The sequence below is a fragment of the Calidris pugnax genome, unplaced genomic scaffold (genome assembly GCF_001431845.1).
Source record: "Calidris pugnax isolate Ruff unplaced genomic scaffold, ASM143184v1 scaffold4, whole genome shotgun sequence".
NCBI lineage: Eukaryota > Metazoa > Chordata > Aves > Charadriiformes > Scolopacidae > Calidris > Calidris pugnax.
In genome coordinates this window covers 7,291,874-7,363,788 of record NW_015090781.1, presented here as the reverse complement: position 1 = coordinate 7,363,788, position 71,915 = coordinate 7,291,874, and the positions used below count along the sequence as shown (strand labels likewise).

The window sequence follows — 71,915 nt, the reverse complement described above, 5'->3', positions numbered from 1 at the left end:
CTCCATGTAGTGGGATAAAGCAGAGCAATTGAGTGTAGAGCCTTCAGGCACTCAATTAGGTATTCACATACTTGTTTATGACTCAATGAATCACAAATAAAGCCCAGATCTTCCTTTTTTAATTGGCTGTTTGAAGATAGGGTTTCTTGGAGACTCACTGAAACACCAAATGCAGGAGATGCCCATATACAGCTCTTCAGAGATGGTCACACGCTTCCTCTGATAGCCAAGTTTGAGGAAGTTTGCACCTTTTCTGTTTCTTCTGCTGGCCTGTAGCTGGTGTTGCACTGATTCACTCAAAATCAATTTGACTGTCTTGTGTGATGTACTATCTGTTAGCATTTAAAATTACTATTTCTGTCTGCTATTGTGGCTCACAGCAACATAATTGGATGAAGTATGCACTCTGCAGAGAGCAATCATTTCAATCTGAGCTGGCTGAACAGAGCATTGTGGTCATCTGCAGAACGTTTGCAATTATAATACCACAGAGACATTCATATAATATTTCCTACAAGCTATTCCAGAAAGTGTGACGATGCAGTTCTCTTCTCCTATGAAAATCCCTCAGGAATACAATAATCTGATTACCTTCCAAGGGACTCATAGGGTTGCTCTCCTCAGAAACCCACTGTAGATCCAAGTACCAAATTCTGTAGGACAGACTGTGCTCAAGACTCTAGATTGATTATGCTGTTAATGACGCAGGAGATTCGGCTGCTGTTTGTTTATTCTGGGATTAGCTAAAATTAGAAGTTGACGCTGTGTTCCTGAATTAGTTTAAAGGCAAAAATACAAGTTACTGATTCTGTTGATTTTTATGGAAATACGATTTTTAAAGCCTAAGCGAAGATGTTTTCCTTGAGTTGTGTCAGTTCTTAAATGATTTTGAAGCGAAAGGTGTCTGGGTCAATTGATATATATGAAAAATAACCCCTGAGCAATTTCTAAAGTAACTCCTTAACATGCTGTGTTGGACATCTATGGGAATTTAAGATTCTGAAAGATCAAGAAGAAGTAAAAGCCTTGTTTTAAATGCTTGAAAACAGCTGGATAAATTAATTGTTAACTGTACAGACCTTGGTCTTTTGACTGTTTGGCTGTACCAAAAGCACATAAAGTCGAAGAATTATTCTTTGCATCTTTGATGGCCTTGGTATCTAAAAAAATGAGTAAAAAAATCTGAATCTTTGATAGCAATAGGTGGTGAAAATACATTAGCGATGTTTCAGAAAGTGTGTAAGGTTTAAAGTGCAGAACTTGAAACACTGGAAAAGGGTCTGTTTTCACAGGCATCTCCTTAATTTTAGTTTTGGTTTTCTCAGTGGGTCTCAAAACAAAGTATACCCAAATCAGTGGCCGGTTCTGAAAATGTGAGCTGATTTTAGACTACTCTGATACGCTTTGCTGGAAACCCTTTTTTTTTTAAAAAAAAAAGTAGTTGAAGTGCCTGCACCCTACATCTAATTCTGTGGGGTTTCTTTTGGTATCATTTTGGCATATGTAGAGTCAATGAATATGAACGTGGAAAAGATAATATTTTCTAGATTTGTAATACCTTTCATTCCAGGCTTTCAGAAACCTTTATAAAGATTTGACTCCAGACACCAACTGGCCAGGAGATGGTGTTAGTGGTGTACTATCAACACAAAACACGTGACACACTGACTCACAAAGTGACTCACTCACTCATATGAAATCTGGTGAAGACATCTCGCCCTCCTCTGAGTGCTGCTGCATCTCCTGGACCTTTCATTGGCCCATTCTGATTATTTGCATTATCTGTTGGAATTATTATTCCGTGTTGCTGTTTCAGTGTGGCAAGTAGGCAATGATATGAAGGCAAACATAATTTCCTTGAAATAATTTCTTTGGGGATACTTTCATTAACTAATAATTGAGATAATTTATTATCAGGAAATTTAAAATAGAATAGATCAAAGCCTACATCTCTCAGGAATAGCAGATGTGAGTGAAATAAATTCAGTCATCCAGACATATTTTACTTCTTTTCCAAGCCTTAATCTTAATCCAAGTAGTTTGGAAAGATGTTCCTCTCCAGGACAACAAATGCCACATGTTCCCTTCCTCCTTCAACTCTTATCAGATACCATCTCAGCTGAGATCTCCAGTTGCAGGGTGACCTCAAACCTTTCAGTCTCCTTGTTGATCCCTGTGCCAGCTCGTTTCTCCTCTTTCTAATCTTCATTTTCCTTCTGTAGTTGCAACCTTTACCGTTTGTCCAATACAAAACCACGTTGTCTGCAGTTGTTACTATGTGATGCCACCTTCTGCTGTTGTGGGCTGGCTTCTCGGCTTCACACCTCCTTTCATGTTTCCTCTCCCACCTCCCTTCTGTTCAGTTACAACTTTCATTGAGCTCAGCAGACACGGATGCTCGTACTGTCTCCTTCACTTCATGACTTCTTCCGTGCTACTTAAATATGCTGGTGCGTGAGATTTTGTTTGTAAATCTTTCCTTCCAGCACTCCCTCACTTCGTGTAGAGGTTTGGTGGCACCTTCCTGCTTACTCATCTGCTTCTGCTCCTCTCATGGGGAGAATGCCACCAGCCAGGACAGGTTCTGTGGGGCAGGGTGACAGTAGTTGGTGTTGGGCAGGCGATGGTGGTCAGCTAACACGGTTCCTTGGCCCCAGGCTGTTGCTGTGATCCCAGGTTTTGCACTTCATCAGCTACTTTTAATCATTACCATCCGAAGAGAATGAAATCAAGGCTCTTGTGCTGCCTGTGGCTACTGTGCAGTCGTAGCCAGCCTGGACCCTCGAGTCTCACTCTCACTACACTCTCTTGAAGTAAGAAGGCCAGGCACAGCCTGAGTTTTTGCTTTTCAGAGGCCCCAGAAGCTCAAAGGAGAAAGAGGGAAACTGTACCTTGATATTTCATTGCTCTGCCTTCTTCAGGGAGGTTTCCACGGCTCAGTGTGCAAGGGGACCTGCCCCAGCTTTCCCCGATGGACTGTTCTTGCATCTCATTTTGCCCAGATCACACAAGAAGGGGCAGCTCTTCTCGTCCTCTTATCTCTTATTTATCCATCCATGCCAAAGTTGGGGGCATCCTGACTAGCGGACAATGTAGTTCTTGTGCAGGGACGTGCCCTGATATTTGTATCTAAATGCTGTATATAACCGTGTTATCTGCAATAGTTATTATCTTTTAGATTTAACATGCTGGACAAAGTGTCCTACATGGCCTGGGAAAAGAGCCATCAGGATTAAAGGCCACTGAGATCAATCATGCTGGTGATTTATTTATGTGGTTGACTATTATGATGGTAACAGCTTTTGCTGCTTGGCCAGTATTCTCTAATTTTTGAACATTTTGAAATGTTGATATTTTTTTTTTAAATTACATAGCTATTCTAGCCAAAACCTTCTGTCTATGGTCAAATATCTTAACTCTAGGGGGACTCGGTACCTAAATACCTTTAATTTTTTTTTTATCTAAGTGATTTAGATAGCTAATTCGTGTTTTCAAAAGATGTTATTTATGAATCTATATCTAGTGATTTTCTTGATTGCAGAACTGATGGTCCCTTTGTCCTTATTATTCAGCATTGAAAGCTTCTCCATCTATATTTGCCAAATTAATCTATTGCACTTTGAGTTTCAGGCAGAATAGCTTTTTAAAGAAAAACAACTCCTATCTTTCACAAAGTACCTTTTCCAATGAAGCCACTTTTCCTGCAATGAGACTACTTTACGGGGCTGTTGAGCCCACCACGTATTCTTCACATTGGTCTTCATCCTGCAAGTTCAGGGAGCCTCCACCATTTCTGAGGGCAGTTTAGATTCATTGCCCTGAAGATACTGACAGGGAGGACCATTTGGAAAAGCGGTGTTTGGTGTTCGGATGAACTGTTGCCCTTAAGGTATTTAAAAATGAGAACTGGTAAGGAGATAATGCTCTCCATTCCATCGGAAGAGTATATTTATAATTTATATCAATATTTCTATAGAGTTAATTATTTTGACTTTTCATCCAAATTCTGCAGAGAATGAATGTGGAAATGTTCTTCAGGATGGAAATTTTGGAATTTAATCAGTTGTGCTTACAAAGATGGAAGAACTTCTTGTTTGGGAAAGTTTTCTGTTCCCCAGAATTCTCTGAAGCAGAAATCTTTTCTCCCAGGAGTAATATAGATTGAAATTCAACCTATAGATTGAATATAGAGAGAGGGTGGAGGGAAACGTCTACTTATTCAATATGTTTCTTTTTAAAAACTGGGCTTTGAGAAATTGAAAAGGCCGGAGTGCATGATGGAAATTGTGTTTGAAAGAAAAAGGACAGTTAATACAGAATTGGAAATTTGTGTATGAGAATGTGAGAAAGCAGAAATGAGGGAAGTGTGATTTGGGTACCCACATATGGAATCCTAAGGAAAACAGTGATAGAATTCAGGAAATATTTAATCAGTGGTTTGACCATACCTGCAGCTCCAGCTGGGTAAATAAGTGACTACTCAAGGTAAGGATGCCAAATCAGGAACATTTTTAACAGGTTACTGACTGTTATTATTTTAAATGGGCCTTGTAGCCTCGTGCCTCTCTTAGATATACTGTTAAGAATTTCCTTGGGTGTCACGGCATCATGTTTTGTTAAAATATTTTATTATTTTCACCAGGCTGTCTTTAAGCTGAGAAATCTGTTGATTACAATTTTGTTTAATTGCTACATGTAGAATACTCTTCAGGAGATCACTATTGTCACTCCTGCTAGGATCTCTGTTGTAGTGATTATGTTTTTCAAACATTGTTTTGGAAAAAAAATCTAGGGTTATCATTAATATATAATTATGATAATGAATTATGATGGTTTCAGTTTGCCTTCCTGTAATGCCAATGGTAGATTTGTGTTCATATCCAAAATAAGATAAGAGTCTTTAGATAGCATTTACAGTAATTATATTAATTAGAGAGGTATTAGGGTAGTATTATTACTTTAGAGCCCTTGGACTGACTATTTTAATAGTCCCCATGGAAGGACAACACTTCCCCTTATTTTGGTGAATAAGGACTATGACAGTTACTTGGGAAGAGGATGGCTTTAGCTGGAGGCTGAGTGCGTCTGTGACTGTGCAGCAGTGGTACCCCTGCCCAGACATCCAAAAAAGACCAGTTTCGGGGCATGGCAGCATTTGTTTTCATGTGAAGACATGAGGAATGTGAAACATATTTCTGAGAAGTTGGAAGAAATTCAGAAAATTAAAAACATTTTGTATAATAGGGAGCCTACAGGAGAGCCGGAGAGGGACTCTTTGTCAGGAAGTGCAGTGACAGGACAAGGCGTAATGGTTTTAAACTGGAAGAGGGGCGATTTAGATTAGATACTGGAAAGAAATTCTTTACAGTGAGGGTGGTGAGACCCTGGAACAGGTTGCCCAGAGAAGCTGTGGCTCCCCCATCCCTGGAGGGGTTCAAGGCCAGGCTGGATGGGGCTTGGAGCAACCTGGTCTGGTGGGAGGTGTCCCTGCCCAGGGCAGGGGGTTGGAACTGGATGATCTTTAAGGTCCTTTCCAATCCAAACCATTCTGTGATTCTATAATGGGCCACATGCATTAAACTGTGTAAATGCCTGAGTAAGACTGTGCTTGTGCTTTGCAATTACAACTTGGCTCATTTTGCTGTCTACATTTTGTTTATCTTTCAGTTCTCATATTTATTGAACTCAACTTTGTTAACTGCATCTGTTTAGACAGAAATTAAAGTGAGGAGTCCTCTTGGTTTTCTATTATATTGATAAGTTATTTTTGTCACCATTGTGGACCATAAAGGTACATATCTACATATAAAATACATTATAGTTTTGTAAGATGGAGTTAGCCCATTTTTAGTTCATTTTCCTCTCAGTGACAGTGTTAAAAAGACTGCAGGATTGGCATCAACATTGCATTTTTCTGAATGGCCCTGGTGACGCTTCAATTGAAGTTAAAACAGATTCTGTTGTACAAAAGGCAAAGAAAAGGAATCTACAGAGCTTGGTTTAGAGGATTTAGGAGTGATATGTGTACACATGAAGAATTAAGGTGTCAAACCAAGCTGGCTAATTCTGGAGTTGTCTGGTGAGCTCCGAGGCAGAAGTGAATTCAACTTGTGTGCAGATCCTGATAGCTCAAGAAATTCCTTTTTTCAAAATTGTACCAAAGGAGTACGGTTTCCATTAATCATTGTGGAAGGCTCTGAGAGGCAGAGGTGAAGGAGAAAGGGGCAGGCTGATCAGTCCAGGCACTAATTAGGGCCAAGGTCTCTTGAGGAAGTTAATGAGTTTCTAAATAGCCAACTAGGAGCTGGTAGGGAACGGAAGAACAGTCAGCCTCCACATCCTGCTTTTATTTCTGCCCTAAAGTAAGAGATACCTGTAGGATATGTAGATAATGTTTTGTGGTCAAAAGTCTTCTGCGAGGAAATCTGATGCTTCTGATCTGAAAACTTTTTTCCTTACACAGTGCGAGGGAAAATTTAAACATATTTTTAGTCTCTCAAGATGGGTGATGATTTACATGAGTATCCCTGGAGTCTTACTGCAGTGCTCAGGGTAGGACATTTTGACTGATTTTAACTGTTCTGGTCTCCCTGACCCTGCATTTGGCTACGCTTCTGAAAGTGTCTGGCATGACCGCTCTTGTTTGCACTTCTCCCCCATCTTTGTATGCCAGATAGCCTTTGCCATCTTCCTGACCTTGCTGGGTAAACATTGCAGTAACACAGCTTTTGCATAGCAGTCATTTGTTTTTGAAAAACATTGAAAGGCAAAAGAAAGGGCCCCCTACCATAAAAAAGACATTGAGGTGCTGGAGCGGGTCCAGAAAAGGGCGACAAAGATGGTGAGGGGTCTGGAGAATAAGTCTTATGAGGAAAGGCTGAGGGAACTGGGGTTATTCAGCCTGGAGAAGAGGAGGCTGAGGGGAGACCTTACTGCTCTCTACAACTCCCTGAAAGGAGGTTGAAGAGAGATGGGGGTCGGTCTCTTTTCTCAAGTCACAGGCAACAGGACAAGAGGAAATGGCCTCAAGTTGCGCCAGGGGAGGTTCAGGCTGGATATTAGGAAAAATTTTTTCACTGAAAGGGTTATCAGGCATTGGAATAGGCTGCCCAGGGAGGGGGTTGAGGCACCATCCCTGGAGGGGTTCAAAAGATGGGCTGATATAGTGCTGCGAGGTATGGTTTAGTGATGATGCTCCTTGTTTGTTGTGTGGGTGTCTTTTTTTGTCAGTTAGGTTGACGGTTGGACAAGATGATCTTTAAGGTCCCTTCGAACCTAGAAGATTCTGTGATTCTGTGAAATGCGAGCAGGTGAGTGAATGAGAAAAAAGAACTAAGCTGGGAGGCCAAATTAGCGCAAAGCATTGGGAGGATACTCTCTTAGCACAGACCAGAAAATTACCGTGGAGAGGCGTGGGGTCTTCTTCCACGTGTGGATGATGCTGTGTAGATATGTCACCCTCAATAAGGACAGAGGTGCGTGCCTGCCGGCGTGCGTGTGTTTGGTTGTGGGTGTAAGTACACCCATTAGTGAGGCACCCACCTGCGGACACATCAATCAGCAGCACAGCGACAGTGAGGATTTGCTCACTCGGGTTCTCAGCTCTAGAAGAGTCTGATCTTTCTGAACCGCTTCCACAGCGGACCTGACTTCATCAGTTTTGTTCCCCACAAGAGTCTATGCCACTCGTGGTTCACCGATATTTAATAACATGCATGGGCTGAGTAAAATATCTTATCTGCTCTGAGGATCCCTTTCATTTTCACCACCTTACCGCCTGGTGGATCTGCATCAGGAAAGACCAGCGCATTTCTTTCCAGTTTGAAATGTTTGTCATTCCTGTGGTGGCTCATTTCTGAGTCACATCTTTTCTAAGCACTGTAAAAGTAACATTAATATAGCAACAAGCAATTAAAAAACACCAGAATCTATTTGGCCCACACTATCAATTGAGTGTGACTCCAGGGCTGTAATTAACTCTGCAGTGTTTGGAAGTGTGTTGTGTCCACCACCTGCCTTCCCTGTGCTGGATTTCTACTCCCTGTGTTGTGCTTACAAACCCCAACAGGAGTAAAAAGCAAGGCTCAGAACTGAGACTTTTCTTTATCGAACGGCAAGGAGGCCAGGACTTCTCCTGTGATGTGGTGCCATGTCTTCTGCTGTTCTTGCTGAAACAACCCATGGTGGTGACTTAAGTTTTATGATCTTAACACTGAAGGCATGGATTGTTTCCAAGGCAAATTGCCTGCCGCTTTCTTTTGGAAAAAACTAATTCTCTCCCACCTGTAAAATAGGTAGCTGTCAATTCACTTACAGATTATGCTCTGCTTTTATGGGATTGAGAGGCTGAGGGACTTGGGTCTTTTTAGTCTTGAGAAGAGAAGACTTAGGGGAGATCTAATCAATGCTTACAAATACTTAAAGGGAGGGTGTCAGGAGGACGGGGCTAGTCTTTTTTCAGTGGTGCCCAGTGACAGGACAAGAGGAAATGGGCACGAACTTGAGCATAAGAAGTTCCACCTAAACGTGAGGAGGAACTTCTTTACTGTGAGAGTGGTAGAGCGCTGGAACAAGCTGCCCAGAGAGGTGGTGGAGTCTCCTTCTCTGGAGACATTCAAAACCCACCTGGACACGTTCCTGTGCAACCTGCTCTAGGGGGCAGGGGGGCTGGACTAGATGATCTCCAGAGGTCCCTTCCAACCCCATATGATTCTATGATTCTATGATAGCAGTTGTTTTGTTATAGATGGCCTAAAGATACTGCTTTACTTATGTCATGCTCATCATTCCCTTGTAACTGCGTTTGGTTAATAAGCTTTAGCTTAAGACCCTGGTTAGTGCACAAAATACCTCAATGTCAGCACCTATATAAGCTGGTTATTTGAACAGGATATAGCTGACTGTATGGACATAATATAATGAACTTCAATATTGTTCCCTTCAAATTGGGATATGAAAGGGAATTGCCAATGAGTCATGTGTTATTTGCAGGTTATTACTATCCAGAACCTGGTGCCAAGGAAACTGATTTATTCTCTGTTATTACTGTGTTATTCATTGCATTGTGCAATAGATCAATTCCAAGCATAAATACATTGAGTAGTCCCTGGATGGGAATAAATCCTGTTATGTTCAAGTACGTACATGCTACTTGCTGGCCCGGGCACAGGGAATCAGAAGTCTCGTGTAGTTTCTTTGGATTATCCATATTGTTACTAGCACTTTGATGCAGGTTTGTTTTGTTTTGTTTGTTTAGTTTTTTTGTGTTGGTTTTTTTTTTTTTTTCATTTGGCTGCTTCATTTTTGATGGCAACTTCAAAGAAATGACTCAAGCAGAACATTTTGGACTTTGTTCTGAAACTCACCGTGCTCTCTGAGGGTCTCGTGTATTTTTGAGTTCTGTGTGTCTTTGATAGTGGCATAAACTTTTTGGAGGACATAATTTCACCTTGACTTTCCCACCAGGATTCAGCAGTTAAGGTACGTTTGGTTTTGTATTGGTTACTTCTTGTTAGGAACAGAAGACAGAATCACTCTGTGTAGTTATGTAGAACGTATTCCTGTTTCTTGCAGCTCCTTGTGTTCAGACTAGAGGCACTCTGGGACCTGTGGTGTAGTACAAAGCCCCTTTCCAGGCCAGTGTGTCCAGTTCAGCAGGGATTTCTGCAGTGCCTGGGACCTCTCCTGAGGCTCACTCGGTGATTTACACAATGGTTTCTGTAAAAGAACTTTCTGATCCAATTTGAGACTACTCATAATCAAATCCTGGTACTGGTTGTATCAGTCCTCAGGCAGTGCTGGTAGGGTCAGTCATCTAGAACCAGATTCTACCATCCGTTTTACAGAAAAGTAGCCAGCAACTCATGCAGTCTTGCACTGATTGAGATTTTTGGCTTCATGTTAAGGACAGTGTGAAATGCATCATTCCTTGCAACCTTTTTTCTACATTCTCTAGAGGCTTTTCTTGTTTCCACAGTCACTCTGAGCTGTATTTAAGCAGTGCCGTGGGGACAAAGAAGAGTCCTTGGGCACAGACTGTCCGTGTGATCACAGAGTATCACCCTGTACCTTTGGCTGCCCTTCAGCCTCTGCCTTGTATTTTTAGCTTCCAGTCTCCTTAGTGGAAGAATTGCCTCTTACTATATTTGTAGCACATCTAGCACAGTGGGTGGATTAGCAGTTCCGCCCACTCCTCCCCTGGTCTGTAGTAAAAAGTAAATATTAAGAAATGATTCCTTAATCGTGATTGAGGGAAAATTATATTTCCTAACACGTACGTGACAAGGCATCCCTTCTTTAAGGGAATTTGTTTGAACTGGCATCCCAGCTTGGATGTCTTTGTCACACAACAGGTGTTTCAGATCACTAATCTCCTGCCGTCCGAGCTGGTATTTATTCCTGTTCAATGACAGATCCTTTTCCTTGGCGTAGCAGAGCATACCACGCAACTCACAAATTGTGCTGGCGAGCATATTTAATCATACATCAGCAGATTACCTATAATTAGCTCCATCACAGCTAGATCCTTGGAGATCTTCAGTGGGAGGATAATGTCCTACTCCAAGGACTGGAGCAACCCTGCAGGGAAGATGGGAGCCCAGCTGCAAAGTACTGCTGGAAGAGATCTGAGCCTTTGATGATCAGTCTGAAGTTGTTTATAGTTTCATCTTTCAAAGTCCAGGCTTTGACTTCCTTGAGCTGTTCTAGTAGGTAGCTACAAGTATCTCAGGGCTTTGTGTCAGTCCTGTGCATCTCTGTAAGTTCTTTATTTGCTTTGTACCATACTGCCAAGGCTCGGCAGCTGGGATGGAGTTTACTCTGCCCATCACTAGAAGTCAGTGGTTTGTCTATATTTGGGCTCGTCACCTTAAACTAATTTTGTACTCAGTGCGGAGAAGCAGGGTTCTTCAGAGCCTGTTACCAGCAATACATCTGAATGTTCAAGGTATTTGCTTTGGGATCAGATGCACTGTGCCCTAGAAATGAATGTTTCTTTCCAGAGTGAGATACAGATATAGATGTCAAGCTTAGCTGGATGAAACTCACCCAGTGCCTTTGCCCTTCAGTCTAGTTCAGCTTTTCCTCAGCCTCTCGGTAATCTCCCAGTATTAGCAGGACTCAGCAGGATTTAGGACAATTTTCCTGTGTTGCAGGAAAACAGATAGAAAAGCAGGGTGTGGGAAATCATTTGTATGACTTGTTCAGACCTGTGAGTCCACTACAGTTTTGTGTTATTCATGTTTTTTTCAAAAAAACTCCAGATTATCATGCTTTCCATGTGTACTAGAGTAACACCTGCTACCTTGTAGACCTTGCAAGTCCAGCACATGGCCAGGGAGCGAGAACCACATCTATCTCCCCTTGGGCTAGAGCTGAGGACACAGTATTTTGTGATCATGATATATGCAATATTGTCCCAGATGGTTAACTCCTCCAGGTTAAGAACCCACAGTGGTTTTCTGTGTTGCTATTTCAGACTTTCCCACCTGGTTAGCACCAGATCTGTTTTCACTCATCTGAATATCTGCTAGTCATATTATATCTTATCGTATCCAGCAACTGGATTTTCCTGGTTATTGGTATCTAATAATCTAATTTCTTGTAGGGTTATACTTAGGAAATCTAAAACCTGAATCTTCTGATTTGGAGTGAGCTGTGTTTATGCCCTCTCCCCTATAACTGACAAAGGTGCATCAGGATCACTTTTGTGACTTGAAAATTAAAATTAAATGTGTGTAAAAAGTAGAAGGAAGGAGACATATCTGAGGGTCAGAATTAGAGTCAAAAATACAGGAATGAAGTCAGAAAGGCTAAACTGATACATATTTGGGAGGGTATATAAAAAGGAAGAAGATTCTGTAATGAAAATGTAAAGGAAAGACAAAGGCAAGTTAGAAGTTTAGTACTTAACATGGAAAGAGATCAAAAAGCAGATGATAAGAAAATGAAATTATTCAAGGCTTTCAATGTATGTTAGTTGTGTCCAGAAGTTTAGCAAAATTGTTTCTAAGTCAGAAAACAGGAACAAAACCCCACTTTAAAGAGTATTTTAAAGCACGTATTACAGAGAGAACGAGAATCTGAAAAAAACTGCCTTAAGATATTTGAGGAATTAGCACAAGTAGTGACTGAATTGTTAGTTCTCTGTAGTAGTTGTAGAAAATTAAAAGACATAACTCACTTCAGCCTTCTCAGCATTATTCATCAGTGGATTTCCATCTCCAGTGAACAGCGAAGCTGCTTTTTCCTTTCTCTTGTTCGTGCACAGATTTCTTTCTTATTGCCTTTTACGGGCCGTGCATCGTGAATCTCATTCTTTCCAATATGCATATCCCAGGGTCAAAATGGAAATTCTGCAGGCCTGTTACGAACATCTAGACATGCTGCTGTAAAAATGTGAAAACTTCTCATAGCCTTCATTCTGCCCTGTTTCCTCTCCATGGAAAGTGCTGGTTTGAAGTATGGCCCAGCAGCAGCCACCAGCTCATCCCAGTGGCTGTGGAGAGGTGTCTGCTGCAGTACACTGCTGTTACACTTATGCTGAATGCTTGTAGAGTTTTGTTACTCCCACTGCTGTATAGTTAAAATGGATGTATCTATGTAAGCCTGCCATTAAGAGAACTGAAACCATACATGCATAATGAATTGGAAGAGAATTTCCAGTCTTGCACCACGGCTCCTATGAGTAATACACATGGCACAGGCCTCCTCAGCCTCACTGAGGTTCTTCTCCTGAGAGGGGACTGTTCAGTTGAACAAGTGTCAGAGGGTCAGGACTTGAATTTATATATTATTTTTTTCTATTAATGCTTTTCTGCTGCAAACTGCCCTGCACGGCTGAACTCACTGGAAATATTGTCATGGGTATGTGCAACGCTGCCTCCTTAAAGAGAACAGAGGAAAGTTTGTCTGCGTTCACAGATTTGTCCAAAGATTTCTGAGAGAGAAAACTGAAATTCTTGTCTACGCAGAAATATCGCTGCAGAGACCTGGAGAGGTGCATTTCGGTGCATGAACTTCTATCATCTCAGACAAAATCTCTCCAGAAGCCCTATTCCAGGCCAGATGCTGTAGGACATGTAATGTATCCCACAGAGAGGAGAGAGAAGGCAGGAAGCATTCAATCTACATCTCTCCTGAAACACAGAAATGTCATTGATAACACACTATTAACTCTAGGCTCATCCTCCATCTCCATAATCAGTGTTGCACTATTTCTGAGCTACTATCTTCATTTATCAGCAAGTGATTGGGTCAAAATTACTCATATGATGAAATGAGAACTGAACAACAAAAGCCTGCTAGAAGTTAAACACCAGTTCATTGCAACCATTGGTTGGTGTCCAATAAAACCTCCACGATGGGGCTTCTTGACTATTTTAGCATAAATGCTTGAGAAACAGTTGGATACTTTGGGAATGGAGTTAGATGTTGATTTATATAAAAATGATCAATAGACACCTACCGATGAAGGGCTTGTGAAGCTTGTGTAATGAACTGTTCTGCTTCAAACTTCTGACCTGGGATAACCCATGTCATCTGTCCACTCCGTTTGGGTGTTGTAAGAATAGCTGTATGTCCCTATATATTCTGGCAGCAGGGTAATGGGAGCCGTGTAAATGCCTTTGCAAGACAGATAAAATAGCAGGGGACAGAGATCATCCCTGGCACGTCTCCTGGGTACCTCCTCTCGAAATATGAATCATGCTTCATCCAGGCAGATTTTATTTATGTCCTTGTTCATGACCACACAGTTGGCAGCACTGGCTGGATGTGGCAAGACACTGGTTAATTTGTCATTAGTTTTTTTGCATAAAAGGAAAAGAAAATACAGTTGGAGGTGCCCGTGCAGAGCTCAGGATTCTCACAGGCAGAGGGAAGGATGGGAAATACACAGTTCTCAGGTGTCTTGCTATGGGCAAAGTGATCCGAATTTTTTGGGGCAGAACAGCTTAATTTCCTTCTGAATCACTGCCTGCTTTACAGTTATCTTTTTATGTGTTCCTTCATTGTTATTTTTTAATCAAGGAAGAGAAATCCACAATTAAAAATAAGTCCATGGAATGATATTTTGTACTTATCTGTTGGTTAAAGCAGTACAATTAGGATGTTGTAGATGACAGACAATTCTTGAATAACCAGTACTAAGAAGTGTTTAAAGAATTAAGAGATGAAGTTAAAAGTAATTCAGATGACAGTTAATAAATGCTTCATCACATTTCCCAGATTCTTCTGTACTCAGAGATCCTCAGTTGGTACGCAGGAGTTTTAGCCATGCTTACACAGATAAAAGGGCCCTTTGCCAACAGCAGGCAAGGAAGAAAAATTGGCCTATGTGATGGTATAATGCTTTCCAAACTGTAGGTGGTAGAAACCACTTTGGAGACCTATTTCATTAAGAAAAAAATTATGTTCCTGAGTGACATAATTATAGTGTTTCCAAGCATGGCTGAATTGGATGTAACTTGTAGCAAAACACTACATTGGAGAAAACACCTTGTTCAAGAAAATCCTGCTTTGGCGATTGATCCCATTGACACCACAGGGCTCTGGCAAATGGAATTTAGTTTTAATTCGGGAGTGAATACAAACATATTCTGGTAAATTGTATTGCTGCATACAAGCAAAACTGATTAATTTCTCTTTTTCTTTTTTTTTTTTTTTTAAACTGGGAATTTAAATGAGGCAAAGCATGCCATGACTATTTAAGTTATTTTCCTTTTTGCACCCCCAGAAAACACAGTTAAGCCTTAACCGGGATAATCATGTAAAGAATGTACTTTTTAAAAACTGCAGTTTGACCTCATTCTCCGTCAAGTTCTGTTTTCCTCCTGGGGCTCTCCCTCCCCCGTGTTTACGTCCTCATTCAATAACAGGAAACAACGCTGTTCCTCACCAGCAGTAGGATGTGACTCTCTGAGCACAGCTCCACACACATGGCTTTTAATGGCCCCGTCACTCTGTGCAGCTCCTGCCCCTCCCTCGGTCATTCCTCCCACTCTTCCGCCGCCTCTACAGTGGGACCAGCGCGGTGGTTTTGGTGATGACTGACTTTTCAGGTGGATCGTTTCTCCCATCTAGCTCACCGCACGCCTCCCAAACGAGGGATGTAGGTTTTGTCATTAGTTTTCACCAAAAGAACCCCAAAGGAACTATGTGTTTTCTTTCTATTGAGAGAGGAGGGAAAAATAATGGAAAAGGTGAATCGGGAGGCATCAGGTTTTTAGGTATTTCTTAAATTCTTTGCGCTTTGTTGAGTAGGTTTTTCAGTGATCAAATAAATGTATTTAAGTCTTTCCAAGCGGATTGCTGCATAAAAGCAAAAATGATTAATTTCTCTTTTTTTTTTTTTTTTTTTTTTAAACTGGGAATTTAAATGAGGCAAAGCATGCCATGACTATTTAAGTTATTTTCCTTTTTGCACCCCCAGAAAACACAGTTAAGCCTTAACCGGGATAATCATGTAAAGAATGTACTTTTTAAAAACTGCAGTTTGACCTCATTCTCCGTCAAGTTCTGTTTTCCTCCTGGGGCTCTCCCTCCCCCGTGTTTACGTCCTCATTCAATAACAGGAAACAACGCTGTTCCTCACCAGCAGTAGGATGTGACTCTCTGAGCACAGCTCCACACACATGGCTTTTAATGGCCCCGTCACTCTGTGCAGCTCCTGCCCCTCCCTCGGTCATTCCTCCCACTCTTCCGCCGCCTCTACAGTGGGACCAGCGCGGTGGTTTTGGTGATGACTGACTTTTCAGGTGGATCGTTTCTCCCATCTAGCTCACCGCACGCCTCCCAAACGAGGGATGTAGGTTTTGTCATTAGTTTTCACCAAAAGAACCCCAAAGGAACTATGTGTTTTCTTTCTATTGAGAGAGGAGGGAAAAATAATGGAAAAGGTGAATCGGGAGGCATCAGGTTTTTAGGTATTTCTTAAATTCTTTGCGCTTTGTTGAGTAGGTTTTTCAGTGATCAAATAAATGTATTTAAGTCTTTCCAAGCGGCTGTGTTTGGGGATAGAAGCCTAATAACAGGAGACTTAAAAGGGGAAATAAAAAGCCTCCTTAGTGCATTAGAAGTAAAGTTGGATGGGTGGATTCTTATCAGGCTGGGGAAAAGGTAAAAATCAAATTTTCCTTTCTTCCAGCATTCCTGTCCCCCTGAAAGCAACACAGATCTGTGTGCACTAGTCACCCAGTACTGCTGTCTTACTGCTGTTTGAATCTCTTTGATTCAAGCACATTACCTCTTAGTCTGTTGTGAACCCCTCAGTCAAGGGAGCAAGCAATGCCATCAATTAAAAACCTGAAGCCCTGTGAGAGTCTCCTTCCAGGCCTGATGGTGTTTAAAATATTTGACTGTTTTCTAAAGATGCAATGTAGTTAAACTGTGATAAACTACTCATATTTCAAAAAGTATTTCTGACCACATAGTTATGTCTTGCCATGCATGGGAGTCTTTTATAATGGCTGGGGAAAATAATCCTGTTCTGTTACACCACTAGAAATTTGGAGTCATCCCAATTTATAGTGATGTAAAAGTGACCAGAATCTGTCCCATAAAATAGCACTGCAATGTCTACAACGTGAAGTATATAAAAGGGGTCTTGGAATGTTCCTTTTGTATGAAGTGAGATCTATTTATCAAGAAATTACATCAACTTACAAAACATTCTGAAGATATTACAAAGACAGTTGGATAACATTTCTTAATGTTTATTTATCTTTTATTTATCCGCAAGCGTAGCTGCCTGAATTTAGACATATCCTGTGACTTAACACCTGAGATGAAAGTATTGCCTGAATTATAATTAAGGGACACTAATACACTTTGTGCACAGAGAAATGGAGTGTGTTCTTCACCCGTACTCAATTTGAGACAGCTGCAAGGCCCTGGCATCGTGAAGACACACTCAGACATCAAACCCTAAGCATGTGAACAGCGAGTGAAAACCGGGCTGACGGGAGGAGAGAGGCCCAAGTAACCGCAGCACACACAAGTACCTGTTTGCTAATCACCTGTTTGTTTTAGACCAAAAGTTTATTATTGCACTCAGTAAAGATATGAGTTGAATTGCACACACATTTTGTGGCAGTGTTGGTCAAAGTTTGTATGAGCAGGTTTTGAAGGAGAAAAAGTTTACAATAAAAAGGCATGTCGTGGCAGACTCTGTAGGAAGGCTTGCAAAAGTTCTATATTGCCTACTGACAACTGAAATGCAGAGCATCCCCTGAAATGCATTTAACACGAAAAAAAAGAAAAGTTTTTCTGCAGGTAGAATTTGCTTTCTGGCACTGCTTTGACGATTACTCAAGATCCTGTCTGTGCCATGGATTTCCATCTGTCGGTGGTGTTTGCATTAAGTTGTGTAACTGCTTCTTAATGCCTCTTACGTAAGGATGCATAGATTGCAGCTCCATCAGGTATCCTGCACCAATCACCACTGATAATGCAAGCGTGGTTTCAAAGGTTACTTTCGGTTGAATTAATTTTGCATTAATTAAAATCCTCCCTCCATAAGTCAAATGCTTGATTAGCACAGAAGTGTAGAGTGTAAATTCAAATAAGGCTCAGAAGGTATGTACAGGTTGTCCTGTGATATAGTTTATAAACTTTGTGATATTCATACCATATGCCAGTGTGATGCAGCTTTCCTGTTCTGGGGGTAGTTTCATCATTGATTTTTGCAATGCCATGGTTTTACCCTGAGGGTCTCAGGCTATATCAGCTAAAACACAATAACATTCAGACAGAGAAGACATCAGAAGAAGACTCAGTCAACAGTCACAGGTTCTTCTCATTTTATAAAATGTGTTAGCCCTTTTTCTTGTATGTGATCTAATTGTAATTAGGCTAAGTCAGGATTTGTGCGGAGGAAAGAGAGTCTAAAGATGTCTTGGACGTTGTACTAAATACAGAGTTTAGCCTGGAATGGAAGAAGTTGAAGAGAATTGAGATGTTGAGGGGAATTTCAGTTTAGCAAAAATGAAACAAGTATTTAAATCTAAATGTAAATCAGAAGGACTGTAGACAGAGTCACACTTTGAAATGTATTACCTGTAATAACTTACCTCCTTTCCTTCTCTGACACTAATTGAACACCTTTCTAAATGATTAATTTGAATTCCCAGAGCAAACCCCACAACTTAGATTTAAGGTGTTTCTTCACTGAAGTGGTCCATCAGCATGTATTTTCTGACGTGGTCCTCTGAAAATGCACACCCGGCTTTCTGTGGAGACTTTTCCAATTCCGAATATCAACTGACCACATGAACATGAGATGTGGCACATCTCAGGTCAGAAACCATCATATATATATTTATCAGAGGAATAGATAGAACAGAGAGGGAGAGTGAATCATGCTTCTGACCACAAAGTTGCAAAATGGCATTTGGTCTCTTTGATCATGCATTGCTCTGCTTCCAAATTTTCCATGTACAGAGATATAGATGACTTTTTCTCCAGATCTGTCTGACCCAGGTTTTATGAAATCTAACAAGACCTAGATTAGAAAATAAATCTTATTTCAAAATAAGCTGGTTCTTACTTTGAAGGCTGATTGGGAACTGATACCTTATCTATGCTAGTGCTTGAAATATTAGTTAAAATATAGTAACTAAGCCATTTTTAGCAACAGGTGTTCCTAATGTAAACAAACTATGAAATTTGCACCATCTTTCATCATACCAGGATTACTGATGGTACCTCCTGGCCCAGACGTACTAATGATCTACCAGAGCAGCTGAGACTGAATGAGGAATGGCCAAAAATGTCAGGATGATCCCATGATGTAGGCTGAACCTGAGGCTGTTATTTGCCCCACAATGCTCTTGGAAGACTGCAAAAATTACATCTTAGCTGCATAGGAGCCTTCTCCAGTTTCTGACACATTTCTGATAATTTTTTTCTTTAGAGTTAATCACTATAAACTTTTAAAGGTTATCCTATTAGCCCTCCTTTATACCTGTTAGAGCATGAAGCCATATGCTTAGAAGATGAGTAGCCACACTCAACCACTCAACATGGTGGTGTGGATAAAATTTTATACTAATGCACGAATAAACTTTAGCTTTGTTGAAATATTGTTGGAAATACTTTTCTTTCTCATGCAGCACCACATTGGTGGCTTATCCTCATGCTGTGATCAATTTAAAATTCAAGGTTATTTCTTCTCCATTTCTAACTGATTACAATGACAATTTATAGCAAAAATGTTGTCAGCTTCCAGGTGTACTTTAGGTGCACAATAGCTCTCTTTTTTATTATTTTGGTCCCAAATAAATCCAATTTCTCCTTTGATCCCCATTTCATTGGCAGAAATGTCACAGGTGAAAATGAGCAGTAAGTTCTTTTATGAAAAAAGGTGGTGGGGAAATACCACTCAGGTTGGGTGATGGAGCTCAGCTTGATCTTGGAGACACTGTAGTAGCACAGATAGAAAATGAGAAGAAAAGTTTTAGCAAGGAAGACCCTCAAGCAGATGCATACCCAGTATATTCTGACCACTAGAGCAGAGTTCTGAATGCACATTCAAAGTGCACTGGCCTGCTCATTACTTTTGTATTTCATAGAATCAGACCAGTGTAGTCAATCCGTAACATTGGAAATTTAAAAGTTCAATCACAGAAGTGGTACCTATATTGGCTTTCTTTTCAGCTCCTCAGAAGAAAATAAGATACTGTTGCTTCAAGAGGCTTCTCATCTTGCCTTTCAGCCTGACTTCTATCACCCATTATGCCAATTTTATTTTACCTGGACTACTGTGACACATGCTGATTTACCCATGCTGGTGCTCAAATTTGCCCAGTTTTTTTATGCTGGATGAAATGAGGTTTTTTTTGTAATTTGTGTCTTTCTTGTACCTGATTAGGTCCTAATGAAAGGCATCAATCATTTCTCTTCCCCAAAAGACCTGGCTCAAAACACCTCTGCCCTACAGCCGAGGCTGCTTTGCTGCAGGGAATGTGTAGTTTAATCTCCCAGTGCAGGTAAAGGTAAAACAAACAAGAACCCTCCAGAAACCACGGCTGCTTTACCCCTCCTATGGAGAGGACGAAAGGGGAAAGTGCAGCAAGAATAAACAAGGCATATATGATCCTGCATTACCCTAAACCTGAAAGAGCTGTGGGGTGACTCAGTCCTCAGCCCACAAACAGCTGGGTGAAACCACCCTGTCATGCTCTGCCCTGTATAATTTTCCTGAAGCCATGGTTGCTCATGTGTGAAATACCAAGCCAGTAATTTGCACTGTGCTTTTATAAAGGGGAAAAGCCAGAGCTGCAAAAACATCATCTCTTAGCATGAGGGGATATCCTTTTCAAGACCTCTACCATTCCAGGTAAATATCCTGGAATAATTAAGCAATTTAATAGTTTAGGCTATTTACATAAAAAAGATTTCTGCTCTCACAAAGATATAAGGTGCTTGGGAAAGTATGAGGTTATGCTTCAAACAGTTAAAAAAACAAAGTAGGATTTTATGTTGTGAGTTGAATATGTGTTATTTTATAACTGAAAAGTATTCTTTTGCTTAATTGGTATCGTTTTGCTCAAATGATCACTGATAGTTCATGAAATCTAGCACTGCAATACAATTGTTGGCTGAGTCTTTGCACATAAACAAGGATATTTTTCTGCAGTTCCCAGATCCAGGAGACACATAAGTGGGAGTGGGAAAAAATGCTTTTGTTTGGGAAACACACTGTGGGAAAATTTCTCAACATGATTTAAATGTCAGAATTGGAATGTAACAACTGGTGTAGCCAGATCAGTGCGGAGAGGAGGCCAAAGACAAAAAACCGCTTTTGTCAGGGTTCTCAGTTAATTTTGTAGTGCTGAAGCAAAATTTATTGTTTACTTTTTGTTGATTGTTCACAGATGAAATTTCAGCTACATGAAGTTCATTATATATATCTATGATAAACTCAAACCTGGAGACCTTGTATTTCTGTGAGACTGCCTTAAAAAAAAAAAAAAAAAATCTATAGATATCTATGGGAAGTTTTAGTTCCTGTTTACTTTTTGCAAAACCCAAATCAGCGAATTCATTTTGTTTGCCTGGGTAAATTGAGGTGGGGGGTGTTGCCCTTTGGAGTTGGCTCTCTGCTCACCTGCAGGAGATAACCAAATAGGAGACTGGAAAATATTGGGGTTGTAAAGCCTTCATTGGAATAGATGAAGGCAATCTGCCTCAGGATCATTGCCTCAGGTCAGAACAGATGCCTCGACACACTCCTAACCTTCTCAAGGTGTTTGCTAAAGATTGTCCTCAAAATTCTGAGAAAATTTCCCAACCAACAGGTCTTATGTCTTCCATGTCAAAGGCCTTAAGACTCTTCCAGTTGGCCCAAATGGCAGTGCCTTGATTAAGGTCCCAAACACCCGAAAATGAGGTGAGGGATGGGACGTCACGTCATTCAACACCTGGGTCATATCATCTGTTGCAAAGACTTTTGTGGTCTGGTGTTTGAGGAGCTGTCTCTGATCCCAACTTCCAATATCTACAGTGCTTTAAATTATAAGATATGGCAAGTCCTTCTGAAGCCAACAACTGCACAAGAGAGCACACCTGAGCAGTGAAAACCACCTCCTTTTGAGATACTGATGAAAGACTTGTCTAGCATCTCATAATAATTAGGGGTTGTGTTATTCTAGAACAATTTGCAATCCCTCGAGGATGAGTCACAGCAAATTTGATAAGATCACGATTTTGTGATTTTTTTTAAGGAGATGTCATTTTTTCAAAACGGTCCATACTGCCCTCAGCTCTCAAATTTCTCTATTTCTATTCCTTGGTTGTTTCTTTGGAGCGATAGAAAACAGCTCTAAATTCCTGGAGAGGGAACGGGATGAGAAGAAACTCTTCTGTCTGTCTTCTGCGGGGAGGTTGGCAATAAGTAAAAGTCCATTGGGCTTGACATAAAATAAAGTCATTAGTGAAACTTGAAATATCTGCAAACAAGAAACTAGATTTATCCTTTATATAATCAGAGTCCCCAACATATACTGATTTGTAGTGATTTCCAAATGGATATCTTTGAGGTATCCAACAATATTTAGGGCCTATATACAGTAAACTGGTTGTTTCATCTGTGTTATTTGTCAGATAAAATCATCCCTTAGATAAAATGTCAGCTTTGCAAATCCCCTCAAGAAACAAAAGCAGAGAACTGAAGTGAGCAAAACGTCCCCCTTACTCACAGCAGGCTTGGGGGAAGCTTGCATTGTTATGGCAGATAATTGCTGAAGGTCTCAGTGTGGGAGAATCTTGTTCCAAATTCTGTCATTCAGTATTCCTAAATTAAATATGCTGGCAAATTCCTTTGGATAGTTAAGATTTTCTGATTTGTACATCATACAAGGTTGCACGTATTTGCTTGATAGATAAATGGTGCTAAGTTTACAAGCTTAAAAGTTAATTTTACTGTTTTTAACCGAGTAGTGCTTTCTATTAGAACAAAAACCTTTTTTGTACTAATGTGAGTAATAAGTTCAGGGGAAAAACTGGGAGAAAATGGGCTGAAATGCCCTTATCTTTTCAAAATTACAGTAATAAATACGATATTTGAGTGAGAAGGAATTACAGAAACACGATGTGCTATCTTACATAGGAGATAGCCACTGTGCTCTTAATGAATTTTGCATTTGTTCTCAAGATAAGGGAGATGAAATAGAAGAAATTATTTGTCTGGAAAGGAGATATAAAGTACACCCGAACCATTTCTACGTACAGTCTTATCAGTCCATTTCAAGGCCACTTGCCACTCTCAGATGCTCTTAATACATCGTATACCAAAGGCAATACTGGAGTTCTACAACTGCCAAATTGCATATTCATTATTGTTCATAGTCATGGGAGGTCGAGTTCGGTCACCGCAAACAAAGAACCTTTGTCTGGATCTTTACTCCCTCCTCACGCAGTTTTTTGGTTTCCTCACTTTTGCAGCGCTCTCCCCGGGCTGAGAGTTTCTTTTTTAAAGAGGATGCTGTGTACCCTTTTGTAAGTGTGTCTCCCTGAGCGAGAGTGACATCATGGGAATGGCTGGAAGCGCGCTGGGGGCATGGACCTGGGGTAGAGGAGATGTAAAAAGAGGTCCCCCTCGTCCTTTCCCCCTCCTCCCCACAGCACCGTCTGGCAAACAGGTACTTTGTTGAACTCCGTTGGAAGCATCCTGAGGAGTTTAAACATAGGAAGGACTGGTCATTATTTAAAAAAATTAAAAAAGGACGCTCGTTCTCATTTGGAGGCTGCTATGGGCGATGTGGGCAGCAGCTTATTCACACAAAGCCAGGGTTCTGCGGGTTTGCCATCACATGCAAATTGCCTCCCTGGGCTCGTTGGCACAGCAAACACCTCGGTTTAAGGAGTTTAAAAAGATGGATTGCAAAACTGAGGCATTCTCCCGCTCCTACTGAGATCAGTGGCAGGACTCCCATCGACCTCAATGGAAGCTGGAGAGAGTCTCTCTTTTCTGGAAGCGAGACCCAGCGGCATTTGAGGCGGTATTTGAGCTTTTTGGAGCACACGCAGCTCTGAAAGTCTGTTCCTTTAGGGCATTCCAAAATTTTTCCCATTTGCTTGATTCCATGGCAACACATCACCACCACCAAGCTCTCAATACTGAAATGAGATTTTGCTACTAAAGCCTGAGGATTTATACCAAGAGTATCCTGTAAAAAGATCTTGCTGAGCTGCATCTTTTTCAGATGAGTGACAAAATTCCCTCTGGATTTATTTCACAGTAAGCCAAGAATTTACAAAGGTTAGAAAAACAAGAAAAATGCATTACAATCATACCAGAAATAACTTTTTTTTTTTATTACACAGAATCGCTATGTTTGAGTAAAACACTGTATCTATTTCCTTTTCTTTTCAAAAAAGTCTAGAGAATAGCCTCAGCAGTTTCCTCATAAATGATACTAAAATCAGAGTCTAGAGACTGCATAAAATTACGATAAAGCCACTGAGGCTTTTATTCTGATTTTTGTATTTCTTATATCACAGGAGTAACTATTTTGCAACCTGAAAAATATACCAGTGTAAAAGCATGCAAGGAAAAAACATGTCAAGAGATCCATATTAGATTCTGAATGTAAAATAGTTTTATGGAGGGAAGCAAAGCAGACAAGTTTGCTTTACACTCAGTCGTTGAGAGTTTGCTCTGTTCCACTAAAGCATGCTGAAAAACTGAGGGCAGTTTGATCCCCTATTTTTATGTGTCAAAGGAGAAAAAAAATCAAAGTGATTCATACCTAGAAAAGGTGAAGTTGTGCGTAAGCAATATCGATGGTCCTTTATAACGTAAAGTACCTACTAAGAAGTTCCCACATAACAATACAAATGCGGTGGAGCAATGAAATTATTAGCCAACACAATTAAGAATTTTAACTGCCTTATGTTTCATGCATTTTCTTAGGCTCTGGATGTAACCATTTATTGCCATTCCTGTGCAACCTGCTCTAGGTGGACCTGCGTTGGCAGAGGGGTTGGACTAAAGGATCTCCAAGACCAGGCTGGATGGGGCTTTGAGTATCCTGGTCTGGTGGGAGGTGTCCCTGCCCAGGGCAGGGGGGTTGGAACTTGATGATCTTTAAGGTCCCTTCCAACTTGAACCATTCTACGGTTCTATGATTCTATGATCTCCAGAGTTCCCTTCCAACCCCATATCGTTCTGTGATCTCTGCTAAATTCAGTTTTCACGTTACCCAGTTGTTGAGTCATCTCCCCCAGTGTGATTTCTGAGGCCAGTTTTGACACTTTAGCCACAGCTGTGGGTTCCCCCATTGTACACAGTTTCACTCATGCAGATGGACCCATCCTAGAAGCAATGATCCAGGCTTTATTGGGGCTTTGACTACTTTTGTGATCTGCTCTTTATGCAAAGAGAGCTACACAAACATACGTGATGTAACGCTGGATTTCACTTTTCTGAGTGGAGTTCAGAGTTTCCCCTTCTGATGCTTCCGACGCACCTAAGATGACCTCCACACAATCCTGAGTGTGGTATCAGAGACAGACGTCTCCTTCTCTGGCCTCTACAACTCCACCAGGTCAATGAGATGCTCGTTATGCCAGCGAAGCTGAGATGAGGCTGTAATAACTGAGATCACACAAATCTGACGGTAGCACTGTGACTCTCAAAACCCTTATTTTCTTTCCACACAGAAGGCCTCCTGGGCGAGGCTGTGATTAGTGAAGCGGTTACAGATCCCCTTAGCTGCAATACACCCAGATGAAAGCAGGACCTGCCCCCTATTTCCCGGCTCACCTTCAGTAAATCAACTCAAGAAAAAGTTGATATCAAGTCAAAAGGTTTGCTATAAAGCTGAAGAGTGATGGGCTTGTATTTCAGAAGAGGTTCTGGCTATGTTGCTTTTCCAAGACCAAAACTTGAAAGTGAGCGTTTGGCACCATTTTAACCCACTCTCCTTCACGAGAACTGACACACAGAATTGCTAATGAAATTTGAAATTCTTGACTCGGATGATGTGAAAACTGGGAGAATACTTCAGTATGTGAGCGTGCTGTAAGAAATACAATTAGAGATTGTCCTTTCTCTATAGAAAATGTGGCGCCCTAGGAAACAGGGCGTTGCTATACACTCTGCACAAGTGCCACACCAGGTATCATGCTGAAAAGCAAACTTTTATGAATTGCACATTTCACTAGATGACATCTTGTTGTATTTTTGTGATTTGAAAAAGCCGATGGCTTATATTCCAAACTCCACCTTGCAACAAAATAGGGTCTCTTTTCTTGCTAAACAGAGGAAAATTCAGATCCAAAATCTCTTCTGACCCATAAGCTGCAGAACACTCTTCATAAAGTGATATTCCCTGGCAGGCAGGCGGTTGTGGGAAGCAGGGAAACTCATGCAGGCTTGGTTGGCTTTTGTCTATCAGATCTCACGCATTTTCCTTCACTTGCGAAAAACATTTGTAATTCCTACTTAAGGAGTCTCTTTTGTAATAAATTCAAAGTGACGTCTAGAAGTGAGACCTCTAGAAGGAGAATAGCCCCTTGGGTTACTGACATTTGTAAGCGGGCTACTGCCACTCACATAAAATGATGTCACCTATTTTGTCACTTTATTCTAGTATTCCACTGTTTTAACTAACCACAAAGGCCTGGGCGTACGAAGGAGAAAGGCGGCGTTGGCCTTTCCACAGCTCTGCAACTCAACTCCAGCCACAGAGAGGCCGTCTTTAAATAGCCCAAGCTCGCCAAAGCCAAAAAATACTCTCAGCCCATGTTTGTTGATAATGCAGCAACCTCAATCAACATTTGCTTTTGCCCCCAGTGAAAAGGCAAACTGGCAGGGCCGCAAGGCCGGCCGGGCAGATCGATACCCGGTCCCGAATTTTCTGCCATTCTCCTCATTTCAGCAGCAGCTCGGGGCGGCTGCAACCCCGCCTCAAACGCCATTTTACACCCTTTCCCCCGGTGTTTTTCCCCTTTCTGGCAGCAGAACAACCGTTAGTCATCAGGGGGGGGGGGGGGGTTGTTTGGTGGTGGAAGCGGCGCCGTGAGGATGTCCCTGCCTCCGCGGTGGCCGCAGACGGTGCCACACGCCGCCCCTGAGGGGACGGGGCGGGAGGGCAGCGGCGGGGACCCGGGCCTGCAGCGAGGGCCTGAGGAGAGGGTTGTGTGTGGGGGGGTAAGGCGGCGGGCCCGCACCATGGCGACGGGCGCTCAGGAAATCGCGTCAGGCCCGGCGCCGGCGGGCGGGCGGGCAGCGGTGTGCGGGGTAGGGGCCGCCGGGCAGCGGGGAAGCCGGTTTTCGGCGAGGAGAGGGAACCGAATCCCGCGTCCCCGCGGTGCTGCCCCCGGCGGCGGGGCAGGGCAGGGCAGGGCCGGGCCAGGGGCTGCCGCGTGGCGGGAGGGGGCGGGCCGGGGCGTGTGGGGCTGCGCGGCGGCGGCGGCGGAGCGGGCGGCCCGGCGGCGCCGAGTGGCCTGTGAGGGGGAAGAGCGGCGGCGGCGGCGCTGAGGGGTTCCCCGCGGCTGCCGTGGAGCCGGGCAGGTGGGAGGGCTTCCTCCTCGGTCGTCCCCGCCGGTGGCTTTAGCGGGCCTCAGCGGTGGGCGCCCGCCCGCCCCCGGAGGACGGCCCCTTGGAGCGGCGCCGGCGGTGCCCCCCGGGAAGGCTCCGCAGCCGGTACCGGCGCTCAACCCCGGTGTTTTTTATTTATAGCAGATCGGGTGAGCCCGCGGGGTCCCCAGCCCCGGAGGATGGCGTGTCCCGGCAGGGAGACGGCGTGAGCGGGCGCTCGGGAGGGCAGGTTCTGTCAGAGGTACGTACCGGGGCGGCGTTGCCCGAGCAGGCTTTTAAATTCCCTATTTTTTTTTTTTTTTCTTTAAAGTTCATCTTTTCTGTGTGGCGGTGCAGCCAAGGTCACCTTGAGCACAATTGGAGGACGTGTTTCGCTTTCACCGTTTAGGTGTCTGTGAGCCTTTCTTGTGCATTTATTGGGTGCTTTAGATACTAATTTCCATGAGTACTAATTAAAAAAAAAATAAAAAGGCCAATTGAGCGTATGAGCCAGCAAAGAATAAAGGACAACCTATGCGCTTGGCGGTGTAAAGATGAGCATGTGCGTGGGTATAGGAGCTCCAACTCCAGTTTGTACTGGGAAGACTGGGCAGGGGGTGTCCCAGGAGGGGTCTGTGTCTGCTGGGAAGGAGGGTGAGAAAGATAAAACATTGGGCTGAAGTTTTGGGCCTTGTTCCTGCAGATTTTAGCGTTCGGGGTGGGAACCAGCCCCGTTCCTGAGGGCTCATAGCTTGGCTGTAATGTAAGTTTCTTTGCGGTGACAGATGGAAGAGGCGATATTGCTACTTTACAGCTTCTCTAGAGGAAAATGCTGGGATTCCTATTCCGATGGTTCCCCATAACAAAGCAGGTTAATTTCTGGTCTTTTGCAGATACACCATACAGCACTAAGTGGTTTTGCAGTGTTTAGCCTTCTTCCTTTTTTCCTTGGCCAAGGGAGAATTATTTACTGTGCTTGTTATATGAACTGTAAAACTTCTATTTTAAAATAACAGTGCAAGTTTAGACTTCTTTAGTGCTTTTAAATCTCACAAGCCCATGATGTCACTTAGGTGAGCAGCACCTTCAGATTTGGGGATGTGCTTTTGTATAGAGCACTCCCTCCTTCCAGGAGATTGCAAACTGGTTTGACTACAGCTGGATCAGATGCATAAAATATACCGTGAGATAGGATTGGGAGAGAACATTAATGAAATTTTTTTTTGTAGATAATAGGTGTCCTTGAGAAGCAAATGATGAAAGAGTGAGGTCATGTAGTGCAAGAGAATTGTAAACTTTTGAAAGTGGCTGAAATGTGTATCCTTGTGGCTGAATGGTTTACACCATGTGGTGAAGCACACTGCAAAGGCATAAAGGGACTATACTGTCCTGTAATGTGAAGAGCAGGGAGAGAAAAACATGCAGGTAGCTGATTGGTGGCTGTGTTTATGGAAAAAAATACGCTGGGTGCTTTTTTTTAAATCATATTAAAGTCATGCTGATTTCTGATTGCAATGAAACTTCTTCAGAACATAACTTTTACTGAAGGGTGCAAAAATACCAGTTTGCTAATTTATTGCTAAATACTCATCGCTGAAATTATGCATATGTATGTGTGTTTCTGTGTGTGTGTGTATATATATGTATGTATGTTATTATTTTGCAGCTTCTGATCTTCAGTTCAACTGGTGTGTCATGGATGAAACTGCTTTATCCCTTGGAACAATAGATGTTTCCTATTTGTCCACCTCAGCAGAGTGCAGTATAAGTAGATGTAAGCATTCCAGTGAAGAATGGGTAAGTAAAAATTGTGAATGTTATTGACTGTATTTGTCTTATTCTTTCCTCAAGTCACAGGTGGAGTTTTTTTTTTTATTATCATGTAGAATGATGATAAGGCATCACCTTTTTCATGTGTGATACAGTTTGGTTTTAATTTAACTTGAAATGTAAGGAGGAGCCAACGGTTTAGTGCTGTGCCAAAGACTAATGTTGCTAGAGAAGAAAAACCCTATCGATAGTCTTGCAGTCTTCTGGTGTGATGTTACTAGTCATTTTACACAGCAGTAAATGTGCAGAATCCCTTTCTGGAGTAGACTGAGATCAAACAGAAGACAAATAGAAGGCTCGCTGGTGTTCAGAAGGATGTAGTTTGAAATGCACAAGTGAAAAGGAGCGTGAAGCTAAGGATTCATGGTCATGTAGCCATTGTAGCTGGAACTTTTTATGCAATACAAGAGGCAGAGAAAATTTGGTGGATATAAATATGGAAGCTATTAAAAGCCTGTGTCCTCTCTTGAGTGAGTCTTGGGATTTGGAGGAGAGAAAGGGGGCAGTGAACAGGGAGGGGCTGGGTGGAGCAAAAAGAGCCACATGGGGACCAGGCTGGTACTGGTTGGTTTAGAAGCATAGATCAGGAGGAATTAGACGGTGCTGTGGAGAGGAGGAGTTTGAATTTGATACAGAGGAAGAGTTGGAGACATGGTCAGAGTTGAGGGAAAGGACAGATGTTCTGGCATAGCTAGATGTAAGTTACACGGGGCAGCAAGCTGTGGTTACCAGGAGATCTGTGAGAGAGTGGGATAAAGGCAGGTGAGACAAAAGAGAGAGGAAGGAGGTTTTGTAAGAAAGTGGTGGTGAACTCAGTCAGGGCTTGGAGGCAAGCAGAAGGAAGACACTATTCTTCCAAAGTTGGTTAAGTTTGGAATGAGCATTACAGAAGGTGATAGGGAAAGGACTGGGCCAGGCTTAGCATCTTGATGCTTGTTTATTTCAGATGGAAGACTTAGCCTTGGAGTAATTGCCAATTCATACTGCTTGCCAAGTGTGACATATGCACATTTTAGTTTTTAGGCATCTTCAGCATTTCTTTTGACTTTCTGGTTGTTTCTTACTGGGCTGGCATGGTAGCTGAGTATGGTGATTGGTATTTGTGATTTCCAACCCTTATGCTGGTTTAAGGTTTTGGGTCTACTCTGCTTCTCTTCCACTTGAATATTCTATTTTAAACAACATTGTGGTTTTGTTTCGGTTTGTTTCTGTAACTTTCCTTTCACTAGAAACTTAGAATATGCAGGAAATGGCAATCCAGTGCTCATTCTCAGGCAAGGTGTGACTCAGTAGACTTTATTGGGAACATTCAATATCTTTGTAAAAATGGTAGTTAAGTATATTTACATTATGTCCTAACCTACAGAATGTTCTGTGAAAGCAGTTACTTTGGATTTTTTCATTTTGTAATCTTCAAAAAGACAGCATAGCACTGGAGAAGGCACAGTGGTTACTTTTTCATATCACTTCACATGAAACTGCTGAATAAGAGCCTACAGAGTTAACGGAGTTAACATTTTGTGTACATTCAGTCTTCTTGCAATTTTACAGGGTGATGTCCAGTTAAAGCTTAAAATACGTTGCTCTCATTATAAACACCCTTGTATCGTTGAGAGTGTAATTTGCTGTTAATTTCTTCCGCTTTTCTCAGCTGTCAGTTTCCTTGCTGTTTCTTATTAGAGTTACTTATTTATAAATTTTGTGTGTCAGCAGATGCTGCAGTGCAAGATACGTAAGCACAGCACTGTGATTTGGCTTTTATTCTTTAAAATCACATCATCTGGAGATATAACTTATTTTAGAAAAATCTTGGAAAAAATTGTGTTAGTTTTATATAGTTTTGGGGGTTTAATATTTCTTTTTTTTTATATCTGGCAATCCCTCCTACTCAAAGATTTCACTTACCCAGTAAAATGTATATTTCTGGATATTTACGCAGTTGTCTTTTGTTCTGCAGGGCGAGTGTAACTCTAGGCCCACTCTCTTCCGATCCGCCACTTTAAAATGGAAAGAGACTCTGTTGAGCAGAAAAAGGCCGTTTGTGGGACGATGTTGCTACGTCTGCACTCCCCAGAGCCGGGTAAGAAGATTACAGACTGGATTATGTTTGACAATAACGCATAGTTGCAACGTAATGAAGTTTTGGTATTTTTCTTACTTTCAGAATTAAGGTCACAATGTTCTTATTTCATAAAGGAACGTAGTTTTTCACCTTTGTTTGTGGTTGTATTTTCTTTTTCGTGGAATTAATGGATGACACAGACCTATTGTGATGCTTTGTTTCCCACTTTTCAGTGCAGACTTACTCCTTGCACAAAACTCTCCAGCACTAGGAAATTGTGCGGAAAAAAAATTATCTGCTCTGCTAGATTAATAATGGGAATTAGGCATATATGAAAGTGTTAAGGCTTACTTTTAGGACACGTAATTCTCTATCCACAAAGTACAGTTTTGAAAATAAGCAATGTACTTGCCTTCAGACTTGAAGAGATCAATCCTGTGCTTGGGAAGACTGGTTGGTTTTCTACCCCTGGCTGGTTCCTGGCTTCTCAGCCCAGCCTGGGAAGGAGAGGTGCCAGTTAGGGTAAGGGGAATAGTTGTCTGCTGGGAACAGTGTCAAGGTGGTGGCTCTAGAGGGGTTGCGCAAGCTGATTTAAAATGTCAGCTTTATTGAACTGTATTGGGCAGGCTTTCCATAAGCTGAAGATGCAAAGTACTGATGGCATAATAGAGTTTGCAACCACTTCATCGTGTAATTTGACTATGAGTACACCACAGGCTTTAAATTGCACTCAGTTACACCTGCACTGAGCTCCAGGATTGGCTGGACCAGAGTAAGAATTTATTTCTTTGACTAAGGAAAAATTGTTATTTCACTCTATTCCTATGCCAGAATAGAAAATTGTAGCAATGGTGTACAAATGTAGGATAGAAATCCCAATGTGCTGTGACAGCCACGTGTGATATGGGCAACAAGACAAGCAGTTAGATAAACTGGAGCTACCGACAGACACTTCAGTATTTTGACACTTCCAGTGTTTTGACTTCTAAAAAGGTGTGTAGGAATCCTCAACTTAAGCCTTTATACATTTATTATTTAGGCTGTTACTCTCAATTTGGGGATTACGCTTTAGGAAATAAAATCTTGTTCTGTATTTTCTCCACTTAATAAGGAACTAATTACCTGTCCAGAGATCCCACTTAGGAAAGGGACATGACCTGATTAAGCCCTTTATTGCCTTCTACCACAAGAAGAAAATACTCCTTGCAGCAAATGATAACAAACCAGATCCTCCCATTAGACTCTAGATATTTCACTTTAGTTGAGCTGCTATTTTGTTAATTCTCTTAAGGAAAAGGGATGGTTGGGGGAGACAGAATTCCTTAAGTGTGTTGGTCAAACTAACACCTTCCGGTGCAGGGAGTGGGAAGTCTTGCTTCTCCCTCTTCTGTTCCTTCCTGCTCGCCTGGGGGCTGATCAAGTTCACTAACCAAGCAGAAAATTACCTGCTTTATTTATTCATTTAGCCTGGCTGTCTTAGTTTTCTACCTTGCCTGGACACAGCTGGCTCGTTAAGGGGTGTGATGGATGCTGGAGGTGGGGGATAGTGTTTAGTGGGAAAGGGTGGGATGTGGTGGTGGGAGTTGGGATTCTCTCACAGCGTATCCCTGCCTCCACGAATCAGCTCACTTGGTCTGACAGAATCTTGACATAGGATCAGGGAAAAGTTAAATAAGGAAAAGCTGACGTGTGACATTACAGCTGGAGGTTGAATTTCACAGAGGTTATAACCTAGCAGAGGACTGGAGTGAACTTGGGCATTCAGTAGTACTTAACTTTGTTGCTCGTTTTTTGGGAGACCAAGAACAAGTCATTTCACTTGTCTTTCCCAGAACATTTCATCTAACTTTAAGATCCTCAAAAAATTAACAGTGAATAGTCAAAGAAATTAATATTACCTTGAAGTTTCCTTTTAAGAGCCTAGAGCAACAATTTGTTGCTTGTATGTGCCGCTCGATTATGCTTTAACACGGGGCAGAAGACTGTGTGCTCCCACTGTAGCACATAATTTCTACTTGATTTTCAAATGACGTAGGACACTCATATATTTTAATTTGTGGCAAATGGTGTGTCCTGAACAAAACACAAGCAAATGAGACTCTTATCTGACTCCCATTGCAAAATCAGTAGTGAGGCTGTTCTGCAGTCATGCTGTTGCTGGCAACCATCTTTCTCCTTCACTGTCCTCTTTTTGCCTCCCTTGATGTGCATAGTCCCAGTGGTTTTAGCATTCATTTACTGTTGGCGTGGTACCAGTTTTATAATTAAATATTATTTAGGCAGAAAGAACTAGCCTCTTGGTCAAGGTACTTGCTTGGAATACGGAAGATTAAAGTTTAAGTCTTCCTGCCAGAGAATATTTGTTTATGCAAAGTGGAACGGCTCCCAGACTCATCCCCTAGTGGTTAATAGCCTGGCATGCAGAGTTTATACCAGGGATGTATGAGGCTGGATGGAATTTGTTGTGCAGGCTGAGCAGGGGTGTGTAGATTTGCCACCTCACCATGGATGGGTGTCCTGACCCTTGGGCTGCCCTTACGTGATGCCCGATCTGGATGTCACAGACTGAGCGTCAAAAGGCTCATGATTATACTAATGTTGAATGTGGCTTAACAAAGCTCTGTCTCAAAGATGAGTTCTGTATTATGACAAGTCCTGGTTTATATTACATCAGAATACGATAAATTATTCTGGCTTGAAGAATATGAGCAATATAACCATTTCTGTGTGCAGTAAAGCCTAGAGAATACTTTCAAAGTATTGGAGATAGGAATAACAGCTTTGTGAATTTCATTCTCCTTTCAGAATAGTTAGTGTGTACTTCATAAGCAAGTTCAGCACTTTTCTGCTTTGGCTTTTATTCATAATAGAGATGAAAACCACTGTATTATCTTAAATGTTACGATGAATGCAAAGACATAACTGTTCTTACATAACGAAATAATCCACCAATCTTTTTTTTTTTCTTGGTTTTATAGGATAACTTGTTCAATGCTAGTATTCCTTCTTTGGGTCTGCGAAATGTCATATATATCAATGAAACACATACAAGGTAATGTAGCAAATGTTTTCTTTTCCTTTTAAAATTTGATGTTTTCTAATCTCCTGGCAGGGAAATCTCTAGGATAGTCTGGACTGAGTGAATATGTATCTCTGCCCTAAAATGCAGGGGTTCTGTGATTCTAAATGCAGGAATTGATGCTGACTTCAGGAGAGTAACGTACTTGTTCAATCCGGCTGTGTGTATTTGGGAGCTGGGCAAAGTCCCTTGGGGTTATAAGGAAGGAGACTAAGGGTCAAACTTGTTTCACCAAAAACAGAGAATGTTTAATTCCTTTCTCCTTGAGTGCAAATGGCAGCTTCCATAGCATAATGCCGAGAGGAGCTGTTTTATTCCCATGCTTAAGAATGGCTTCGGGCTGCATTTTAATTTACTGAGCAGATCAGCCTCACAATTTGGGCATTGACTATTATCACTAATGACAATTAAATCTGAACATGTCTTGCTAGACTGTCTCTCCTTTGCCCCAGTGGCAGAGTGCAGCTCCTGAAGAATGGTATAAATGACCTAAAAGTGATGATGTATCGTTGTGCTGTTGGAAATACATCTTGTGTTCCGCGATGAAGACGCTGGAAGTACACAAAAATCTTTATTCTGTTCTTTGGAAAGTTAATAATGCTTGCTAAGGTCTTTACAGTAATCATTAGCATAAGCAGATCCTGCAGTGTTTGTTGTAGAGTCAGAGCAAACAAAGAGAGGCCAGCAGCCCGAAAGAAAGGAGCCAAAGTGGCTGAGGGGAAGAAAGGCAGCATTGTGCTGTGCTTGAGAGCGAGGAAGCTAATGTTAGAGGTTGTTCTTTCTTCAATTTGAATTAATTATGGGTTTTTTTGTGGTTTAGAATACAGAAAAAATAACAGAAATATGGTTTAATTTTATTTTTTTTTAAATTTGTTTCAAAAATCTAATGCTTGAATGGTTTTGAATGGTCAGAGTTACTTAAATTAGAAATATAAGGGCAACAAAATATGGGTTAATGAATTTTTCTGAAATAAAACACCTTTAGCTCAGAATGTCATTATAGTCTGAAAATTGACAATTTTAATGAAGTTCTGAGGTCCCATGGGGTTACGTAGTCACAGTTTCTTGGCCCTAGAAAGCAAGAGTGATGCTCTTTAACTGTTAGCGTAGTGTGCCTGTATTGAGACATTACCACAGCCTTTTTTTGAGCTGTGAATGTGTCATTTTTATAATGTATCTTGACTGGGTCTATTCTGTGTGGTTTTTGTCTTCTGTCATTGGTACACAATTAGAAAACAGATTTTTCTAATTATATCACGCCATATCTAAGCTGTAAAATGAACGTAGAAGCCTTTATACCTTGACAGAGCCCTGCAATAACTGTATGCTGGTTTGATATGTTTGTAGTTACCAAAATTCTTGTCAGAAAGAAGCGTATCTCCTTAAGTTTGCTTTTTAGAAAAATCGATAAAGCTCTCAAACTCTGATGCGAAAGGGAAAATGGAAAAGCAATTAAAACAGAGTCACCAGCCTACTTCCCTGACAGCACAAAAAGGCAAAATTCTATCCTTCGAGACGGTCTGAATATTTGTATAACTGTTCCTTGTCAGGCTGTACTGATGGTTGTGCGTGTGCACTCATCTTAATTACAGCACCACCAGTGGCCCGTGCGCTCGGCTGGTTTGGCCTTTTACACTCTAAAAGTTCCATCTCATCTTTCCTAAGGGGTTTTAACACATGTATAAATTCACTGAAATGTGGTAGGGAGGTTTAGCAGCCAACACTGGTGACAAGCAGGAGTGAGTCCCTGGCAGCACTCCAGCATGGAAACCCAACATGAGTATTGTCACCCATGGTTTGGTTTGGGACATTGGCTGGAGGATCAGCGATGCATCGTGCCAGCAGTCCTCAGGACAAAGTTTTTACATAATACTCAGTGCTCCGTTCTTAGGAATGGCCAGAATTTAATTTCTTCTTCCAGCTGTTAGTTCTGCCTCATCACCATCAGCGCTGCTGTCGGGGGCTCCCAGCTCTGTATGATTTGTGGGGTGACCCACAGGAGTGGTGGCTTGTCCATTCCTGGCCTGGTGAGTGATGGTGGTGAGGAGAGAAAATAATAATGAATATTCACTGCTGGGGGCTGGATTTTATCCCTTCTGTGAGATTAGGAAAACTGCTCAAAATTACATTTTCACGGAGGATTGCCACTTATATGATCCAGAGAGTAGAGGACAGGGTTAATTGAAAAGGAAGAGCCTGGCCACATAAGCTAAGTTGCCTTAAATGCTTGAATGTGTAGAGAGATTTACTGATATTGAAGTGGTTCTACTTCTGTTAAAGCTTTGCAAGAAAAAAGTACATAAGAGGCGCGTAGGACTGGGCGTTCAAAAACCATAGAAAGGAAGAAAAGATTAGTGAAAAAGTGGTTTTAGTGTCGGTGGCTAATGCAAACATATTTTTCAAAAGTGCCCATGAGAGTTTGCCCTGTGCACACAATGTGAGCAATTTTCCCCAAGAGGGCTCAGGGTTTCTTGAAGAAGTTGATAAACCTCTCAGCTGGGCATTTATATTCCCCAGTGGAAAGTCACTGAATTGCAAATGGGCACTACATCTTCTTTCCTCCGCGCTGAGCTGGGGACTCGGTTCCAGTGGACAGACAAAATGTATATACTGGTTTGTAGCTACTTTCCTGTGATACTGTGAGATGTTTTAAGGCCAGTATCACTCAGAATTGAAGTAGTGCAGACCTCAGTTGTCCCAGATCTTTTGTGCTACACGTCAGTTATTTCATCCGTAACATTAACATATTGAACAATTTACTAGAAGATACAGAAGCTTTTAGACAGCCCTTCATAAAACTGTACTTTTTCTACTTAATGGCATTCTTAGGTATTTTTAAAATGCATTTTTTTGGCAGTGAAATAGTTTGAGGGTCACACTGAAATACTCTTTATATTTTTGTAGGTACAGAGGGTGGCTTGCAAGACGCCTTTGTTATGTCCTTTTTGTGCAAGAGAGGGATGTTCATAAGGGTATGTTTGCCAAGAATCTAACTGAAAACGTGCTGAATAACAGCAGGTAAGATAATGCAAAATAAACTACTTTTTTCAGATGACTGATACATTATTATAATAAGATTTAAGAATTTGGAAACAGCAGGTTTTGGAAATCAGACTGTTTAAAATATTAGAAGATGCAGTATCTTTAGTACAGCTCTTCAGGGCTGTAGCTTGCAATATGTGTTTGAATAATAAGAGAGGATCGATCAAGAATTATAAATCTCTAAATGAATTATGCATAGTGGGTGGACAGCAGACAGTATACAGAAAAATAAATTGCTACCTGGGAACTCTTCAAACGTTTGCTTATCTAATTCATGTAAATCATTACCACTAAAGTCATACTGCAGTCATCAGAAATTGTCAGTGTCTCAGAAATGTAAGGAAAGCAGCATTTTAGAGTGCCCTGAGTGTGCACCAAGAGTGTGAGCCAAAACTGTAAAAAGGCTATAGAATGAAATGCCTGCCCTTTGCTTTGGGGCTTGTTTTCTGTTTCATATACTGCATTTTAAATGGCATGTTGAACCCCTGGTTAGCTATTAAGGTATCAGTTTTCCCTGGACACAAAGAAATTCAACCGCCTGCCCACTCCTTGAGTTTACTTTTGTCAGAGGCCACAGGCTGCCTACATTAACATTCCTAATTCTCCTGAATTTTTAATCTTTGAATCCCATTTGAAGATGATAGTGTTGCTTTTGAAAACAAAGCTGACTGTGTTGTACCACAGTTATTGTTTATTGAACCACTTAATCTCTTAGTTATGTTTTAAATGGGGAAAATAGCCCTTATAAAATTTAGTTACACTTTATAAAGGTAAGAATTCAAGTGGGAAGAGACACTATAGATGTGCAGAATAGTAATTGCATAAATCTGTCTAATTAGGTAAGTGAAATTGCTATGACAGTAAAAAGAAAATAGTATCAAAAAGGAGTTTTCAGCTGTTTATTGTGCATTTTTAACCTTGTTAATCATTTCTGAAAATTGGCGATCATTTAATATCAGTACCTGTGAACTGCATACACGCTGTTTATATGGTCAACTTTGAGCAAATTCATCCCTCATCTAGCTATTTAATCAGAGGTTAGAAAATTACTGAATTAAATTTAATGCATTCGGAGTACACAATACTTCAGTGTGCATGTTACTGCAAGTTACTCCTCTAGTAATATATAGCTTATTCCCAGAAGTTGTTTATGTTTTGAACTCTTCTATTGTGGGACTGTTTCATAAGTTTTACCTTTTAATGCTAGAGTCCAGAAGGCCATTGTAGATGAAGCTTCTGAACCAAGTGTTCCGGGTAGTTTTGCTCAGACGGACCCTAAAGCTATCAACAAAGTGAAGAAAAAAGCTAGGAAGATTCTCCAAGAAATGGTAGCAAATGTGTCACCTGCTTTAATCAGGTAAGAAAATAGCTCATCAGTATTGGCAATGGTAGAAGAATGGCCAAGGTCTCTATGTGTTACGCCAGCAGAGCTTGTAACACGTTACTCATAAATAACGAATAATTATTCTAAAAAAATAAGACATTATTCATAAAATTTCCTTTTCTAATGTTATGGTAGTTATTTCTAAAGAAATGGTAGTTATTCTTCACTTTCAGATCCAAGAGACATCATCTGCCTTTTCAAGGGATAAATCTTACGATAACATTAAATACAGACATATTTTTCTCTCCTGAAACTACTAATGCTGTGACCAATATGAGTGTCCTCTGTTGCTTCAGGCTGATGTGGGTGAGAACAACTAGCTACAGCATCTTAGACTGTGAAAGGTCTTTTTTCCAGTAGCCCACTGAATGTCATAACCTGGAGTTATAAATGCCTCAGAGATAGTCTTTCTCATACATAAAATCTTCTGCTGTGGTGTCTATCTTGACTACTGTCATGGTTTAACCCCAGCTGGGCTCTAGGACCACCCAGCCTGCCCTTACCCCACGGCAGGATGGGGAAGCAAATCAGAAGAGTACCAGTGAGAAAAAACTTGTGGATTGAGAAAAAGATGGTTTAACAGGCAGAGCAAAAGCTGTGCACTCAAGCACAGTGTAACAGGGCATTCATTCACTGCTTCCCATGGGTCGGCAGGCCTTCAGCCATCCCCAGGAAGGCAGGGCTCCATCATGTGTAATGGTTTCTTGGGAAGACAAACACTATAACTCCAAGCGTCCCTCTCTTCCTCCTCCTTCCTCCAGCTTTAAATGCTGATCGTGACACCACGCGGCATGGAATATTTCTTGATTCAGTTGGGGTCAGCTCTCCTGGCTGTGTTCCTTCCCAACTTTTTGTGCACTTGCTGGCAGGGCGGTGTGAGGAGCAGAAAAGGCCTCGAGAGCTTAGCAACAACCAAAAACATTAGTGCTCTATCGGCGGTATTCCCATCCCAAACCTAAAACCTAGCGCTACTCCAGCTGCTAATGAGAAAGTCAACTCCATCCCAGCTGAAACCACAACAACTACTAAGGATGAATTTGCCTCTGTCATGTTCCTAGTCCCCTTCACCAGCTTCAGTGATGCAAACCCTGTATTTTTTGTGATGATATTAAGTTCTCCCACAAGACCAGGAATCACCATTAGGTCACTTAGGTAACTGTCACCTAACATGTCACCTGGTTAGCTTAGTTATTATAATTGATCATAGGACCTCCATTAAATTGCCCCATATGTAATGTGGTCTCTGCCCTTTGAACAGCCTTCACTGAGGTTGATACTAACAAGGTTTGTATCATAATTGCAGGAAGCTGAAATGTTACTAACCACGGCTTAGCTGGTAGGCAAAAACTTGTCAAGCAATTGGATTTGATAATAATTTTGTTTGAATATAAAGTAATCGGATTTTATGGCTTTGCCTTTAGTCGTATAGAGGCAGTATAAAACAGGCAGAAACAAATGAAGCTTTTTGATTTGTGTTTGTTCTTTCTTCAGGTTGACTGGCTGGGTGTTACTGAAGTTGTTTAACAGCTTTTTCTGGAATATTCAGATCCACAGAGGTCAAATCGAAATGGTCAAAGCAGCAACAGAGGTAAGGGAACGTGGGAAAGAATCTAGTAAGGCAGATTTCTAATGTAGTTTCTTCAATGTTTACAGCATTTTCTCTTTGTAGGAGAGTTCTGCTAAGCCTGTATGATATCAGATTATAGATAGAACTGCCTCATATCTGTGAAATGGTGTTTTTAATTAAATATAATGATACTTGAGTTGTCTAACCTAAAATATGATGTGAACTCTGGTTTTAGCTTTGTTTCAGGCTGAAATTTAATCTATTGAGCTGAATTATTATCTCGGATAACCTGCATCCAGCATTATTTCTATTTTTGTGCTCTGGTGGCCAGTAATAAATTAGTTAGTAAATTAGTCTGTTTAGGATTTTTCACTCTTAACTTAATTTGGAATAAAAGAAAATCTTTAAGAAATAAACTTTTCCTATTTCTTACTAGCAATCTGTTCCTGGTCCTTCAATATTTATTGAAATTTATCAAAATATCTCCTAGATTCTACCATTTTCTTGACACTCAGAGGAATTGATTCTTTTTGCAGGGTTTACCTTAGAAAGATGGATTAGGGAAATAAAGAAACAAGCAAAAAAAGGTCCCTGATATTTTCTGTTATATTTTGATTACAGTGTTTGGGAACCCCACTGTTCACAGATTCTTGCTGATACCTAATAGAAAGAAATAGCAGTCCTTTGGTGACCCTGATTTGGCCACATCCATTTAATTGTTTCATTGTTGTCTCAATATTGTGACTCTGAAGAAACTTCAGAATATTAATCATTGTTAATGTTAATTAGAATGGTAAAAACTGCAGTCCATACACATGAAGAAGTACAGTTGACTAAAATGTTCTCATTGTCACAGCTGAATGAAAACCAGAAGTAAAGAAACTGAATGATGGGAACAGGAAAATACCATCGTTCTGATAATATGATGCTAGCAATCTCAATGATGGATTTTACAAAAGGAGTGATCTTCTCTCTTTTTTCCTTCTCTCTCCACTATAGATGAATTTGCCTCTTATCTTCTTGCCTGTTCACAAATCCCACATTGACTACCTACTCCTTACATTCATTCTTTTCTGCCACAACATCAAAGCACCCTACATTGCTGCAGGGAACAATCTCAACATCCCCATCTTCAGGTAATAACCTCTTCTTATTTGAAAAAGACTGAGGTGGGGGGATCTTACTATATCTTATGTCCAAGTGTAAGATAATCTGAGTATTATTGGGTCATCATGTAGAAATTCTTTGGTTCCTATTACAAGCTCAGAGAGAGAGCATAACAAAACTGAGAACTTCTGACATAGCCTAAGTAGGATAAGGAAGGATATTCCTTTCTTTAGGAGTCTCAAAGTGGGCAGGTGACTAAGAAAAGATGAGTAAGTATAGAAGTGTTGTGAATGGCCAACTACTCTTCATGCAGTTTAATGATCTGGCTAATGGGCAGCAAAAGTACTGAGTGAATAGTACTTTGTGGGAAAGAACTCCAGTTTGGTCTCTGTTTAAATTATATTTCTGGTGGCTGAAGAACTTAAGGTCTTTTTAGATGGTATTTTGCAAGTGAGACAGAATTTGGGGATCACTGATTTCTAAAAAGCCATGGAATATTACAGGAAATGATGAGGAAGAAGGGGGGATACCTTGACTTAGAGGGTGTTTTGCACCATTAGGTGCTGGTCTGTGAGGATCCCGGTAAGAAAGGCATTCAGACTCTATATTAAGTATCAAAATGCTATTTATTAGGGCTAGCAGTATAAAGAAAGAGAGACTAGCATAGGTATCTAACATCCCTTTAGACACTGGGAACCCTGAGTTGCAGTGTCCGGCACACTGTGCAGACCCTGTCTGCAAAAAGGGTTACCCTGTTTGCTCATTTGAGCTCGTATAGTATTTTCTTACAAGAAAACAACTCTATTCATTGTTTCTTCTGTCAAGCAGAAAGGATGTTCTCATGAGAACTTCTTGCTGCAGATAAAGGCAAGGCCATGCAGGTGGTGTCATTGCTGGTGCCAAGTGGGAGCTGCCTGCAGGCTGCTCTGTTAAAATTGGATGCCTGAGCTGATCCTGCAGCCAGGGGGTATGTGCAGCACAGGCACGACAGCCATGCTGTGTGTGCAGCACAGACTTGGGCCAGCTCAGGTTAACTCTTATGGGGGTTACCAGCATCTCAGTGTACAGTGGTCTCCTGGTCAGGGTCACTGCAGAGGGTAAGTGCTCTGTCAAGGGAGTGAAATGGAGCAAGACAGTGTCAACAAGCCTATTTCTTAAGCTAAAGAGCATAATATTTATGTGGTCCCATCATGTGCAAATAGTGTAATACGTTTTAGTCTTTGGGAATTTCAGTAGTTTCAGTTCCTCTTGTGCTAGGAATTCTGTACTGGATGTGCAGTAGTTTCCTGCAAACTAAAATCAATGAACGCAATTCTTTATTATGCAGCACATTGATCCGGAAGCTAGGAGGATTTTTCATTCGACGAAAGTTAGATCAGAGTCCTGATGGTCGTAAGGACTTCCTCTACAGAGCTTTGCTCTACGTGGTACGTATTTCTTGTCTTTGTTTCTGTAGGTAACATTTCAGTCGGGTGGCGAGTGGGAAAGTGAGTTCCATCAATCTCAGGATGTTTTTTACTGTTTTGAATTTGTCTTAGGTTCCATGCTGCAAAAAAAAGGATATATTTTTGTATGAAGTCTTGAATGCATAGAATAAAAGAGAATTGAATGCCCAGCATCTTTGAGGATGAGCAGATTTTCACCTTGCGTAATCCTAGAATTAATACTCTGAAATAATGTTAAAATTCAGCCTTGTTTCTCTGGTTTTTGTTGTACTGGGGCATATCTACACCGATTCTGTTCACTTAATGGAAGTCTCTGTTTATGAAGGGTTGATGTAATCCTTTGTGCCATTCAGTATAATAGCTGTATTTGTATCTTGGAAGATGGCATGTACTGAGGAACCAGAAGGAGAGTTGTATGCAAATTGGCTAGATCAACTGTTACTAGAGACACTGTTCATGAACAAATGGCATTATACTGCCTGTATATTCATGCAAATTCACTTGCAGTTTGGTCTGGGTTTGTGTCAAGCATTAATTACTGCTTTTGGTTTTTTTTTTCCCCAGAGTATTAATGCCAACTCATGATCTTCAGTGTTTTTGAAAGGGAATGGTTGCTGACAATGTATTTCAAATGTGAATTTGCCAGTATAATTAGGTATTTTTTCCTCTTTTCCAATCTTTTTGTCTTCAGCACATAGAAGAATTGTTGAGACAGCAGCAGTTTTTAGAGATATTCTTGGAAGGCACACGGTCTCGAAGTGGAAAGACATCTGGAGCTAGAGCAGGTCTTTTATCTGTGGTGGTGGATGCTCTTTTCTCAAATGCTACTCCTGACGTCCTAATTATACCTGTGGGAATCTCCTATGATCGCATAATTGAAGGTCACTATAACAGTGAACAGCTGGTAAGAGCAATTGAACAACTTGTTTTGCCTAAGGGATTTTCTGTTTATGTGCAGGAAAATGTGTTGCATAGTTAAATGATATGCTAGTAGTCCTCTGTCACATGTGCTTGGTGTCGTGTTGAAGAGCGTAGAACCATGAATCACAAAACCTCTCTGACAGGGAGTGCTGAGGTATGGGTGACATACTTCTAAATGCAAATCCATGACATCACAAATAATGTTCAAGTGGGTATCTATGGAAAACAATAGTTCTCTAGATCTACTTGAAGTTATAAGGTGTGTCTAAAGATGCGGCCTTGTTTTGTCTGCTGTTGCATGCAATTTAATTTTAAATATAACCTTTTAATTGCAAATTGGAAGAAACTCAAAACAACCCATCCGTGTTTTCCAGGGCAAGCCTAAGAAGAATGAAAGTCTTTGGAGTATAGCTAGAGGAGTGTTCAGAATGCTGCGGAAGAATTATGGGTGTGTCAGAGTAGATTTTGCACAACCATTTTCCTTAAAAGTAAGTTTGATATTTTGAAGATCCTTTTCAAAGTTTGACATCTTTGATGTTCCAATACTGGGACACATTTATTTTGATTTTGTGGGTTATCATCACTAGTATTACCTGCTGAAGCCCATTCTAGTGGGACAAAAGTATCCCTGTTTTGCTTTAGGCATGAGTCTTCAGATCTGTTTATCTGAAGCTGAAATAGTCCCAGAGTTGATATTATGGGTCATGTTAGGTTTGAAATGGTGTAAGTATTCTCACTGGAGTTCTTTGTTTTGTTTTAACAATCAGCCTTTAAACTGATCCTTGTACCATGTTTTAAGTTGTAGAGAGACATTTGGAGTGGAAGGAAACTGAATACTATTCTCCAACATTCAACTTTCTTGACTAATTGATTTACACTGTTGTTGAGGAAAGGCATTAATCTCACTGGATTTCTAAAACTGCTAAGCAAATTAGTAGCTATAAAAATATCATGGATCATATAAAAATCTGCACATTCTTTGAATGTCATAGTTTATTATTAGTTTCCAATTATTACATATACTAGTTCACCAAATACTGTTGTGTAGTTTCTCAGGGAATGGGAGGTGCAGTAGTAGCTGCCTTCGCTTTTAAATTTTCTCTGATCTCTTTGCAGAATGTGCTCGTACTGTACTTAATTTATCGACACTTCACTAATGTGTTCTGCTACAGTATACCTTATTTTTAGTGTGACTTTAATAAGATTAACCACTGTAACAACAACCTACTAGAATATTATTCAAATTAATTAGGTGTTCTTCTTTCTGCCCTACTTCTCTCAGAAAAGCAGTAGGTTGGAGAGCTTTGGAGGGTTCAATTACCGCAGCGTGAAATTATTGTGACCGTCTGCACTGCATTATAATTAGCGTAGTAGGGAAAGATATTAATTCACTTCCAAAGGAGAAGGCTTGGGTCACTTCCAGGCTATTCTTGGTAGGGAGTTAACAATTGTTATTGGATCAGTATAAGGAAAAGAAGGTTATCTGCCCCCTTAATCTAGTGAAATGCTAATCGCTATACCTTCCTAGCAACCTCTGTCAGGTCTCATTTGCATGCGGATTCATTTTTGTACTCCAGAAAGGTAATAAATGACATAAATTGTTTAAGTATGCCTTAACCAAGATTTGCAGAAGTGTAACTGTATTTTTGAATTGATGTAGTTATGTCATTGCAGGTTTTTCTAAAGGAGAGGAGGTTTGGGGGTTAATTTTGGGCTTCTGCAGTTCTGTGGCACAGGCTTAGAGGCAGAAGAGAGTGAGCTGCCTGTGAAAGTCTTTTAAGCAGCTTTCCTGGGAGGGAACTGTTTTCCTGACCAGCAGGTTAAGTGGCTCTTTAGTTTCCCACATCAGTCTTTATAGAAACTCAAAGAACACAGTGTCCTGAAAACAGAGTAGCGTAAATGGTAACCTGTAAGGAGAGGTGTTTGGTTTTTGAGAGATTTGGGATTCAAGAATTCCAAGCACGCCCTACCCTGCCTGCTTCCCCGAGTGCTTCAGTCTGTGGCACCACGAGGGGTCTTGCAGCTACACTGGTGTTTACCTACGGAGAGTTTGAGGAAAGCAGCAGCAAACACTAATTACAGTCTCCAAGTTGGTTCTGAAAGGGTATTAGACTTTGCTGTCATTCATGTTAATGAAGGCAGTTCTCATTAATTAAATCATGGAGAAGCTAGTCTCGGAGGAGTTGTTCCCAGCAGGGTGCTGACAGGGGTTATGTATTGGTTTTGTTGCAGTGTTTTTTATGAAGTACAGATTTCTTGCTGTGGAAAGTTTGCCTTTTCGTCAAATAAAATCAAAAGCAAATAAAATGTTGCAGACTTTTAACTTCTGTGACCTTATTACTGCTCTTTTAGTGTGAGCTAGTTTTAATCACAGTTGCAATTTTGAATAATTGCCTTTTTCATACAATACTATTATCAGTTGAATGCAAGAATAAGGTGGAAAAAGTACCAAAAATAACAAGTCTTCTCTTAACAGGAATATGTAAACAGCCAAAGCCAAAAACCTGTGCCTGCTCCTCTTTCTTTGGAACAAGCTTTGTTACCAGCGATACTTCCATCAAGGTAGAGATTTTTTTGGGTGTTGGGCAGAGGGAGAACAGGTTGGGGGTTATTTGTTTGTTGGTTTGTCTTTTTAGTGTTCTGCTTTGCATTCCAAGCAGTGCTTGAGCTCCCCAAGGGTAACCTAATCATGTATAGAAAAACAAAAAAACCTACACAGTTGTAACTGTGCAATTTATTATGAGAGTTGCATTCTGTCTGGGGAAGCTCTGTTTCAGTAAGTTCGAGGAGGCTTTTCAAAAATTTTTTTATTTTTGTGACCTCTGGTCTAATTTTTTAAATTTTATCGAATAACTTAGAGAAAAAAAATTGCACACTTAATGAAAAATGAAGGATTTGCTTTTAAACCTCACAAACATTCTGGGTGGGTTTTGGTGTAGTCTCAAAGCAAACAGGACTTGTGAGTGAGTACCCCTTGCTCAAGGAGGTGACCATCACTCAGAAGTGCAAAGCTGTGCTCTAGGGCCAGATCAGCATCTGTTACACACATGCACGTTTTAGTTGAGGTCTTATCTTGACTTCTACAAGCCTGTGTGGTCCTAGTAGAGACAAAGTCATTTAAGTAGGTCCATACAGGACCTACAGGTAGGTACGTAGGTCCATACAGAAGATAATTTGCAGTTTGTAGAGAGGATGGGCTGGAAGCTGCCTTATAGGCAGATTTGCTTAATCTACTGTTTTCAGTATTCGTTGAAGGGAAAAGAGCTGTGGGGTGCAAATGGTGTAATGACAAAGTCAGGAATAGCCAATAGGGCAAGGTAAATGCTCTGTATTACAGTTTTTTCTTTTAGTAGTCTTGTCTTGGATGGTTGTTTAGCGTGAAGAAATAATCTGGAAAAGTTGGTAGATACTAAAATTTTTGTGGAGCTTGTTACACGTAACGTTTTCATGCCCGTACCAGATGGCATAGTGCAGTTTTGTGCTATGGTTCAGTTAGTGTATAAAAAAAAAATAATAAATTGATCTGGGTTGTTTTACATTTGGATCTAAATCTAAATATCATACTGTGAATTTTTATTCTGTATTCAGACCTAATGATACTGTGCATGAAGGTACAGAGGCCTCGCTTCCCAACTCCAGGGATATCACCAGTGAGCCCTTCAGAAGAGAGTTGATATCCAACTTGGCTGAGCATATTTTGTTCAGTAAGTGTTACATTTTCACTATCAGCTGTCTCATTTTGCTGATTGTATGAACTTGCTGTTTGCTAACGTGAAACTTCCCAGTTCCCTCCATTCAGGTGATTGTTCCATGACTTCACATGCTCTCTTGACTATTCTCCTTTCTTTGCCTCTCTCCCTCCCTCTTCTTCAAAATTTAATAAATTCTCTTTCTAATTGAGCACAACATTTTACTCTGTTGTGTTAACTTTTGTGTTCCTTACACTAGTGTACTGAACTTGCTGTAAACTGAAGTGTTTGTCGTACTGATACACTGATTTCTTACCATTTCATGTAAGAACTTATTGCCGTATTTTGATGGCATTCATTTAAGATTGTACTCACATGAACTCATCTGGCTGTGTGGACCAGTGTTGCCAGGTTCTATAGGTTTTATGGTGTCTGCTCAGTCAGTAGATCTGTGATTTGCAGTATGAGAAGCATACAAAATAGAACTTAGCTTAGCAAACATTTAAGCTTTACTCAGCCTTCTTAGTTCAAGTTACTTTAATTTGATTACTTTAATATTGTTACTATATAGACATAATACTCTTTGTATTTCATTCAGAAGGTATAGTTCTGTACCTTAATATCACTATTATTTTTTAAATAGCAGATACTCTTTCACTTGTAATAATGTTCTGAACTTCCCAGGTGCTTAATGAGTTTGTTGTTTACCTCTAGCTGCTAACAAGTCTTGTGCTGTGATGTCTACCCACATCGTTGCCTGTTTGCTGCTGTATAGACACAGGCAGGTAAGGCTTCCATGCTGCTTAAATAGCCAAACATTACTTTGGCCTTGTTAATTAAAAAAATAATATGTTTTTTTATTGTATGATATTCATAAAAGAAGAAAGGTGCATTTAAATTAAAGTGGATTTCAGATAGTCTGCTGGTATTTTAGATAGTAGTGGATACTGGAAGATGAGCCATTATAGATGGGATGATAATAAATACTCAAGTGGAAATAGATTTTAGTTATGCTTTTTAAAAAGAATACATTGTTTTTGTCGATTGTATTTAGATTGTTTTTTAAATCTTAAACCCATTTGCTATTGAATATGCTATCAACTCCTCTGTTAATTTTTAAATAAATTTTGCTGTTTCTTGGTACTAGAATATTATACCATGACAGCAAAATGATACAAATATTTAACTGAAGTCTTATATATGGGGCATGGAAGAATTTTTTTTTCCTCCTACAAATGTGTTAGGCATTTTTTCTGAAATTCCTTCTGCCTGTAATTTGAAACTTGCATTGTGTATAAATCTAGGACAAATTGAAAAATATTGGTGAGATACATAATCTTTGTAGTTGAGGACAATATCACTATTCCCGTCAGTACAGTCTTTCCAATTTCCTAAAATAAAGGGATCAAAGAAGCATTTTACAATGTGATCCGAAGCCATCTTGACAAAAGCCAAGGAAAGGAAGTGTTTGAAGAAAAGCTTTTCTTCATGTCCCCAAACAATTGAAGAGAATTTCTACCAATTACAGTATTCCCAGATAATTGGTCATTCATTTTATAGCATAGGTAATGGAAATACGGTATCTCTAACATGTTCTGAAAGAACAACTCAGGTTTCTGCAGGTTGTGAAATAAACCAAGAAGCAAACAAAAAAACTTGCTTTCTCAAATAGCTGCATGGCTTTAAAATATAACTTCATGTATTTCAAAACCTGTGGAATATTCCAGGAAAATCTCCGTGAAAAGAAGTTTTTCTAATATAAATGTTGTGCTTTGGATTATTGACAATTAGTGGGTTGTTTATGCGTTTGCTATATACAAGGTCATGTTGTTTACAGATAAACTCCTGTGTGGAAAAACTGTTTCAATGTCTGATTCTTTTTTTGTTTCCAGGGAACTGATCTTTCCAGATTGGTAGAAGATTTTTTCTCCATGAAGGAGGAGGTCTTAGCCCGTGACTTTGACTTGGGATTTTCAGGGAACTCAGATGATGTTGTCATGCATGCCATCCACTTGTTGGGGAACTGTGTAAATATCACAAACACTAGCCGAAACAACGAGTTCTTCATCACTCCCAGCACAACCATACCTGCTGTCTTTGAACTCAACTTCTACAGCAATGGAGTTCTTCACGTGTTCATTAAAGAGGCTATTATTGGTATGTGTTGGGGTTTACCAAGGAAAGACTTTCCTGTGACTCATGAAGTCTAAGTATCTGCACAACCTCTCCCACCCCCCATTTTTCATGTAATTTATTGATGTATTTCTTCCCTCCCTGATTCAGCCCATGTTTACTCTAACAAAAATAACTTTGAAGTAGACTTGGGTTTGGTTTGTAGAATGTTTCCCTCATTATCCTTTATCTTTGTTGGAAGTATTCTGTTTCAATGTAACATTAACTGGATTCAAGTGGAAGAGTGGTGAATTCTGTCTTTATTCTTTAATTGCACGTGTAATATTTGGCTGCTTTTAGGCCTAGAAATAGGCCAAAAAAAAGATTTCAGTTTCCTTTGCTATAAAGTTCTTTGGAGAAATAAACTTTGCTTCTGTCTGTTTGTGCTCTAGCCTGCAGTCTTCACGCCGTTCAGAGTAGGAGGTACAGAAATGGTACCAATGGTGCTTCTCCCAGTTTGATTAGTCAAGAACACCTGGTCCGAAAAGCTGCCAGCTTATGTTACTTGCTTTCTAATGAATTTACTATATCTTTGGTAAGTAATTGCATTAATTGCCCATGTTTCAAATTTTTGTTTTGCTTGGAGCTGCATATGTTATGTTAGAACCAGTCAATGCTTTCTTCAGGTGTCACGGTTCTGATATGTTCACTGTAAGTACAGTCTGATGGTAATGGGTATGAAGAGGTTGAATATAATTTGAAAAAGGAAAATAGCATTGTTCCCCCTTGTTTCAAAGAAATGTCTGAACGTCTGGATGAATTGAATTCCATTAGAACAGTTCACCCAAAAGTCATCTGGCCTAAGACAACAGGTGAATTAACTTGCCAAAATCCTGTCAATCACTACCTTGTTTCCTTGGCAAGGTGTGACAAAATTAATCAATGTGGTTTCAGGGGCAGGTACTGAGTGTGGCCAGCTGCTCCTGCGGCTCTAAGTGGGTGATGATGAGCTGGCAGCAGTGCTGCTGTGATGGCTTTACTCCTCCCTGGAGAAAGCAAAGCCACTCTCTCTCCCTCAGCTTCCCACATCTGGAAGTTGGGCTTTTTAATGCCTTCTAACAGATTTTGTGTCGCTTATGTCATTGGACCATCACAACTGTGTCTGCATTTCTGCATTCTGCTCAAACTATTTAATTTTTTTTTCTTTGTTACTTAAACAAATACAAGTCCTTGCAAGTACCCAACTCATGAATTTGCATAGATGATTGAAATTATGCTGGGAACTAAGGCTCCAGATTCTAAAGATATTCTTAATTTGCATAAGAGTGCAATAGTCACAGTGTGCCACACCCAGTACTTAGTGGCAATTTTAAACACGACTTGACTTTGGTTTTTTTTGTTTTGTTACAAAACACTGAAGAGAGCTGATGTTATCTCAGTTCTCAGACATCCTGTATACTTGTAATTTTAAGTGCTAGATATTTTTTTTCTTATGTGTAAAAGATACTTAGAATTCTACAGATTCTATATTTCTTAAATTTACACACATAGTTGTGCCTTTTTGAATGAAGCATAAGCCAAATTTAGTAATTTTGTCTGGGCAGTAATGTAGCTCATATGGTCAGGTTCTTTAATAAATTTTCCTTCTGCTTTCAGAGCTAATAATTGATTATTAATTTTTTTTTTAATTTAGAAAGTATTTCCTAAATGTTCACGAACAATGTGAATTATGATGGTTTTCTATTCAGAGTTTTGAAACACACAAGGGAGTTTCTTAAAAGTGTACTTTCCTTTAAATTCCAAATAATTTACTGTATGAGTTTTGGTGACTTTAGTTTTATGATGATTTTATTCCAGAATTGTTAACAAACTAAAATTTGGTTAGAGGTGATTAAAAGGAGAGAACATTTAATGTGGTTTTCTAGTAGTGCAGTGTTGCATTTCTTGAAAAACCTTGGATAAATTCTAAATATACTATTTCACTGTAATTTTTTTAGCGTCTGCCTGTTGGCCAGGATAAACATAAGGGTGGTGCATTGGGATTATGCTGGTAAAAGTTTAAAAACTTGCTTAAAAGGACTAATACAGCTGTATCTAAAACATTCATACTGAGCAGGGAACTGGTGTTGCTATGATGGGTACGATGGATGTGATTTTTTTTCAGTGCATTTCTTTTATCTCGTGCAGCCTTGCCAGGTGATCTATCAAGTTTGCCATGAATCTGTGGAAAGGCTGATACAATATGGCATTCTTCTGGTGGCCGAGGTAAGGTGGTAGAGGCACTAAATGAGACTTGTTTCTTGTACTTTTGCCACAGGTAGTTTGTGGTGCTTAGTTGTGAGTCTTGTTCTAAATAGATGTTGTTACACAAAGCTTGTAACAAGTCATCCAGGATTGATGGTACTTCATTCTTACCCAAATGTCTGATGCCTATAAATGTATAGTCATCCTGGGATGCTATGAATGACTCTGTAATTTCATTGTACCATTAAACCTGCTAAGGAAAACACACTTTTTATACTGTCTTGTGAAATGGGGATTTATTTTATTATTGGAGCCATTTCGAATTGTGGCATAGCTACATGGATGTTTGCTTTCTACTCTGCAGGAGTCAGTAGTGCAGATCTTTAGTCATTCTTTGATGCCTTTACATCCATCTCAAAATTATAGTAAGCCTCCCCTGCCAGCACAATTTGCAGCTCCAGGGAGGTACTGGAGTCTCTGTGTGGTGCAATCTGCCAGAGGTGTACACTATAAAGAAAACCTGGGGACCAGGGGATGGCTGTCTCAGCGTGCCTTTGCTTCCCAAACTTTTCTTCTGTGCAGTAAACACAACTTGGCACCCAGGAGGAAGCAGCAGGGTTTAAAGAGCACATAGAGGAGAGTTACATATTTGGCTGCTTTCTTCTTCCTTGCAGCTCTCCAGTTTCAAAGGGGGCTAGAGGTGCTTCTGGTGTATTTGTTAATGGCCACTACTTCACTCTCATCTTACTAAATACCTTTTGATAGGTGCTTCCATAGTAAATAGCACCACAGGTATAGCAAGTATATAGTACCTATGGTACTATTAATGGTACTAGTTATAGTACCATAGGTACTATTTACTTGATACACTTGGATATTAAACAGTCTCCTTCTTTGGAGTTACTGCTGCTTGCTTTTTATCGGAACTACTGACATGTTGTCATGCATTAGATTGTAATCACTGTTGGATAAATCCAGAAATGAGTGCTAATCAGAGGATTAGGAAGAAACCTGTATGTTCCATGCTTGGGGACAGATGAGGAAAATAGGTGTGGCCAGCAGTAGATACGCACCTCTCTCTACTCGAGCATGAAACCTGTCTTGAGGGTTCTTCTGTAAGTTTCAGACGCTGAGTCTAAACAGTTTACTGTTTAGAGCTGAGATATAGAAAGCTATTAGGCAGTATATAAATATTTGTGTTGTTTGATATACACCAACCACAGAACATCTGAACGCTTAGAAAGGGGGTATGTTCCATCAGTAAATTTCTTAAACTTAGAAAACCTCTGTACCTGCTTACTCCTTTTAAAATGTTAAGAATTTGCATAATCAGTGCCAAAACTGTAAGCAATGGTTATTTTATGACTTCAGACGGTTTGGAGATGTTTATGGGGTTTTTACAACCTGTCATTTAGGAAGGTAGCTAGGTTCTGCCTCTTCTAATTATTTTGGTTTGCTATTGACATTTAACACATTGATAAATTTCCCATTAAATTGAGTTTGATTGATCCATGCTTTTAAAAAAAATTATTTTCCTGTGATTCCCGTGTCTATTTCCAAAACTAAGTAATATTCCTAACACACAGTGATCTCTTCAGTATTTTTTTTAAACTTACTCCGTCACCTTTGCTTCAATCAAAACATTTGATCAGAGTGTAAGATTAGAAGGATGCCATTCTTCATTCGCTGCAGAGGCCTTTTTCTCTGTCACTACTACTATGACAGTAATCACATCTATGAGGTGTTTGTTATTCATTTGGTTTTAATCTTGCCTGATTTCCATTTCTACACGGAATAACTACGTGGGGATCTTTCCTTGGCAACTTACAACTGGTGACCTTTGAAAAATCTTTCTGTTCTACTTTGAGCAAAAGAAATAATGGTGAATGCTTGGCAATAAGACTTCCCTTATTCTTTTGAGTGTGTTAACTGTCTCTAAAACTCATCTCTGAAGATGCATTGTTGAAATTGAACATTGCATCAGGCGTTGGTTAGTCAGGTGGAGTATTTCTGTTGTACCTCAGTTACTGCACACCTGACCCTCTGACATACCTGCATTATTGCATAATAGAATGAAATCTCTATTCCAGTAGGTCTAGTATGTATATATTTGTCACTTGTGCTTATTCTCTCTGCATTACCTCACTATGTCCTCACAAAGGAGCGTTATGATACTTTACAACTATATAAAGCACTTTACTAATTAATGGTTTTACTAAATAGATGAAAAGCAAACAACGAATGCTTTTTCCCCCTCACAATACTCATTAAGAAATTGTGTTCTCGCTGTCATGCACCCATTTCAAAAGCTTGAAGAAATGTTTATTTACCTAAGACATCTACCTGCCAAAAAGTGTAAATCCATGTCCTGCTGTGAGGGTGGATTACAGTGGGGCATTTGTAGGCTAAACTTGGATGCTGCTTGTCGGGGTGATTAACAGAAGGGAGTTGCTGTGGTGCAACAGGTGAAGGGTCTTAATGTCTCAACATAATCCAGGTTAAACAATTTAAAGCCTCTGTGATTAAAACTGGCTCATTCTGTTCCAACCAGTATCTCACCTGGGGACAAATGCAAGAAAAGCATCATTAGAGGCAGTAAGTTACCACCTCCAAATAATGACTTGTGGCATTCTGCATTAATTGAGATTTTGACTCCTGTAATATAATCACACAGAGTTTACTATTTTGTCTTTAAGGCAACAGTAGTGCAGAGGTTAGCAGCATCCCCATCCACAGAGCATCTCAACTTGCCTTCCTAACAACTGAAAACACTTCCTTAGCAGCTGCTACTGCATGGCCTCTGATAGGAAAATTCAGCAACACTTGCAAAGATTTTCACTTTTATTTGGCAGGCAAACTAAAGAAAAGCAGTGTTTTTCACCAAATTTCTCTTCTCTGCTGATCTCAACGCTGTCTGTAATTTGGTCTCACTTGTTTTGAATGGACTGATTAAGTCAGAGGAGATTATAAAATAAACCTATTGTTTACCTGGATTTGAGGGTTTTAGCTATTTACCACCTTGTCTTTCAAATTTAAGCAGGATGATCAGGAGGATGTTAGCCCCAGTCTTACAGAACAGCAATGGGATAAAAAACTTCCTGAGCCATTATCTTGGAGAAGTGACGAGGAAGATGAAGACAGTGATTTTGGAGAAGAGCAGAGAGATTGCTACCTGAAGGTAATATTATCTGAAGGCTAATAACACTGAATCCTGTTGCGAGAGATACAAACTACTTCACTAGTTTGGGAGTGGTAATGATAATTGGGGTTTTTTTGCTGCTTCACAGTGTAGACTCTGCTGTATTATTCTACAGTCAGTAGAACATCTTTCTGTCTTTCCTGTGGGGAAAACAGCTGAAGAAACATCAAATAATCTTATGGGGAGTTGGAAGGGCAATGGTTAGTGTCATGGAAACTGATAAAGGGTTAAGTATCTTAGTGTCTAAATGTTTTATTCTTTACTGACAGCACTCACTCTAAAAGTTTCACCATGTTGACTTTAGACATATTACCAGTTTTCTCACAGAGCTGAAACAAACACTCTTTAGGGTATTTTCTTAACACTTGGAAACTTGTGTCCATCTCTGCGAGTGTATGGCAGCCCTTCTGTTGGCAGCAGAATAGTATGATGTGTTTAGTTTTATCTTAGGAAAATAGTTAATATCCTGGAGGAGAAAACACTAGCATTGCTTCGTGATGTACTGTGCCTGTTTTGACCCTTGTGGTAAACTGCTTTTTTGTCATGCTTTCATTATGTGCCATGTTGTGCCCCTGTGCTCCTTTTTGTACTAAGGATTATTTGGGCTGCTGTTTCGCTGTGTACTGTGTTGCAGGTCGTTTCTTGTTTCCTCTGGTCTCTGCCACTTAAGCTCTTGTTGCCCTTTCTTAGGTGAGCCAGTCTCAAGAGCACCAGCAGTACATCACTTTCCTGCAGAGGTTGTTGGGTCCCTTGCTGGAGGCTTACAGCTCTGCTGTCATCTTCGTGCACAATTTTAATGGGCCAGTCTCAGAGTCCGAATACGTTCAAAAGTTACACAGGCACTTAATAAGCAGGACGGAGAAGAATGTTGCTGTATATGGTATGTTAAACTGTTCTTGGAGCTGGAATTGATTAATTCTCTTCCTCTAGCATGAGGCAGCCCAAATTCAATTGCAGTTTGTTTATCTCTGGGTTTTCTTTCTTGCAGCTGAGAGTGCTACCTACAGTCATGTGAAAAATGCAGTGAAAGTCTTTAAGGAAATTGGGGTAAGTGTTTGGTGATCAAAGTTGGAGACTGTTAAGTTTCATTTTAATAATGAGCACAATTTTGACAATTCATGGAATCTGTTCAGTGTCAGTTTAAAATCTGTGAATGTGTCTGTGCAAATGTATTGTGGGGTTTGGGTGTTTTGTTTCCCTTAAGACTCAGGACTGCAGTAGAAGAGCACACTTTGCAGAACAGGGCACTTCGTGCCCCTGAAAAAACTTGTCTAGAAGAGGGCTAGGTGACTAGATGTGTTTATTCACAGCAAATGAAGTTCTTCTGCTCTACTCCATGTCCTTACTGGACATCAGTGACAGTGTTGGAAGGCTAAGAGCATGTTCTGTGTTTAGTAACAGCGAAATTTAAGTTTAAAGGACTACCTAAATCTTCCAAAAGTATTAATTATTGAATTTTGGCTTACAAGTGAATGATGCTTACAACCATCCTAAATAGACTTCCAGCATCCACCGTGAGGATACAGGTTTTCTTTAAAATAAAGGATCGGTTTTGCATTTTACCACTAGTACTTCAGATTTTAAATTGTCTATCTAGATTTTGCAAATAAAGAGTTTTTCTTTCGTCAGAATTACATGGCTTCCTGAATGTCAGGTGGGATTTAGCATTATAGTTTTGAAAGAGTCAGTATTTAGGCAAAGCATTGCTAGGTAAGGGATTTGAAGTCTTTGTCTTTAAATTCCGATGTATTAAATAATCTAACACTAGCTAGTCTATAGTGAACGTATCTTCTTGTAAGAGCTGTGTAGAAACCACATAACAAACCCATCCTTTTAATTCTGATTTATTCTGCTATTGGAAAAGTGGAACTAGATAGCATCTGCTGAGCATCTATTCAGAGCACAGGATCTGAATTTATGTTTTCAAAGTGCTTAGACTTTCAACTCCGATGCCTTTTGAGTGCAGGTTTTATCCCTTGCTGTTAGGAGTTGGCTGTTTATTGTGCACTGTGCTTATTTCTCAGTTTCTCTTTGTCCGTACCACTTGAAGGGCTTCATTGTTGAGTGAATTCTAATAATATCTAAGGGCATTGCCACTCAAGCTTTCAAGAAAGGGGGAAAAAAAATAATCTTGTAAATGAGAGTAACTTTAGTATAGACTATAAAACTTTAATCACAAAAGAAAGGAGATTCCTTTAATATGGTCACGCTTACATACATTCATGCTGTGCTTTAGGTTTTCAACCAGACGAAGCAAAGAAGAGACACCATTTTGGAACTAAGCACTACGTTCCTACCTCAGCGCAACAGGCAAAAACTACTGGAATTCATCATGAGCTTCATGGTATTATAGACCACGTATAGCACCTTTTTCCAGTGACATGAAGACAGGTTTTGAGACTGTGTCAAAGCCTGGGGGCATTTGCTAATCCTTCAAAGTGTAAGGTGCCACTGTCTGGGTAAGGCCTTCTCTGACTTGAACTACTGGAAGACAAGTGCCTTCTTACATATGCATTTATGGGTTTCTTACAGTCCCAATCCTGTTGTAATCCAGCGATACTCAGATGACACTTTGGATACAAGTAATTAAACACGTTGCAAAAAATAAGATAAATTATTAGAATTAGATTTAAAATGAAGAGTGAAGTTTTATCAGTGTTATGTTTTAAATATACTTTTAAAGACTGTAACAGATGCACAAATGCACCTATTTGTGATCTGTAGCTAACCCTGAGATCTTGAGTTTAGTGGCAACACAGCTTCTGGCATGAACAAGTAACCTCCATTCCTATTAAGTTTTATTGTTTTAAAGAAATGGTTTAAAAATTTTTGCTTAGGCAGGATATGTATTTCATGGATAAAGCCATAGTTTTTCATAAATGTTAACATAAATGCCAAAATTCTAATGAGAGTAACAGTTACAGACATCTGAGAATAGTGATCATGTAGCAGGTGATTGTGAGAAACGTTGTCAGCAGGCACAGCTTGCACTATTGGCGCTGGGCAGTGCAGTGGTGAATTGCACTAATCACTGCTGTCATGAAGAATGTGAGAGTAGTTCTTGTTTTTATCATGGCATCTGTCATTCAGCCAGATGAAAGTCAGGAGACAGTTGCCTGAATGTGAATATCTTGTAAAATCTTAGATTATTATTTAATTGAAAAAAAGCTATTTTGTTGTTTTGTTGTTTTTTTTTTTTTAATTAGTAGGATGTCAGATATCTTTTTTTTTTTTAAGTAAAGACTTGATTTGGTGAAATAATTTTTAATTTTGGCCCTAAAAATTTCAGCAATAACTTTTACAATTCTGTGAAAAAGAGTGTTCAGACTGTATTCTGTTGCTGAGCAGATCATAATTGGCATGAGTAACCTCTAGAAACACAGAAATATCGTATACAATGTACTTTTGAGTCTGATCTAACTGACTTACAGAAAAAAATAATAATTTGCAGACTAAACTGAATGATGAATAAATTCTGTCCTACGCAACAGGACTCTGGTCTTGCGATTTGATCCTTTTGCATGGGGGACTTGCACTGTAGATTTCCCCTTCCCTTCATGTGAGCAGAGATCAGACTGCAAGCTGCAGGCCTGTCCTGGGGTACAGCTCATCTCGCTGAAGCAATAACTCTCTGGTTTGGGCAGCTGGTTGGCTTGTGAAATGTGGTTTTCCTCATTCAGATTGCCTTCTAGATGAGGGACATCAAACATTTCAATCACCGCAACGTTTCGCTTGATTCTGGCGTCCTGGCCTTGTGAGTGATTCCCCCCCAAACCTCACCTTCTTGTCTCTGTTGCTTACCATCAGTACGGAAAAGCATACTTGAATCCCAGCCTTTGCACTGTTAACGCCAGCACAAAACTGATGCACACAATTTGAGTTTGTGGCCAAGGAGCTTGCGTTTGTACCGCACGTTTGTCAACGAGAGTATTTCTGTAAAATTTTTTTATTAAATGCTATTAATATTTGAAACCTGCAGTTTAGAGTTTGTTAGCGTTATACTGTTAGCACTGTGAGACGCACGTGTTTTGTCACTAAACCAGGTGCTCTACAACACTTAAAAGAATTTCTGAACCAAAGCTACGTTAATACGGATAAAAACCGACCCTGGAGTCGCTTTTGTTCTAACGTCCTTCTGCTGTCTCAGCAGGATGGTGACTGCATCGCACATAATCTGTTTTGTGAAGTCTACTAGTGATTTAGGAAACAGTTTCATCTCATATTCTCTAACGTGCACTGTCCGTTAACCTGGTGAATGCTCCACACAAGGGTTGTTGCTGATGGCTTCCATTTAATGTCAAAAAAAAAAAAAAAGACTAGGTGCTTCTGAATAACGAGCTCTCATAGTTTACTGCATTTCAGTAAATCTGAAATGTACTAACAATGAAGATTGTACATAAAAAAAAAAAAGCTTTTTAAAAATGAAGCAATATGAAGCAAACAAAAACTTGAGTCATTTTATTAAGAATGTTCTGCCAACTGATGTATTAGTTACCGTAAAACCCAGGAGTGCTGTGGTCACTGGAGTGTTCTGGCTGGGTGTTGCAAATAAGATAACTTATGGCTTACATTTAAAGGAATAATTAAAAAAATTGGTTAATATAAATCAATGAGGGGGTAGGATAATAATGCATGTGAATACACATTAATGAATACAGTTAGTATGCAGAGGGAGGGGGCACCTCTAAAACTGGTTTGGTTTTGTATGTAAAAAAAACCTGCATGTGAGAAGTCAGTGCTATGAATGGTATGGCACTGGGAGCCTTGGCATTCTGCAGCAAGTGTGTATGTATACATATATATATATGCAAGCGTGTATATTATGACACACGACAACTATGCTTTTCCCTGAAAATCAAGCACAGAATATAAAATCATCGGGCTGTAACAGTCAAAAACTAAAACTAACACTTTTGCACTGTATTTACACCTTCAGTGTCTTCTGATTTTTATTAACTTCTCGTGTTTCCTGTGCTGATAGAATGCCAGGCTGAGTTAATTTCCCTAACATTAACCAGTAGAGAAGAAAGGACTGGCCCTGAATTACCACAAATGTATTCTAAGACTCTCCTCTGATAAAGAGTTACAGGAGTCTTGTCACTCTTATGAGCATATTTCTCAGGTGTGCAAGTCCTTCTGGGCCAGGATCTTCTATGAGATGAGAAACTTACTCTTTCCATACGCACCCTTTAGATCTCACATTTTGAGAGTGATGAAGACCTTAGAATCCCACTTCCCGTGCTGCCACAGCTCCCCGGGCCCCCAGGGATCATAGACTTGTTAATACATTTGCTTTCCACTCGTGCTGACGGGGGAGGTGTTACCTGCCTTCTCTTTGGCATTATAGGGCTTTATTCACCTGTAGTGATTAGGAGCCACGTACGCACACCTGCCTTCCACCCCCTGCTCCCCACAGCAGCGTCAGAGTCACCCTGTAGGAGGAGGTTTGGGCTGGAGGGGATGTAAGATGCTGTTGCTCTTGTGTTTCTGTGCTAATGAGCCTGATACTGCTTCCTCGAGAATGTTACCACGTTTTACCTGTTACGTGTAATGCCGTGTCTGTTGTAGAAGCACAGAGGTGTACTGGAGTCATTTTAATAAATTAAACTGTTTGCTAATACGACATTTAACAAGCTCTTCTAGTGTTTTGTTTGTTTGCTTGTGGTGGGTTTGTGTGGGTTTTTTTTTTTTTTTTTTTAAATAACCTGCTAAGAGAATTCATCCAATAACTTTACCCCATTCCAGGTAGTTTCTGAAATTCTACAATGAAAGCTTTTCATGGTTTGTGTGTCTCTACCAGTGTAAGTACTGGAGCAAAACCATTTAAAAAGCGGATCAAGGTGACATCCTGACTCCTGGGTCAGTGTCTGTTTTGTTGGGAAGTGGAGGGGCTCTTCTGCTTCTCTGGTTCCCTGGCCCTGAACGTGGCTTCCTTTTTTAAGGGCGCTAAAAGTTTCTCTCACCTCAGAGGGACGGGGGTCATTCAGGAGTTGGGGGTGAGGACGCAGACTGTCCCTGCTCGGGGTGATTTCAAGCTGACCTAGAGTGCAATAAGTGCCTGTCAGCAATTCTGACAGCATCTGGCAAATGGGAATCAATTGGAGTGGGGCTTTAATAGGATAAAACCTGCATAGATGATCATTACTTAAATTGAGGAGGAGGGATGCTGTTTCACCCTTCAGAAAAAAAAAAAAAAAAAGAAAAAAGTTGTAATCAACCGATTCTTTAAGAGGCCTCTAGCAATGTTCACATGCAAGGCAGGCGTGATTAATTGACAAATCTAGGCTGAGGTAGGAAACTAAAATTCAATTATTGTCAATAGCTTGAATAAAACCCAATTCTTATTGGTGATGACCTTACGTGTTATTCTTTCTGTAAATGTCCTCCTATTTCTCAGTCTTTTAAAATCCCAAATGTCAGATAAAGCACTTATCTCCGGCTTTTGCTTAATTCAGTTTTCTTGTAATAAAAGCTTGTCAGGCTTATTTAGAAGGATCACTTGATTTGAGCTCTCTGCTTTGTTCTCTCCTGTGGTACACCAAGTTTTTGGCAGCCCCGTGTTTTCAAGGTAAGATCCACATTGATCTGAGTTGCTGCTTGAAACATTTTCATCTCAGTCTTTTACAGATGTTATTGCACTTTGCATTTGCTGGGTGAGAAGTATCACCCTTACTAATTCTTCTGCAAATTGTCCCACCTGTTAATGTAATTGTCCAAAAAGTATCCTATTTGGTGCTGTCATTAGAATAAGGAACTTTCTGGCTTTTGGGAAGAAACAAATATGAAAAGGTGGTTGCTGTGTGTTATGCCAGAGTTCAGACCTGAGAGACCATAAACCCCAGAGAGACGTTTAGGTTTCGTCTGTCACAAAGCACTGACAGTTCCAGAAACAAAAGCGATTTAGTGAATTACTGTATTGCTATTAGTGATACAAATACATGTATATATAACTATGCCACGTGGTGTTTCAATAAAAGATGCACGGAATAATTGCTATGAGTAATTTGCACAAGCAGGATGTTTATAATATTAATATTAATAGTAATAATATTGTTTCTTAAACTAATAGTATTTGGCAATCTCCAGGTCCCAAATGTTTCAGAGTGACAATCTCTGATAGATGAGGTGGCCTTGACATGGAGATCAGATAATGTGCCTAAGGCCATACGTGGGTTCAGTGACACCCATGAACCCATTATTTTGCTCCTAATTTGCATTGTCATTAGCAAGTGATGCTAGTTTGAGGAAGACTGCACGTCTACAGGTACTAAGCTTATTTGTTTTCCTCCCCTTAAAGCACAATTCACAGTTATGGAGTGGAAGAACTACTGTTAGTAGTGGACACGATTCCAGTAGCATCTGTTCTGGGTCTCACCTATTCAGTACCTTCATTAGTGATCTGGGGAATGGAAGAGAGAGTTTGCTGTTTACATTTGTAGATAACGAGGTCTGGGAGAGCCAGGTGGTGCACCAGAGGTTATGGTGGTCCCAGTGGTAATGATACATTTTGGAAAGATCTGAAGGCAAAAAGAAGAACACAATTCAGCCAGGGAAGTACAAGGTATTACAACTGAGAGAAGAAAAACTAAATGCGCAGGCACAGGAGAGGAAATAAACTGGCTGTGCAGCAATTCTTTGGAGAAAACTCCCAATTTACTGGCGGATCACAAGCAGAACATGAGTCAAAAGGGGCACGCTGTTATGAAAAGGGCAGGCGTCGTGCACATGAATGACAAACACAGGGCAGAACTTCCCAGTCCATTCGGATTGATAAGGTCTCAGCTGGGACACCGTGTTCTGCTTGAGCAGCTCTATTTGAAGGATGATATGGGCAAGATGGAAAGGAGAAAAAAAAAGGGCTTTTATTTTCCCTCTTGTGGAAAAGAAGTCAAGAGTCTGGATTATTCCCTGGCTGTAAGAGTACCTATGTTGGATGAAAGTAGTGAATTTAGTCTTCAGTTGCAGTGAGGCACATATTACTGTAAGCACAGAGAAGCACTGAAATAGGTGGCCTGATGTTTCCCTTGTTCTGGGTATTGTGACCCTGTCCCTGGCAGTTGTGCCCGGGGGTGGTGGGAGGAATGGACGGGAGGTGAAGCTCTGCTGCCAGGTCTGGGCACCTCTCCCAGGTGAAATAGAAAAGGGGTTTGTGCAGAAACAGCTTGGTCAGGCTGCTTCCATGGTCTGGCTGGATCTTCATCCCTGGGTTCTGAGATCGGGAGCAGCTCTGATGCAAGTTGTGCTTCTTGTTCCTACGATTGCTCAGGAATAAAATACATGAGGGCTTTATTAACGTTGTTCTAGAAAAATGTTTGTTCAGTGTCAAAAAGCACATTGAGTGCCAGCAGCGATCAGGAAAAGAGTAGAGAAGAAACTGGGTAACATCACCCTGTCTCTGCTCTGCACCTTGAGTGTTGTGTGAGCATCTTCCCAGAGAGATGTGTAGGAGCCTCCTGCCTCTGCCAGCAGTAAAATCCCTGGGACTGGAAAATGGGTGAGGAATCCTGCCCCTGGCATTTTCACCTTCCAGACTGTTCTTGGCAGATTACAATAACAAATTACAAATTAACCCTGTAATCTGTTAACAGATTACAGTTTAACTCTGCTTTGGAAGTGCCAGAAGCCAAGTGATATTTCCTGAGTTTTGGGTTTACCACTGCCTTGACTTTTGTGTTATCTCAGGAGTTCAGGCTCCAGTGATTGCATCTACTCAAAGAAACCGACAACATTTATAAATACCACAGAACTGTCAGTGGCACTGTTTTAGCATAATGTGTTTTCTTTGGAAGACTCTCCAGGTTCCCCAAAAATACTTAAGCAACCTCTTTAAGTGAGCTCTGTGCTGTGTGCTGGCTGCGAGGTGACTGCTGCCCAAGAAGGTTTGTCGACAGCTGGTTGGAGCGTGTCTATGAAACGAATGTCTTGCCTTTTCCAGTGTTGATATTTCCCCTTCATTAAACGTAATTGTCATAATTCAGCACCTTTGCTTACAGATGTCTCCCTTTGTCCCTCTGGCTGCTTGGCCATTTATAGCCTCTAGTTTCTTCTTCCTGTGTGCTGCAAGTTCAGACACTCATCGTCCTCCCAACCATTCCTTTTTCCAGGTGCTTCTCATCGTCCTCCTTAACAGCAACTCTTTGGTTGGGTGACTCAGCTTTCTCATTCAAACAGAGCCCCCAGAATATAAAAATCAGCTCCTTTCAAACCCAGACATGGTAATTAAATTAATGAACATTTTTTTATGGTTTTTTTTTTTTTTTTTTTTCTTCTATCAGAAGATTCTGTTTCCTTAAAAATCAATGTGTCAAAAAGCAGGTATATTTCTGGCAAGGTGTTTGTGAAAGAACTAAATCTGAAGGAATTGCATTGAATAGCGGCTTTCTTCAGTTTGGAGTTTTGAAAGTGAAGGTAGAACAAGCTTTTTCTCAAAAAAAAGTTTTCCGTAAAAACATTTCAACAAAACAATTGGATTTCAAATGTTTGTGATGTTTCATTCAGCTGTCACTGAAATGTCATTCATCTCCTCTTGTTTTTGGAGAGTAGCTTGATTAATCCAGTAATATTTGTTTTCTTTAATAAATGTTATTAATTATTTTTGAAAATGATCAGCCTGACTCAATGAGATGAACTTTAAGGCTGTGCTGCTGTTGTCAGAATCATATGTTCCATGCAAAGAAATCATGTTTTGAGGAAGCCATACTACAGGGCACATTCTCTGAATAATATCTTTTAAATCCCCCTGAAGAAATCATTACATGCCATAAGTTCTAAGTTTTAGAACCCCTCCTTTCTTCCCTCAACACTGTGGATTCTGTCCCCTTTACCCCAAATTGTTTCTCTTTGTCCAAAAGTCTGGGGAAACTGGTTTAGATACAAGGAGAATTCTCTGCCTTTACCAGCTGTAATCATTAACCCACGTTGTAGTTTAGGGAAGTCTGGAGCAAAGAAGCATAGCAATATTAGAAGCTGGTATTTCTGGCTCCACTCCAGAGGGTTAGGAGAGCGAACCAGGGCAGGAGGTTGTGTGTTTGGTTTTGTTTTTTAATTGGTTTATATGAAGTTATCCATTTGCAGATGCAGAAGGCAGTAAAAATGAAAAATGTTGGAACCAGTGACACATGTAGTTAATTTTCTGAACTAAGTAAATTAAATACAAATTGGTTATTAATAATTCAAAGCAAAATGCTAGATAAGAAATTGGAGCAGCTTGTCTATCATTTTCAACCATTAAAAGATTAGTCTGAGCGAGGCAGTCCGAGGCTGCCTTATCTCTTATTAAAGCCTCACTTCTTCATTTATTAAAGAATCAGATCTAAATGATGCATCAGGTTTGAGACGTGGCTGTTGCAATAGTCTGGTGTGTTGTGCTGAAAGGTGGGTTGGGAGCAGGAAATTTGGGGTATGCAGGACCTCCTGGAGAGAGCCTGGTCCCTCCCTTGGGGATTGGTGTTGTAGGCCATGTGAAGAGGTGAGGAGGTGGAGGGATGTTGCTCTGATACATGGAGATTGAGAACTTGGCTCTGAAGGGGTCTCCAAATGTGACCCAGGGAAGACCACACGATGCTCTATGTTTGTTAGAAAGCCCTTTGGTGCTCAGGAGGTGACGGCGTGGTGCCCAGGTCCTGGGAGAAGAGGTGAAGGATGGACTGATGCCTCCCTAGTGCCACAGGTATTAATGTGCCTGGTGCTATGCCCACTCTACTGGCATCCCCAGGTGTCTCCTCTGCCCCATCTCTGCCCCCGAGCAGAAGTGATAGCTGCTCAGCTGCTCCACAGCAGATGGAGTGTGTGGCTTGCACAGAGGGCTGCCACCCAGCAGCACCACAGCAGGTAGGGATAAAGGAGGGGAGGAGAGACACAGTGAGACTCCCAATCCAACTACCTCAGGGTGATTTTCTTCTTTAACACACAAAATTCCATTCTCCCTGTGATTGCTATGTGATTATGGAGATTTCCACTGTCTGCATGGGCTGTTGTACAGCGATTTCTTTCTCCCAACTCATTCTCATCCAGAGGGTTACCCTTGAGTCTGGCTGCTCCCTGCCGTCTAAACCACATAAGGGCTTTTTGTTTAACTTGCCTAAGAAAACACTCTTTTCCCCACTGTTTGCCTGCTTTTGCATTCAGACTGTGCTTTCTGAGGTAAGAATTGCCTCTCAGATCTCTCAGGGTTACACTACAATGAAATAAAAGCAGCCTTTCCGAAGCAGATGAGCAGTTGCCACTTATGTCCATGGGTAGAAAAATTCCTGGTGGCTGGAAAACAGGGAGGTAAGGACTTTGGCCGTGGCATTCTTAACCTTTTTCTTTAGTGGGATTTTTGTTATTTCGCTAGCAAACAAATAAAGAGGAGCCCAGCTCCATCTCCAGTGTGTCCAGCAGATGGTGGTGGAGTTTCATCTACCGTTGCGATTCCTGCAGAGGGCCTGGACGTCTCCATTCCCGCACCTCAGCCCCGAGGCTGTCCATTAGAAACAAAACATAATTTCCTTAGCAGCCAGATGCAGTATTTGCTTAACATGGAAAGCATTTCGTTTGGAGCTGATTTTATCTGTTGCTGTGATTGATTTTTATAGTTGCAGGAGTCAGGCTGCGCTTGGCACCTGACACAAACACCACCACCTTGAAAGACCATCTTCAACGCCTGTGGGCACAGAGTGGTGTTTACTCTGCTTCAAGAGAACATTTGCATTAGGAGAGAAGTTCTTCACCTCACCTTCCTCCTGCAACCTCTGTCTGGACGGGCATTTAAAAAAACTGAAGCCATCACTCCAAGTCCAGGCCTGAGCATGCCTCCGTTTGGAAGTGTCCCAGATGCCAGACCTGACTTCTCAGATGCCAGACCTGACTTCTGGGTTATGAACCCATGTCAGGTCCCCTCACCCTCCCACCCCAATGCCCTTCTACAGCTGTGGGAGGCAGAGAATTGGGTCTTCTGCCAGGTAGGTGAAAAGGAGAGGCTGTGTCCTTGGGGTGTGTTGGAGAGCCTGGCAGGGCTGCCAGCTGAGCTTATCCCCCTCTAGATGAAAACCTTGCTCTGATGCTGGAGGGCAACTCCAAGATCTTGGCTGAATGTGGGTACAAAGTGTCCTCACAGCATCACTACATCTCCTAAATACTCTGCAAAGCATTACAAGCATTAATTTAATTTTAAAATACTCTGCAGACCTCTCCTTGTGAAGATAACCTTCTGAACTCAAGTGTCCCAGGAAGAAGAGCCATTAAAACATCACTGAACAGCCTAATTCATCAGCCCACAATGTCTTATACTCAAAAGCCTCCTGATGCATCAGTGCAAAGCAAATTTAAATCTGCCATAAATAAAAACTGAGGAGTCCCCTGAGTTTAAGAAATCCTTCAGGGTAGGAGAGTCAGTGGAGTTCACTCCACCGCACAGCACAGCGTGTAGGTACGGGGTCTGGACAGGGGGATGGCTGGTGCCTGCTCAGCACCTCTGTCCTGGTATCTAGATGGCTTTGTGGAGGCCAGGAGAAGAGGTTCATGTGCATTTCTTGACAACAACATTGATGCTGACAAATCCTGCTCTTTCCCCTTCCCTGTCCTTGCTCAGTTCCTCCCAGTTGCCCGTGTCCCCTCTTCCTAGGCAGCTGGTTTGAGGCTTTGCTGGGAGCATAGCTGAATGAAATTCTGTAGCTTCCTCCACCTCCATCCCCTTCACTTCTGGATTCTTTTTCTGGCAGACTGAAGTCCCATTCTGGCTCCTTGCAAAGCACCACTGCCCACTGTCAGCGCGGTGGAGGGAGCCAAGCTGGTGACAGGAATGAAGGATGGAGAAAGGTTGAAAGGAGGGCAGGAATACCTTACGCCAGTATTTCTGAGGGCCTCTTACCCCTTAAGGCTGTAGGTTTGTGTGGCAATTCAAGCAATTTCCAACTAGCCCCAAAAGTGAGGTGTGGGGAATGAAACAATAACAACCAGACCCAGAGCAATTGCCTTAGGGATGGTTTAAAAATGAGAAGCAGCATGGTGGTGAAACCCAGAAATTGTAAATCCAAAAGTGTGCTCTGAGCTGGAAGAGGCTGCATTCAACTCCCTGTGCCTCTGCAGCCCGGCCTGCTGACGGCTTTAGAAGCAATAGTATTTTGATTATTCTGCCACTGAACTCTTTGGCATCAGGATTTGATTCCTTTAGTCAAAATTACAAGGAATCGGTTCCTCTATCTTACACTGCTTGTGAGAGAAGTGGTCACTCTGCACAGGCAAAACTCTAAATGGATTTCTTCCACGTCTGCAATATTAGCTAATCAAGCCTGGAGGAGATTTATGGATACTAACGCAGCCACTGGAGGGCAGCTGTAAAATTCACAACTGCCCTTGCAGCCGCTAATCTGTTCCCGAATGATTCACTTCAGCCTTATCTTGTTGCAGCAAACATTTCCCTTTTGCTCTCCTACATTCCTTTTCCTCATCCAGCAGGTTTTCCAGCATCCAGGACGGCAGCTCCCTCTGTTCACCTGCCCCTCGGTGCTCCGGCCAAAGCCAGCTTGGACCAGTGACTGTTCATCCCCTCTCTCCAAGCATCTCCCCTCTCCGTCTGTGCATCAAGTCTCCCTCTCTGCTGCTTCGGACAGAGATGCTCACTCTGTAACCCAACGGGCAATTTGGATATTCAGGATGAAATCCTGATATTCAGGATGAAATCCTGGTGAGAGCAGTTACCAGCAGCAGGGTGACACTGGTGGTGGGGCAGGCAGGGCTCTCAGCCAGCAGCCAGCTTGCTTTCGTGGGCACGGTGGGAGAGGAGTGTTGTGGGGAGAAAGACAGACAGAGGAGGATGAAAAGATGGGCTTGATGGGTGTGTGAAAAACCCAGTAAAATAGAACAGCAGAGGCTTGTCTGCCAGCTCCCAGCCCTGAAATAGCCCAGCATCAGCCCAGAAACACACTGGAGCTGGCACCAGGGAGGAAAGGGAAGGCAAGATGGGACCACACATGCCAGTGCTTCGATGGGAGCCTGGTGCTGAGACACTGCAGGTTCAGGAGCTCCGTCCCGGCCATCCCTTGGCTTGACACAAAGCAGGGATGCGATGGTTAGAATGTCTCTGGGAAGAAATAAACATTAAGAAATGCACGTTAAGAAATAAACCAACTTCTAACTCTCTGTCTTTGGAGCAGCTGCTTCGCCGCCCCCCCGGCTCCCCTGGAGGGGTGGGAGCAGCCCTTGGATGAAGCAACAGGAGGGGAGAGGAGAGGCAGCCACATCCCTGCGGAGCCCTGGCTGCGGCAGGACCGCACGGCCGGTCGGCTGCGGGAGGAGAGAGCCTCCAGCTACTCCCTGAATTACACCATATGCCATTAAATCACTCCACATTAGACAAATCCGTGCTCCGGATGATTTCCCTTTTCCGGCACGGTTGAGTGGAGATACAAACACACCCAAACACTCTCTTTCTCTATAATTTTCCTCTGCGTGGTAGATGAGACCTGAAAAAGTAAACACGAGTGTTTCCCTATGGGCTACGATGTTCCTCTAACTGGTGCTTCTGTTTGCCAGCTGTAACACATCCCTTCCAGTCCGGTGCCTCTGCTGTTGTCACTCTGATCCCTATTGCATCTCTTTGGTACTGCCCTGCAGCAGGGTGGGATGGCTGTCACTCTGCTCCAGCCCCAGTTAAACAGTTTTTTAATTTCTTTGCTGGCACCAATAACTGTTTGCGAGAGTGAAGCACGGGTAGAAACTAGACATGAAGAGGGCTCGAGAGTCCTGGTGTCATCCGCTCTGCTTGGGGCTGTGCTGGGCAATTTTAAGAAATGAAGGTTCTTCAGACATCTGGCATGTCTGCCTTTTTTTTTTTTCCAGACAATTTCTACCAACGTGCACAAGTCAGAGCAATTGCAGATGTAACAACAAGCTATAATATCATCACTACGCCCGTCAACTGCTTCACTGTTGAAGAGGCAGCAGTTGTGTGGCTGAAATTGGCTGGTTTCACATCAGCTGCTGCTCGTACCAGCGTGTGCCCCACAGGAGGTGTAAGGGCTGTGGGGTACGACGAAGATGTACAACGAGGTGGTGGTTAGAGGAAACAGGACGCAAATTCACAGGAAATTACATTTCATCGGCTTTGTTGTTCATGGGATGCCACCCTTTACAAGCATAAATAGGTTATCCTCTCTCTTTAAATTACTGGCTTCTGAGCGTTGACTGCTCCCACACAACCCATAGGGGACAGGATTGCTGTAGCAAAATGAAGGGGAAAAATGAGTCTTTAACTTGACCTGCAACATCAGAGAATTTGAAAAATCGTGAGTGTTTTTGTAGAGCTTCTATATCATCACCCTTTTCAACTGAGCATCCTGAATGCTTTATAAATATTAATTAAGTCTCATGTGGCTCCTCTGAATTACGTAAGGACAGAATTGCCTCATCCATCAGAAGAGAGGATCCAGAAGCTGCTTAACAAATTGAGACAGCATTAAATGACACCAGCTCAGTGAATAAGAACATAACACCAGCCTGAAACTTCTGGGCAGGAGAAAAATTTGAGCGAATGGACTGTATCTTTCCACCCTTGAAAAAAAGTAGAGTTTGATCATGAAGGGCAACACCAGGACCTCTCTTCCCATACCCTCCTTCTGTGTCTCCTTTTGCTTTGTGGGAAAATCTTGTCTCCCAGGGTAAATATCTAAGATTAGGGTTTTGGAAAGGAAGCAATCTAAAGGGAAAATAAAATCTTCACCCTCTCTCCCAGTCCTAAGAGACTATTCATGGCTGACAGATAGTGACACTGGGAACTACTGGAAGAGAGGGCTGGACCAGAAGCATGGAGGTGCCAGGAGAGCACAGGGGTTAAGGGAGCTCCATGGAGCAGTGTGGAGCTGGGAGGACAGTGAAGCCAGGCAGGATGTGGAAACCACATTAGACAGGAGAACAGGGTGATCTAAGGGGCTGCCAATGTAGTTATCAGAGCACAGGGGATGCTGCTCTTTGGGAAGGATATTCAAGATTATTCCCAGTCATTACGATCACAGAGGCTCACCCATAGAAACGAGCTAAGAGCAAACTGCTGGCCAATTACATACCAGGTGCTAGATAAATTACATCCCACACCCAGCTGAAGAATTTGAGTTGGGCTCCAGTTCATTAAAAAGTTTTGATCAAAGTGGAGACTGGCACTTAACAACCATTTACTCAATTTACTCAAATTTCTCATCTCCTACTAAAATGATTCTCATTTTCTCTTTCAAATGCCAGAGATAGACACTGGATAAACTGTTTATCCAGCTTGACTTCCCCACATCTGTCTTCCAAAGCCACTCTGAGTCTATGGTTTCTAATAAGACAATCACAAACCTGAAGAAAAGTGAAGTACACTGCAAAAAACTGCATTGGGAAATAGAGGTTGCTTTTGGTGGTATACCGGATACGCCAAGGCAATCTTGGAATGTTCTAAAATTTCAGCTAGTGCAGAAGACATGCTAGAGATGTTATTTATTTCTCACTGACACTAGCTGAACTGGGCATCAGGGTGCTCAATCACTGGCAGGGCTTGCCCAGGTCATAAAGGTCAACTGCACCATAAGCTGTATTAGCTAGACCATAGGTGATTATACCCCTCTGCCAAGCACTTAAGAGGCCACAGCTGGAAAAACATGCCCAATTTTGCCCCCACCCTGCTCCAAGACAAAGGCTTGTTCTATCTTGCTCTCAGGAGGCGACAGACACAAGACACAACAAGGGAAACCTATCCTATTAGAGACCAGGAAGAAATCCTCAGTGAGGGCAGTGAAACCCTGGAGGAAGGGCTCAGAGAGGTTGGGGGATCTCTGTCCTTGGAGGTATCAAATGCCAAACTGGAGCAGGTGCTGAGCAATCTGTCCTACACTGGCCCTGCTGGGAGGCAGGTTGGGGTGGTGTTAGACTTTCAGAGGACCCTCCCGACTTAAATTATGCTTTTATTTTTTTTCTTCTCAGTTTCCTGTTGAGAAGAGGAGCAGATTGGTGGAGCCTATATTTTTAAGTTCTTTAGGCCATAATTAGACAAATTAAGAGACACAAACAGCCTTTGAGACACTAAGGTTTGTGTTGCTGTAAGAATTACGATCATTGTAAGGTCATGATTGTTTTGCTTTTTGAAAATGTAAAAGTGGAACCAGTTTTCTTATTTTAATTCTTTTCTTCACCACATATGAATTCACCCCTGCTGAGTTTTAATCTACTGTGAATTTTCTGGCTTTATTTCCTGTAGAAT

At 41.1% G+C, this 71,915-nt stretch overlaps 1 protein-coding gene across 2 annotated transcripts; it reads left to right on the top strand.

Annotated features, from left to right (window-relative positions):
• The first annotated feature begins 26,894 nt into the window (after positions 1 to 26,894).
• On the top strand, positions 26,895 to 60,909 carry GPAM (glycerol-3-phosphate acyltransferase, mitochondrial). Of its 2 annotated transcripts, none has more exons than XM_014959144.1 (22): positions 26,895 to 27,016; positions 27,185 to 27,284; positions 28,689 to 28,819; positions 30,810 to 30,932; positions 33,893 to 33,966; positions 36,898 to 37,011; positions 38,243 to 38,392; positions 39,911 to 40,007; positions 40,986 to 41,122; positions 42,421 to 42,520; positions 43,230 to 43,442; positions 43,834 to 43,947; positions 45,936 to 46,021; positions 47,048 to 47,163; positions 47,863 to 47,933; positions 49,041 to 49,305; positions 49,713 to 49,855; positions 51,448 to 51,525; positions 54,545 to 54,682; positions 55,394 to 55,583; positions 55,692 to 55,750; positions 56,940 to 60,909. In XM_014959144.1, exons 3-22 carry the CDS (start codon positions 28,718 to 28,720, stop codon positions 57,054 to 57,056), a joined length of 2,487 nt encoding a protein of 828 aa, XP_014814630.1. In that variant the 5' UTR covers positions 26,895 to 27,016; positions 27,185 to 27,284; positions 28,689 to 28,717; the 3' UTR covers positions 57,057 to 60,909. The 2 variants fall into 2 exon arrangements, with proteins under 2 accessions (XP_014814630.1, XP_014814621.1); XM_014959135.1 differs by having other exon boundaries at positions 54,542 to 54,682.
• The last annotated feature ends 11,006 nt before the right edge of the window (positions 60,910 to 71,915 follow it).

Bases quoted from the DNA above. Each gene is read 5' to 3' on its own strand.
- GPAM (XM_014959135.1), top strand. From the start codon at position 28,718: ATGGATGAAACTGCTTTATCCCTTGGAACAATAGATGTTTCCTATTTG. The intron at 37,012-38,242 runs GTAAGATAATGC...TTTTAATGCTAG, and splicing joins AACGTGCTGAATAACAGCAG to AGTCCAGAAGGCCATTGTAG. The intron at 51,526-54,541 runs GTAAGGTGGTAG...TTCAAATTTAAG, and splicing joins GCATTCTTCTGGTGGCCGAG to CAGGATGATCAGGAGGATGT.